We start from the raw sequence: 72,089 nt of genomic DNA, 5'->3' as shown, positions 1-72,089 counted from the left end.
GCTTTACCTGTGCTTGTGCACTAATGCTTGTCCCTCCGACACCGAAATCTGAATAGAGAGCGTAAGTAAATGAATCCAGTAAGAAAAAAATAAAAATAAATTTAAAGAAAAAGAATTAACCAAAAAACAAAATAAGAAAATACGTACCGGGTCGAGAACAACCGACCACTTGAAACGAAATAATGAGCCAAAATGAAATAACAGAGATCACCAGAAAGAACTACATTTTGAGAAGAGGGTTTTGAAATTTCTTTAGAAACAGATTTTTCAATATCTTCTTTAGGAGAAATTTGGCTTTGAGAAAAACTTTGTAAGGCGAGCATAAGCTCAGGGGATTTAGAAATGGATTTCATCCATTCATTTACCTGCTCATGTGAGGCAAGGGCTTTAGACTAGGCTTCTTGATCTTCTATCATGTCGATCCAGGATTTGATTGGCATGGCAGAAGAGAGTAGCTTTTCTTTAGGTGGAGAGGCTTGAGAGTCTTTAGAAGGTGTTTGGGGCACAGGGTCTTTGAGAATCCCCTTCCCTTTGTCTTTTCTTTTTTGCGGCATTTATCTGTTTTGAAGAAATTCCCTGGTTAGAAAGTCAGGGATAGAATTTGTATCACCTTTAATAAATTCAATATCAAAATCAAAGACACTTAAAATAGCTATTTGTTTCTCATCAAAAGAATTTTCATAAGGCAAATCTACCAGATGTTGTTTTCGGTTCCAAAAATCAGATGGTAAATCAACACAGATTTCTTTTTCAATGAGATCTTTGAAGTGTGAGATTTTTCTTTGTATGAAATCATTTTGTAATTGGTTTTCAATTCTTTGTAAGTTCAAATCCTTTTTTAAACAAAATAAGTTATTTTGTTTAGATTTAAGTATTGCATTGATCTAGTTCTAATAAACAGAACAAGCTTTAACAATGTTTAAGTTTCTCATTTTTGGTTTTTCAATAAAAGGGAAAACGAGTTTTTAGCTTTTTGCTTTGAAAGATATGCTATCATAATTGACAGTATAAGGGGTAATAAGGTTAATGAAAGGAGTTCCTAATATAACAGTATGATGGATATCATTTGTTAAAAGAAATGAAGTCCTGAATTCAAAACCATTATTATGACTTGAAGCATCAACTTTTGATTTGATTTTTAGTTTTGAATTATTTGCAGCTGATAATCTTTCTTTTGTCTTTTCATGAATTTTTTTGGGGACAATATCTTCTTTAATGCAATTTAAATCAACACCAATATCAAACAGAGCAATGGTGTCAATTTGGAAATCTTTGGAAAAGATTAATGTAACTTTAATCAAATATTTTCTGGTGGTAATTTGTTTTAAAACAAACAGAAAATCATTGGGTATGGATTCAATGTTTTCGACGTTTTGTTCGTTATCACCATCACATTCAGCATCTTCTTTGTCAGAATTTTCTTCTAATTGTTTTTGTATGAGGAGTTGAATGGTTGCAGAATCATTTTTTTGTTTTTCTTTTAATTCTTTAATCTCAAGTTTGATTTCTTTGATTTCTTTCTGAAGATCTTAGATGTTGGGGGTTGTTTTCGTTGTTTTCTTTTTTCTCAAAATTTCAGTGAGATCATAAGAATTCTTTTTAACAATTGGAATTTTAGAGGTTTCAGCTTTATTAGAATGCAAGGTTTTTAAAAGTTTGTCAAGGCATTCCTTTTGAAGATTTGGATCAGAAATATGTTTAACAAGCTCAAGAAAAGTCTCTTGGTCTTTAGTCAAAACATTGATTTTCTTTAAATAAGAATCTGATTCAGAGTCACTACTGCTAGATGCAGAGGCGTCTGAGTCAATTAACTTATCTACTTGTAAAGGTTCACTATCTCCCGTCATGGAAGACTCAGAGTCAGAAGACTCTACAAGTAAAGGGGCTACTTTGGAAATGGTCTCTTCATCTCGGCCAAGCTCATGAAGCTTCTTATTCATTCTGCAATACTTTGCAGTATGGCCTTTCTTACCACATTTATAACATGTGGCTTCTTTGTAGTTAAAATGAGTCTTGGTTTTGGCTTTAAACTCTCTTCTTTTAGAGGAATTGAGCTTCTTATAAGGTCTCGAGGGTTTCTTATAAGAAGGTTCTTTAAAATCATGGAAGGGTTTCCTATGACTTTTAGATTTGTAATATTTTTTGTAAGGTTTTGAAGAACACTTACCATTACAATCTTTGGAGGTGGAAGTTTTAAAGAGGTCATAATTGAATTGTTTACAGAAACTTCCTAATTCTTGCTTAGATTTCTTAAGCTCCCATTTAAGTCGTTTCTGTAATTTCAAATCTTGACAGATCTTTAAACCTTCCTTGTTGACAAAACAGACTAACTCACTATAAGTAAGTTCGTCATAGGGAATACGGTTGTCATACAAGACTTTGATGGAATTTCTAACTTTTTCTCCTACGAGAGTTGGTAAACCTGCAAGGAATTTTTCCTTCTAAGTTACGTGATTTGCATCATCCCTTAGGAAAAGTCGGGTAAAGAAAGTGATTTTATAGCACTGGAATTCACTAAGTTTCCTACATCTCAAGTTATGTAGTAACTCAGTATTTTTATCTCTAAGGTGTGAAGGGTCACCTATGAAATGGAGGGATATAGTTAAAATCAGGGTAGCAACAGCATCCAAATTCTTTTCTTTTAATTTCTTTAGAGATTTTTTTGAAAACAAATGAATTGTTTCGAATGGTTCTGAAAGAGTTATATCACGTTCTTCAGTTTTTATGACATAATCATTCTTTAGAAAATCAAGCTTTTTTGTTTTGTAAATCATTTCTTTATTGACCTTTGGCAATTCCCAATTGTCAATTGTTTTATTGAAATCTTCGATTACAAATTCTTCTGAATTAACAACATTTTTTGAATCACTAGTTCTTCCAGAGGAAGAGCTAAAAAAGAACGATGCTCTACAGAGTAGAGAATCCATGGGTAAAAACCTATGGTCTATTTTTAGTCCTGTCAGTATGGCTACAGGTATGGTTTTACTGCCCTAAGCGGAAAACTTATCCTAAGACGGGACTTACTACCAGTAAGAAATTCACCACATAAACAAAATTTCAAAATAAAACACAAGTCTTTAAACACAAGATCTCTAAACTATACAACACTATCCTCCCATTGGCTCTGATACGAGAAGGAAAAGTATCGAAGGGAATGGGGTTTTTCCAAGAATGAATTTATAAACAAGATTTAAATAAAAGTAAAAGAAATAAATGGAATGGGTTTGCTTTGGATCGCAGTTGGTCAAATTTTAAAATATTTGAAGTACGTGACTTGTTTACCGACAGTGCAGACCAGACCAGTGCCTATTCAGGATCACCTCTGGAATTTACGTCATCGGTTTCCCGTCGATATACTCAAATATGTTTACCAAGTTTGTTTTTAGGTTCTTTAAGCACCCTAGCAACAAACATACATCTAAAGGCTCATAGATAGTACCAGATCTGGATCCCAGAACTAGCACTCTGAATGGATGGAGGGAGAAGAGAAAGATACAACTGAGGATAGAGATCTGATCTCGTTGCCTCAGAGGAACGTAGCAGTTATATGGCAGATCTGATATAGATCAGTCTACAGAAAATGCTTTAAAATAAATTACGAAAATTTAAATATACATAAAATTTAAACTTTACAATCTTTGAAAAGAAATTACAAGCTTACAATTCTTACATGTGATTTTCTTGTTTTGATGCTTTGAAAAAAATTACAGAAGAAGAGGGAAATTAATCTGAAGCCAAGGAAATAGTCTGAAGACAGAAAAATTTCCTTGATGACTTCGGATTCTTGATTCCCAGAGAGAGAGAGAGAAATGAAAGGTTAGAGAGAGGGAGATCTGAAAATCTGAGGAGTCTAAGTCTTCCTTCAGATTTAAATACAAAGATTTTAAAACTGTAGTTTCTCCACTGTAGCGAAACTGTAGCTTCTTTACTGTAGCGAAACTGTAGTTTCTCCACTGTAGCGAAACTGTAGCTTCTTTACTGTAGCGAAACTGTAGTTTCTCCACTGTAGCGAAACTGTAGCTTCTTTACTGTAGCGAAATTGTTGCTTTATAATTAAGGATGTACATGTATAAATACGGTTCGGGTGAAGAGACATGTGCGCTCTCACTTGTGTCCAGAGGACCACCCGAAGGTATAAAAGAGAAATACATACTAAAGCGGATATTAATACAAGAGAGGAAAATATAAATATAATTATTTTTTTTTTTACATTCAAAGGATAATTATTTACAATGCTTTATTGGAGAGAAAATTTCAAAACAGTCGTCTTCATTTTCATCTCCAAGGGAAATAAATGACTCTTCATTTTCATCTTCGTCTTCAGAGGAGTTTGCTACTGAGGACTTTGACCTTGAGGTGAGGAGTTGTTCCATAACTTTAAAATATTCTTCTTCAGTTTTAGCGCTGGCCAAAAGAGATTGGGCTTTAGATTTTTGGGTAAGAAAAATTTGTTGGGCTTTGGAGCTCTTTATGGTTGGGGGTAGGAAACCTTTGGAACAGAGCCAATTTCTGATTAGAGTGTCAGTTATTTGGTCTGTTCGTCAAATTTCGACCACCACTTTACTTTGAAGGTTCTTTGTATAATGAGTTGGGTTTCTTGGGTATGAAATCTGAAATTCCACATCCATACCCATGGAAGAAAGAAATTTGTACAAAAGTAAAGAAAAGAAGGAAATCTTTTCTCTGATTCAGAAAGGACATAATGGGCTTTGAAGAGGTTTAAACAATGAGTGGCATTTGGAGTTAAAATTTGTGGTATTGGACCAAAGAAATTCCACCATTGTTGGAACCAATTTGGGAGGCTTTGGACGGTTATTTTTGAATTGAAGAAAAATAACCATGAATGGGATTTCTTTGGATTTTGTATGAAGAATGTGTTAAACCAGGCTTGTTGATAATCCCAATAGGAATATGTCAAACAATGTGGTAAATGCGCATATATATATATATATATATATATATATAGAGAGAGAGAGAGAGAGAGAGAGAGTTACTTGGCTCTTAAAAATTTTTAAACCAGTTTCAATATGAATGAGACTATTTGAACCCACTAAAATACTCATTAAGTCTAATATTTAATAAATTTATTTTAGTTACTAAAATTTCCACATAGAGAGTTACTACAATAGACAAGACTATATAATTAAATTAAATAAAAAATAAATGTTTTTCTCTCATAATCTTTGTTATTCACTGTTTTTGTTCACGGTCGCTAAGATTTTTTCTTTTTAACCCACAAAAATTGAATATGTTTTTCCTCATTTACACTTCTATTGATGGAACAAAGTTTCAATGAATTTTAATTCATTTGGATAAAAGCTTATTGCTGGTCGAATTCCTCTTGACTTCCACCATCTAGTTTCATCACTTCTAATTTCTTTGAACTGGATAATGAATTCTCTTCCCAGTTAGTAAGCTTTCTTCTATATAAGAAAATGAAAAAAAAAATGCAAGAATTCTTGCAATTACTTGAATTTTTATTTACTATAAATATATAAGTAATTTTGTTATTATTATTTTTTAATTCTTTAAGGGTATTGCTCTAGAAACATGAGATATCAAGGGAAAATAGCGATTAAAAATTAAAAATGAGAAGTTTAAGAATTTAGGATAAACTAGTGATGGGTAGAAGTCCATAAACGAAGAAGAAAAGAATGAAGAAATGGACAAACGATGTGAAACTAAAACGAATAAGAGAAATTATAATAATTTAGCTTAATAAAGTGGGTTTATAAAAGCAAAATTGTATATTTTAAATTTTAGAAATGTGTTTATTAAGTAAGTGCATGAGTAGTTTAATGAGTTCAAATAACCCAACTCTTTAATAGTTATCTAATTTTTAACTTGAGTTATAAAGTTTAAAGACACATGTTGTGTTTTTTAGTTTACTTTTTTCAATCTAAAATGTCTTTCTTTCTCTAAAGCAATTCCATTCCATTATTACCATTCACTACTACATTGTTGTTTGTTTTATTTTTTATTTTTAGTTAAAAAATTCAAGATACATAAAATAAATTAAATAAGTAAAACACATTATTTTTACTAATTATATATTAGATAACACAATTTGTATTCAATGCCGCGAAATTTAATTGAATAAATTAGTTTATTTGAATATAGTGAATAAATTGATGTCCAAACAGAATGGGAGATCAAATATTATATTTTGTAATGTTGACAACAAGCTTTTATAGAAACATGATGATGGCAGTTGTAAATGTATGGAATGAAATATTTTAATAAATATGGATTTTAGTAGCCGTTCATTGAACTTTTTAAAATTCATATTATTGTTTGAACCAAGCCCCCACAACATTGAACTTCTAGCACCACCGTGTGTGTATACACACACACAAAATAAAAGGAACGACTTGCATTTAGCAGTTGGGATTCGTAGGTTGATTCTTTTTTATTCCTATAGAAAAGTCACTGCCAGACGCCTTCATTAAATTGCTTTTTGTATCATTTATGGGCTCAAACTAATGCCCTCAACAGTTGTTGAGAGCGTGTCTACCATTAGGCTAAACATAACTTCAATGGCTTCGATTTATTTGGTCAAGGCTACTAGCTATAATGGAAAGTTTGGAAGTACTATAAATACTAATGTTACGCGAACATTAGTGTATCATCGGACAAATAAAAAATGATATAAGCATTTTATGCTTTTCTGGTGCGTTTAATTTTCATATTTTCATTGTCTGTGCAAAATCAAAGTCCTGATGGCTTATTGGAGGCAATTTCTTTAGATAATATTGCATTAAATAGAGAGGGGGAGTGGTTGCTGAGTAAAACTTTTGAGATCCAAATGGATACAGAAGAGCTGATTCGCAAGTGCAAAGCCATAACCTTGAAAGGTGGGGAGGAAAGGAAAGTATCCTTCAAGAGCGAAATGAAGTCAAAAGGAGAAAAGATAGTTGCAGGGTGTTTAATAGGTAAAGTGCTGACAAGTAGAAATGTTAATAAAGAAGGATTGAAGATAGCGATGCAACAAGCATGGCAAACAATCAGGGAAGTGAAGATTGATGCCATGGGAGAAAATATCTTCATATTCAGATTTGCAGCAGAAACCGACAAGAGGAGAGCAAGTGCAGGTGGCCCCTGGCATTTTAATGGTGCACTTATTATATTCACAGAACCAACCGGTATTGGAGAGGTGTCAAAGCAGTCCTTTACCAATGCATCATTCTGGGTGCAACTAAAAAATGTACCCATTATGTGTATGGATAAGGGAACAATTTCAGAACTGGGAGCAGCCATAGGAAGAGTAGAAGAAGTTTGGACAGATGCAAATGGAGAATGCACTGGGGAAATTATCCGGCTTAGAATATCTATTGATATTACTAAGCCTCTAATGACCCTTTTATCGCTCGAACAAGAAGATGGTGAAGAAGATGCTGTCCCAATTACAATCCAATATGAAAAGCTGCCTGATTTTTGCTATTGTTGCGGCTGCATTGGTCATCAGTACAGAGAATGCACAAAGTTTAAAAACCAAGCTAAAGAGGAGTTACTGTATGGGCCATGGATTAAAGCCACAACTATGGTGGACAAACTGAAGCAACACAGGGGCAAAGAAAGATGGAATATAACCACAAACGAGCAAAAAGCAGAATCCTCATCAAATCAAATTCCATTAGGAATTACAGAACTGCAAGGCCAAAATACTACAGACAGACCGGGTCAAGAAGACGGGTTGAATCCGACCCGAAAATCAAAAGAAGCAGAGATGCATTCAATGCAAGAAGGGGGTTTCTCGAGACTGTTAGACAAAAATGGGCAAACACCTGAAGACGTAACTAGTACGAAAAAAATTGCTAGGCAGCAGGAGCTAGAAGGGGTAAAGGGGAAAGAAGGAAAACTGCTGAAGGACAGTCAAAAGCTCAGTGCAGAACAGGAAGAGGAAAACGGAAAAAAAAGAGGGAAAAATGAGCGGGAAAAAATAGAAACCAGGGGGTATTCTCAAAGCATGCCACTGCATCAAGCCTTAGACAAGGCCTCGGCCCATACTGAAGTCATGATGGAGGAAGATGTAAATGGACCAGAGCCTCTTAAAGCTAAGCCCAAAGCCAAAAAATGGAAAGCTCAAGCTAGAATTAATAACTCAAGAGTGTTTTCAAAACACGGTTCTTTGTTAGCAAAAAGACTAGCAAGCGAAGAAAAGTGGCCAAGCCCAGAAGCTAAAAAGAAGAAGATGGATAGCTCATTTACAAAATCCCCACTTGCAGTACCAGCAGCAGAGCAAATACTAAAGTGGGAGTTCACAGACAGAGAAGATGGAAGAGATATGGAAATGGGAGTCGGGAACCTTGAAAGCTCAACGGCGGAGGCTGGTGACCAGCCCCGCCGACAACCATGAGAGTCCTAAGCTGGAACGTTCGGGGTTTGGGGAAGGACTGAACGTTCCGTGAAGCAAAAAATGTTCTCCAAAGATACAAACCACAGATAGTTTTCTTTTGTGAGACAAAGTTGGAGCCAAAACGAATGAGAAGAATTAGTGAAAGTTTGAAGTTTGAAAACTGCTTTGAAGTTGGTAGAGAAGGTATGGGGGGTGGCCTGGCATTGTTGTGGAGTTCGGAAGTCACGGTACACATTCAGTCATATAGCAAGCACCATATTGACTCAGTGGTGTATGAGGAAAATGGGAGCTATTGGAGGTGCACAGGAGTCTATGGACACCCAGTGGCAGGACAGAAGCATCATACATGGACTCTATTGAAAAGGTTGGCAAGCTTTTCCTCATTGCCATGGCTGTGCTTCGGTGATTTCAATGAAATTTTACTGCCAAATGAAAAAAAAGGAGGGAACAATAGGGAAATTAAGCTAATGTATGAGTTTAGCGAGGCAATTAGAGAATGCGACTTGAGGGATATGGGATGGAAGGGGATGCCTTTTACTTGGTAGAATAAGAGATATGAAGCTGGATTAATTGAAGAACGGTTAGACCGTTTCCTGTGCAATAAATCTTAGGGTAGCCTTTTTCATGAAAATGCAGCAGAAACAGTGGTAGCATGGACGTCAGACCACAACCCAATTCTAATGGATTTTAAGGAGAAAGGCAGAAAAATAAGGTATGAGCGGAGATCTACCAGGCGTATTCATTATGAAGACTCTTGGAGCTCATATGATCAATGCAAGCAAATTGTGAAAAGAGAGTGGTCAGACCAAAGAAAATGGAGTAGTGCAAATGCAATTGAGAATTTTAAAAAAGCGGCGAAAGATTCAATGGCTTATCTAAAGCTTTGGAGTAAGGATGAATTTGGAGGCCGCAAAAAGAAGTTGGAGATGCTGATGGAAGAACTAAAGAATATGCAATTACAGGGCTTGCAGTATGTGGATGGGAAAAAGATTCAAGACATCGAAAGACAAATTGATGGTTTTCTTGTTGATGAGGAAATTTACTGGAAACAGAGGTCTAGAGCCGATTGGTTAAGAGAGGGGGATAAAAATACGAAATTTTTCCATGCGAAAGCATCTTCTAGAAAGAGGAAAAACAAGATATGGGGGATTTTAAATGAGCAAGACGAATGGACAGAGGAAGCTGCGGATGTAGAAAAAATCTTCTGTGATTACTTTACAAACCTATACACATCAACAAATTGATGCAGCCTTGCAGGGGATGCCAAAGCGAGTGACAGAGGAGATGAACGAGGAGCTAAACAAACCTTTTACGGAAGATGAAGTCTCAGCAGCCCTAGCTCAAATGTGTCCTACCAAAGCACCAGGCCCGGATGGTCTCCCGGCAGCCTTTTTTCAAAAGCACTGGCAATCCGTGAGCAGAGGAGTCTTGACAACCAGCCTGCATATATTAAACGAGGGAGGTACCATAGCTCCAGTTAATCATACATATATTGCATTGATTCCAAAAGTTGAGAAGCCTAGGAAAGTAACTGAATTTCGGCCAATTAGCTTATGTAATGTTATATACAGAATTGTAGCAAAAACAATAGCTAATAGGCTGAAACAAGTTTTGCATAATATTATCTCACCCACTCAAAGTGCATTCATTCCAGAGAGACTCATATCTGATAACATCATCATCGGCTATGAATGCCTTCACAAAATAAGGCATAGTAAAAGCAAAAAACATGGTTTAGTAGCTTTGAAGTTAGATATCAGTAAGGCATATGATAGGGTAGAGTGGGATTTCTTAAGGAATACTATGCACAACTTAGGCTTCTCAAGAAAGTGGGTGGAGCTGGTTATGAGATGTGTAACAACCTCCTCTTTTTCCATTTTGATAAATGGGGTGGATAAAGGCTTGATTTACCCCCAACGAGGATTGAGGCAAGGCTGTCCTCTGTCACCATATTTGTTTGTCCTTTGTGCAGAGGTTCTTTCCAATTTACTAGCGCAAGCAGAATCAAAGCAACTCATTCATGGATTAAAGTTCAGCAGTCAATTATCCATCTCACACCTCCTTTTCGCAGATGATAGCCTCATCTTTACAAGGGCCACCACTGAAGATTGCATAAACTTGAAAGCCATTTTTGAGTGTTATGCTGTAGCATCAGGCCAAATCTTTAATTTTGATAAGTCTTCTATTTTCTTTAGTGTAAACACACCTGCAGCTCGAGTAGCTGCAATCAAAAACATCTTTGATCTTCAAGTTGTTCCCAGGCATGCAAAATATCTTGGGCTGCCAGCTATGGTGGGAAGGAAGAAGGTGACCTTTTTCAATGACATCAAGTTACGAGTTTTAAACAAAATCTCCAACTGGAACAGCAAATTATTCTCAAGTGGGGGAAAGGAAGTGCTCATCAAAGCCATAGCCCAAGCAATTCCAGCCTATGCTATGAGCGTTTTCAGGCTCCCTATAGGGCTATGTTCAGATATTCAGAAAGCAATTGCTGAATTTTGGTGGGGATCAAAGAAAGAGAAGAGACGCATTCATTGGGCGAAGTGGGACAGATTGTGTAAAGCAAAAGGAAGGGGTGGAATGGGGTTTAGGGATTTAACTTGTTTTAACCAAGCCTTAGTGGCAAAGCAAGGGTGGAGAGTGATTCACTTCCCTGAATCCTTACTGGCGAGAGTTTTACAAGCAAGATACTTTAAGAACTCAAGCTTCATGCAAGCTAAACTCGGATCAAACCCCTCCTTCATCTGGAGAAGCATTTTATGGGGACGTCAAGTGCTTCAGAATGGGATGCGCTGGAGAATAGGATGTGGGCAGCAAGTGAAGATATACCAGAGCAGATGGATCCCTAGACCGACCTCTTTCAAAAATTTTTCCAGAGCTACCTTACCTGTAGAAGCCACTGTCTCAACCTTGATTGACAAAGAGCATAAATGGAATGAAAACTTGATCAAGCAGCATTTTGACCATGAAGATGCAGACGAAATTTTAAAGATCCCTCTCCCAAGAGCCCCTGAACCAGACCAGATGATATGGGCTTATGACAAGCAAGGGAAATATGCTGTTAAAAGTGGATACCAGATCGCAATGAGTTTAAAATTTAAAGATCAACCGAGCTCCTCATCAGCCAGCCCAACAGAATGGAATGCAATATGGAAGTTGGAAATTCCAGAGAAAGTGAAGGTGTTTATGTGGAGAGCAGCCCAAGACCTATTGCCTACGGCGGGAAACTTATGGAAGAGGAAAGCTCTGCAGGATCCGTGGTGCCAAAGGTGTGGAAAGAAAGGTGAAAACGTTTTTCATGCGCTCATAAAGTGCAAGTTCTCCCAAAAGGTGTGGAATCAGACCAAGTTCAAAGAGGATATAGAGGGCATGGAGAACCAAGATATGTTCACTGCCATGATAGCTATAGCAGAGAAGCGAAACACAAGAGACGTGGCTCTGTTTGTGTCTCTATGTTGGGCTATTTGGCACTCAAGAAACCTCTTCATTTTTGAAAAAAGAAAAGAGGATCCTCGACTTCCAGTGGCCAGAGCTGAAGCAACAATGGAAGTCTACAGAAAAGTCAAAGTTCCCCAGATGCAGGCAGAGAGCAGACAAAAGTCCAACAATGAACAAACATGGAAGCCTCCCCCTGAAGGGTATGTTAAGGTCAATACAGATGCTGCAATTTATATGGAAGAGCAAAAGGTGGGGCTTGGGATCATAATTAGAGATTCAAAGGGAGACTTTGTTGCAGCTGCTATGAAAACGTCCAAATTCATTGACAACATAGCCTACGCAGAAGCTGAAGCAATACACTTGGGGATGAACGTAGCAGAAGCAGTAGCAAGTGGGCCAGTGATAGTCGAGAGTGATTGTTCAGAAGTGGTTAATCAAATCTTGGGAAGGACAGGAAGTAATCTGGAGCTTTTATGGATTATCTCAGACATTCAAAAACAAATGCAGAGAGTTAAGGACATCAAAATGCTATTCACTCCACGGATATGTAATGGAGCAGCACATGATTTGGCTAAAATGGCTTTAAAAGTTAATGATTATGTCCAGTGGGTGGGCACATGCCCGCCCCATTTGTTGTATCTTTTTTCTTAATTTAATGAAAGTATGCTTTCTTTTCAAAAAAAAAAAAAAAAAGCCCCAAGAGACCACACTCATCAAATTCCTCATAAAAATTTAAAGTAATCTTTAATCGTACTATTATAAATACACGCATGATAGGAAAAAATGAGAAACATAGTACAATTCAGCTTAACGTTAGGATCAGGCTGCGGAACAACTGTGGTACCGTGCCACAGTTGCATCTAATCGTTAGATACATTTAGATTGGTAGAGTTCATTGACATCCAACGGCTGGATGCAACTGTAACACGGTACCACAGTTGCACCATATATTTCCCCTTAACGCTATTCTAAAATCATAAATTTATCACACGGCGTTACTGTGGCATGTAAAATTTTTTTAGATAATAAAAAAAGGTCAAAGACTTTTAATATTAAGATATATAAACGTGACGAAGAAGAATTTCCTTCTTTTTGGGATCTGGACGGTCAAACACATTCCCAACCGATCTCTGAAGTCGGTGGAGGTTGCACGGCGAACCATAGAAACATTTATTTTTTATTCTCTTCTTCCTTTGTACCAAAAGGCGGCGAAGAGATTAGAATCTAGCTTATCTCTTGCCATGACTAGAGTTGGATATATCTGTTGTTGTTTTCTTTTTCTTTTTTTATACATATATATTACACAATAGATGTCTATTGATATGCATTTATAATTAAATATTTTCAGAAACTAGAATCTTATTAATTCTAGGCTCAAATATTTATTCTCACTAACGAATAAATCAGGTACGTATTTGAGCTTTATGGATTCATTTATTAGTTTATTAAACAAGTTGTATTCATGTAGAATCCATTCATTGACGACAAGAATTCGTTTAATTAAATTAGTTTTTTGTACATTTATAATTTTAAAATTTTAACACAAAAATCGTTAAGGTTCAAGGCAATTTAGTAATTAATTGACAAAAAAAAAGTATAAAACTAGTCCCTCCATCTCAAGGTGTTTTTCTTTTTTTCAAATTTGAATTTAACGAATCGGATTTTATCTAAATTCAATTTGATTCGTTTATTAATTTTGTTTTAAAAAAATAATGAATCAAATCCAAAATTTTATTATTTAAATAGTTCGATTAATTAATTAATAAAAATCCGAATTCCATAAGTTTAAGAGATAAGAGCAGGCAAAAGAAAGCGCAAATCTCGTAACGCCCACACTCCTACCAATGGAAGCGAAGCGCAGCTGCCCGTGGCCCGAACCGGAAGTATTCGCGGGGCCCACTAAACCGACCATCCCAGGGAGGACAGCCCTCCACATTCTTCTTACACGTGTCAGTTGTTGTTTTGGTCATATCCAGGATCGATTTATTAATTTTGGAAAAACATTCCAGAATTTACTGTAGAGTGAAGAGTTACAAGAGCTTACTATAAATTCAGTTGTTCTTTCGGTTAAAATATTCTTATTGTTGAAGATCTTCCCCTCGTCGGGTTTCAACAAAGTCTCGGTCTCAGTCTCAGAAACAGCAAAGGTTAGTTGATTTATCATTTACAAATTGATGCTCGAAAGTGATAGTCCATCATGAAGATATGCTTTTTTGACTTGGTTGGGACAGTCACATTTTGGTCTGTTCACTCTTTTCTGCGGCCCCACCCCCCCACCACAAAAAAAATTACTTTTGGAATTAATAGGATGAGTTTGACAGAGGAGGCAGCCGCACGGGCTCAGGCTCAAGCTCAGGCTCAAGCCCAGGCTCAGCAGGTGTTTTGGGGGCGAGACAGGTGCCATCAGCACCCAACCCTTTCCACCACCACGGCTTCGGCAGTCCCACACCACCTCCCCCTGAATCTCGAACTTGAGCTTTGCTCATTGCTATGACTCTAAGCAGCTACCCATCAATCATTTCTATATAATCTTATTACGATCAGTCTTACCTTGTTCATAACAGGAGCCGAGGGCTTGTGTTCTTTTGTTTCTATAAATTATAGCCCTATGAAGGAAGAATATGTATGCAGAATCTCTGTAGAAAGAAGTTTAATGAGCAATCCTCCCTCTTAAAATATCAGCTTTTAATGTCTTTCATGCAGTATAATTGCATAATAATTATCAGCAGCTCTCTCTTTTTTAATGGAAGAAAGATCTATAATTATTGAAGGAAGAAGATCACAAAAAAGGCAGTGAATTGGCACATCAGGCGAGCCTAACAAATTGAATCATTTACATTAAACTGCCCGGCCTTCATTTGTTCTGAGACCAATGACTTGTTAAACAGAAAATGAAATATGTTCATAAACCTTACAGTCTTGAAATGCATGAATGATAACACCTTGACTGCATAAGATGATTGGTAACAAAATGTTCTCCACCAAGGTCAACAATGAGTGCCACATCTTTGCAACCCCGAACGTAACAATTGAACAGTAAGCTGCAATAGGTCAGAAAGAACTTTGCCAGCGATGAAAGATCAACGTATAAATATTCACAAACTATGCCCCGAAGTATTTGAGCAAGTCGTCATCAAAGTCATCAACTATAATGTCATCAAAAGAGCCTTCCATCCATGGCATGACATCCAGTGGAGATCCAAACTGATGATCAAAATTTCTCTCTTGTTCACTGTGAAATGTGTCGTTTATATAATGGGGCATTTCTCCTCCATTAGTAATCTCATTTTCATTTCTATGAAATGCCGGAACATGAACTCCACCAGCCTCTGGCCTAATCTGCGGTACATTTGTTTCAATTTGACTATGTTGCCCATCATTACTGTGCCCAAACTCAAATGACGGATTGTAGAAATTGCAAGTATCATCATGCTGCAATTCAGTATTTTGCATCATTGGATATACTGTAGGTCTCCCATCCACATACATGCTCTGAGTAGCCATTATATCGACAGAAGGAATAGCAGAAAAATTGTTGAACTCAGATGCTGAAATTTAGGAGTGGCCAACAAAACCTCCCTCCACAGGCCTCAACGCAGTCACTGCATTGTTTTGTTCCTGATTACCTTGCATGGTATAGTCAATCAACAATACATCGCTATGGTTTATATCAGGCAAAGTTTTTCTTGGTTCATCATGTGGATGCTCATTGACAGACTCTCCAGGCTGTTGATCAGCACTACTGGATGTTACGCGAGGTCTTTTTGCCCTTCGTCGTTTTTCTGGTCGTTCTTTGTCTTGGAATGAATGGATAGTTGTGTTGTGATGACTTATTACTGGCTCCACGTCCACTGGTTGATTTGTCCTGTTATCTTTGGATGAGACAGAACCCACAACATCGTCAATGCCATCAACATCATAGTCGCTATCACTGCTAATAGCTGGCTGCTTCTTATTACCATGAACTCCTGAAGGCACTTCAGTAATCCCAGAAGTTCCATTGTCACTGCTAGGCTGTCGAATAAGAGATTCCTCTCGGCTCAAAACCCCTAACCAAATAGCACTCTCCTTGGCTGTCATCTTATCTTGTAAGCACTTTGATTGGCGCACATGTCTCCTGATCTTCGCAATATCAGGTGACATGTGTTTTATAACAGCTGTTAACACTCCGACTTTCCACATCTTTTTCAGGTCATGTGGCTTTTTATACGGAGGAATCTGACCCTTGGGTAGCCCTAATTTTTCCCACCAATCTTCATTGCCGGATGGCCACCAAGGAGGCGGAACTCCTTTCTCCAATGGGTACTTCCTTTGAGGGGGATCACAATGTTGCATCAAAGAAGACAAGAGAGACCCTAGAGTTGCATCTTGTAGGTCTTGTAGAATGCTCTGCGAGTTACCATTTCGATTATTATTATCAGCCTCACTCATGGCTAAACACTCTGCTTCATACTTCGCTATGGCTGCTGGTCCATTCTTATCAAATTTCACCTTTTCCTTCCACCAAGCTCTAATATTATCAGATGAACCACTAACTGGCTTACCTTTCTCAGGAATGATTCCATAAACAAATCCACGAGCTTTGCAGACCTCCATTAGCTTCAACATATACTTAAGAATTCCATCTTGGGCCCTCGACATTTTCTTCCTCCGAGCCTGATCAGTAGTTTGCTTGGGTTTTTGCTTCTCCGCAGCTTGTTGGGCTGCAAGCTTCTCTTTCTCCTTAATCCTCTTAAGTTTAATACGATCTTTCCACATTCGCCTTTCCAACTCCTCCGGTTCAATCTCTTCATCACTAACATCTTTCTCTACTAAATTTCCACACCTTTCATCAACTTCAATATCCGAGCTGTCACCCAGGGGTTCCACAAAAATCAGAAGATGGTAATTCAACAAAATCGATAACTATTATCTATCTCTAAAAGACAATTCATTAAATTGAGCTCAAACGTTTATGTTAATAATTATTTCACTTGGAACTAAATAAAGTAGTCGAAAAACCTCTCGCTGCACTTACTCAGTCAAGTGAATGTCAACAATCACTCACTCAAAAATCCAATTCATTTACTTTTCCTACATTTTCTCACCAACCAAACAACACATAAATACAAATAAGACATGATCTCATATATTCTCACAAACAATCATCCTATCTTTATTAAAACAAAACCCATATCACAAAGAATTTCTGTATATTGACGTAACTGAAACTCTTCAAAATCAATAACCCTTTTTTAGCAATTTGATCAACAATCAATAAGAATTTCAAAAACTCTATTCCCATTGGAAAATGAAACCAACCCAGAAACAAAAATGGAACCATGTGAAAAAAAAAATTGATTAATATCAAGAAAAATAATAGGAATCATACAAGTCTTACCAAATATCAGCTCCAATCTCCTCAAGTTCACCCATGAAAGAACTGTTCAAATCGTAGAACTCTCCAAAATTCCTAAAAATCGATATTTTTTTTATTATCTATAATCAGCAAAATTCAAAATATTTTTATTAGAAGATGACAAAATTAAAGCTGGGCAGCGATAGATATGAATCGCCCCAAGAAAAATTATGGACCCAACAAGGGATTTTGCCAGAAAAAACGATTTCGTAAATTTATTGCGAAATTAGGAAAAACCTTATAACGTTTTGGTCCCCGTAGTTTTATGTTTTCTGAAATAATAGTGTTTTTCTATTTTGTGTTATTTAAATGGAATAGGTTCCTGTGAGAATTTATTTTCTGTGTTTCCTAGATTAGGCTGCAATTATGTATTTCTAACCTCATATATATTGGTTTATAATTAGGTATTTTTGTGAGCTTATATATTGTAAATAATTTTAAAAAAACCCTAAATAATAAACTTTTATTTATGCAGCATAATTATAAAAGTATTTAATGTATTTATCCTTAAAATCATAATGAGTGTGAAATAAGGTTATGAGGTTAAAAAATGTCTATAGGATTATAAAAATTATATTTAAATTTAGACTTAGTATTAAGTGAAAAATAATTTAATTTTACTCAGATATAATTATCAAATTTCCAATGTTAAGTTGAAAAAAAAAAAGGGCTTTTAAAGCATCGGAACGGCAGAAGGTAAATTAGATTAATTTGGTCAGGTGATCTGGGGTTACTTACCCTTCCTTTAGGGACCTATTTGACAAATGTGGACAAACGTACGTGCTCATTACGAAAAAAGTAAAACGGATAGGGATCTATATGTTATTATAAAAACGTGGAGATTGTGCGGCGGCCAGCAGGAGTAACGAGTGGATGAATACATGTCAGACTTGGCCACTCGGGATTAGGGCTAATCACCTGTATTTATCCCCATTGGATGCTCACTAAGCCTTACCTTATTGGGCCGTTATTGATTTTTTAAATTGAAACCATCTCCGTCATAAACGAGGATTCTCTCACCGTACGATCTCATCTTCTATTCAAATAAATATAATCATGTGATTAGTATTTCATAATGAAAAAGCAATTATACATACTATAATAGAAAAAAAAAAGATCTTTTAAATCTCATTTATATACTCGGATTACAAGATCATCCCTCGTAAAAATTGGAACTAAATTTATGAGAACAATAATTTGGGCTTTGTTGATAACTGTTTCACCGTGTGATGGGATATATCATATATCGCCGTCATATTTTTCGTTTTTATTATAATCTTGAGGCATGTACAGGTGCATTGTATCTGGTACATAAATTTGGTAAGTCCAAATTGTAAATAATCACCGTGACCAATATATTTTTATACATGTTCCGATTGGGGAGCCAGATCTCATTTTATTGTTATTCAATTTATTGTCGTCCCAACAAAATAAAGATAAATTTTAAGTTAATTAAAAATTTGTTTTAGAACTTTTTTGTGTCTTTCGAAAAGTCGACAAATCTGGGTTAAAAAAAATCAAAAGACAGTAAAAAGACAAAAAAAAAGGTACCGAAATCTTTAAGCAAAGAAACCATTTTATCTTGTTCTTATTTATTCTTAAGTAGTAGGAAAAAAAAAAAAAAAAAAAAAAAAGACCCATAGTAAAGAAAAGTTGAAATGAGAGTGATGGTAAAGGAGGGTTTTTTTTTAAAAAAAAGGGTTTCAATTTCTTGAGAAAATTGTACAGGTTAATAGTGCTAATTTCATCATTAATTTTCAGTTTCATTTCCTGAATACCTAATTTATTATTTCGTTTATTTATTTATTTTTTTTAATAAGTGATCTATCTCTAATCAGTTACAATATCTTAGAAATTTCAACTATTATTTCTACAACTTATCTGTAACTACTATGGTATCTAAACATGCAGTCATTAATATTTATTAAATTTTCATCAATTATATAATCCAACCCCCCTATAAATATTAATAACGGACTAATAAGCGATAGTTATAGATAAACAGTCTTATCAATTAGAACCCTAGTGCTGCGATTTTAATGGACATTCCTACACAACTTTTTCAATTAATCAGAGAAGGGTAATTATGTAATCTTATTTCACTTAACATATAGTCAGAAAATTCGCTTCCTATTTGACCATTACATTTTGAGTAATATTTAATGTTCTTTTTTTTTTTTAATCTCTTACTTAAATAACAACCAAAATCATCAACCTGTACTTAAACTTCGGTGAAAACTGAAAAATTTACATAAAAATATCTATCTTTATAATCATCAACTATTATTATTATTATTTTTTTAGCATCCTTAAAGAAAACCAAAAAAAAAAAAAAAAAGGGAGTGAATATAACTTAAAAATACTTCTTATATTTCTATAAAGGCTGATGATTTATTCAGAAAAATTAACCAGCCAAGTGTTACATTTTGATCTAAATTTGAGGCATCCAGCTAGCAAATCAAGCTAGCCAAAAACCCCTTACCTTGACCTAACAATTTCTTCTTTCATGGCCAAAGAGAGAGAACTAAGACTCCCTCCATTTTCAATTCTAACTCCAGGCATCGCCGCTGCTCTGCTCCCCACAAATCCCCCTTCACCAATTCTTATTTTCCCGAACTTCACCTTCCCTCCATCACCTTCGTAAATGTGCCCAAATAACAAAGCCTCTTTGCCCACACACCCACCATTTCCCTCCATTTCAACCATTTCAGGATTCAACACAGCCCCCATGCTGTCCACATAAGCCCCTTGGCCCAATTCAATTTCTGCACCCATTAGCTTCATCCAAGCCACAAACAAAAATGACCCACTTGTCATTTCAACAAAATATTCACCGACCAATGTTCTAAATGCCTGCCATACTGTGTCCATGAGCACCCCTTTGCTCCAAATTTCTACACTCTCACCTTCTTTCTTTTTTCCTACAAGCACCCATTTCGCTGCTGCACATGCCAATGCTGCCAAAATTCCTGAAGATACCCAAAACATTGGGAGCAACCAATGGAGTGGAAGGATTTTGTTTTCTTTCAGGAAAAGAGTCCATTTTAGAGGAGTAAAGATTACTAGGCCTATCAGGAAATAAGGCAAGACTGTTTGTAGCAATGGCTGAGCAAAAATGGACCATAAAGTTTGATACCAGGTTCTTTCCAGGGTCACTTTATCTTCAGTTTTTTCCTCCAGAGCGGCTGCCATTGGACAGCCTGAGAGGTCCACTTTCACATCACTTTGCTCTAGGAAAATCCTCCAGGACTCCGGAAGTGGCTCACCATTTCGGAGATGTTGACATATTTCATAGATTAATGAACGGCCGTGATCAATTGAAGCACTCTGAGAGCTAGTCGTTGCTGGAATGACATCAATTTCATTGCACTTAAGATAAGGATTAAATTCAAGCTTTTCTGATTCTTCCGTTGAGAGATTTTGATCAATGCTAATCTTCCCAACGTCGATGTATGGGTACTCTGCCTCATCCCATGGCTTGGTGCAGTCTAGTGCAATGTCCTGCATAGCTTCGTCTTGTGGGATTGGCCGAATTTGCAGCTGGAAAATGTAGCGAACGCCAGAGGGAGAACTCACACGGCGTTGGAATTCATCAGCAAGGAAGAGCAAAGGCCTAGTGTCATTATCATCTCGCGGAATTGCTCCTGTTTCTGGTGGGAGAATCCCTCTAGGCTCAACCTCACCAGAATCTTCACCAATGGATTCATCATAAGGTCTCAGCTTGAATTTTACATACATTTCCTGTCCATCTGTGAACCTGAAAAGTCTGCAAATGTTTGAGTAGTAATGCATCTCAGCATACGAGTCAGATAGCCTGAGGGATTTCCAGACAGCGTCACGTATGTGAGGAACTCGCTTCACATGCTCCTCCCGTGCAGCAAGTCCACACACTAGCCATGTTGCAAAGTCTCCAATTGTGCGGGCATAGAATGCGTTGCCTGTTTTTAGTGTCAAATCAAGTAGAGAGGAGGTGTTACCATTTAAATCCGAAAATATTCTGATTGCTGCACCGCGAGCATCTATCCTTGCATCATCATCAGCACTCAAGCTGTTGCTGTGCCGAACTATGACAGGGTAACATTTTCCGGGATGGAAGATTTTGTGATCTGGCAAGCCTTGAATGTTGTCGTAGATCGTCAATTGTCCCCTCCCACTTACTCCAATGCGGTGGAAGTATCTTGATTTAACCTTCAAAGTAGTGGCAGCCAAATTTGCTGACAAGTTGCCGACAATTTTCTTGTATTTCATGTCCATTTCTTCTATCCTGTCATCCAAAGCATGCATTGTGTTCTTGATCATGACTGGGGATTGAGATCCAATGTAAATGCCTCCTCTTTGGAGAACTGAATGCATGGGAGCAACTGAAAGTGCACCGAGAATTACATCTCTTGAAACAACTGAATTTGGCAGGACTAGGCTTTGGCTGCCAATTACTGAATTGTCCTGTACCTCAACTTTCCCGAAAATAAACCCAATAGAAGAATAGAAACCAGGAATTATCCGGCTAAAGTCACCAAGATGGACCCCAGCACCAAGTGTGACTTGTTGTGGGCATGAAACTGGATTGATGGCTCTTATCGAACAATATCTCCCAATCTTTGCACTCAAAAGGCGTAAGTAGATACAGAATGCTTCCGTTCCGGAGAGAAGCTTGGCGAACCGTAGGTGGCAAGCAATGGTAATCCGGTGGCAGAGCCAAGCCTTCAAGTGGGTTTGCTTTTCCTCCTTTTTACCAGCAAGAAAGTGGGTCAAAATGCATGTGAGGTAGCTGAGTACTAGGCCATGAAATAAGTAAGCAACCGCAGTTGAAATAGCGAAGTAAGCTGGGTTTGCAGGAACACTCGCAAACATGGTGGCGTATGCAATGATGGTGAATGGAAGCCAGTGGAAGGCTCCAGATATGCAAAGAAATGCAAAGTGCCGCGGGGAAGCAGGCTTTTGAGATAGCCAAATGTAGAGGAAGTAGGTAATGGCTGCCGATAGAGTGCTGAGGAAACTGACTATGTAGATGCCTATAAATTGGTGAATGGCTTCATCTTGAGTTCTGTGAGTAGAAATTTTTGAAACTGCACCACCCTGAAATGACAGCGGAAAACATAAGGTATGCTAATTTTATAACTTCGATCCCAAGAAAAAAGGAGTACATACATGTATGTAACAAGAAGAAAGCAATCTATGATATTTCATGAATCTAATTATGTACAGAATCCTAAATTAAAAGAAGTTGCCAATGGTTCAATAGAAGAAATTAATATATGTATATACACTTACCTTTTGTACATAGTTAGCGTTAGTGGATTTGAGAATAGGTTTGCCTCCTTCACTCTTTTGCAAGGGTGCGACTTCAGCTTCTTCTCCGATTACACTTCCTTTTTGGATCACAGCATACGGCCCAACTGAAACTTTTCGGGCAATTTTAATTGGTTGAAAGCTCAAGACTCCATTCTTTACCTCATGGCTCTGAATTAGAGCCCCTTCTGAAATCACAGCTCCATCTCCAATTAAAACAAGAGATGGGTCTGTTATATCGACAGTGTCAAGCAGCACTGATGATCCAAGCTTGGCTCCAAGCATCTCAAACCACCAGTTTAGGAATACTGTTCCTCTTAAATAAACTGCAAGTACTTTACAAGAAACTTCATGGACCTTGTAAAGTGCCCACCATTTAACGAAATCAGCTGACCAGATGGAAACTTCAGGATTCAATGTATAGTTTGGTCTCAAGAAAGAATTTCCAAAAATAGTTATGGAAATGCAAGTAGCAAATATGCAAAGGATCCAAGCAAGAGGAGCGAAAGTCAAGGAGAACATATAGTTCAACCAAGGACGTTCATCCAACAGTGTCTGTGGGGCTGAGACCAAAGTTGTAAAAGCAGAAACTGATAGATAAGCAGGAAGTATCAGAATGACTGAGACATAAACAAGAGCCAGCAATTGGAAAATCCAGATACCGCATTGGCGAGCTTTTGAAACTTCCATATCAAACTCATCGAAATCTGTCTCGGGTTCTGGTGTAAAGGAGGAATCTGTCATGAGTTGAGGCTGAGACTTCATGACAAGATTCTCCGAGAAGCTTGCCAAGTCTGCGATGCAGGTTGCTGTGAAGATATCAACTGCTCCAACTGGAACTCCTAGGAAATCTGAGAGTTTTTGAGCTGCTCTGACCACACCAATTGAATCAATTCCATAAGACACCAAGCTATCAGTGGCAGAGACTTTGGTAATGGGAATCCCTGTCTGCTCGGAAACCAGTCCTTTTAGGAACTCCACAATGTCTTTGTTACTCATTTTTTTGCTTGCCACAGGAGAACTCACAAGTTGAGGCCTAGGCGTTCTTCCCTCTTTACAAGTGCCAGTAGTGAATGACCTGGTCAATTTCCTTTTTGTGAAAAGTGGTTCTGGTACTGTGTTTAGAGTTCCATCAACAAACTGTTTGAGGCATTCAAATCTCTTGATTTTCCCTGATGTTGTTTTGCTCATGGTCCTCGGCTTGATCAGCTTGACAGAAGCAACAGTAACACCGTGTTCTTCTACAACGCGAGTTTTAATGTTTTCAATGACATCCTTATCAACCGGCTTCCCATCTCTAACTTCCGCAATCACAACCAAGCCAACCTGATCAGAGCCATCTGAAACTGAAATTCCTTTGGTTGATAGGACTTCCTCTGGCACACCAATGACAGCACAGCAACCTGGGCGTATATGTTCAGTTGAGCTCTCCACGGTCTTTTCAACATCAGCTGAGTAAACGTTCCTTCCTGCGACAATAATAAGATCCTTGATTCTTCCTGTGATAAAAAACTTTCCGTCGATAATTCTTCCAAGGTCTCCGGTTCTCGTGTATTTTCTTCCACGGTTATTTTGAAGCTCATTTCTGAAAGTTATCTGGCTAAGTTCTTCTCTACCCCAATACCCAATTCCAGCACTGGGGCTACTGATCCATACTTCTCCTTCCTTTCCAGGCTCTCCAATCTCCTCACTAGTCTCCGGATTCACAATTCTGATGTCAACATCTGGATCATTTTGATCTACATACCCACAACAGACTCTTCCTTGCCAGTCAAGAATTATAGGCTTCCCTTGTCCATATGCACAGCTGACAAATACACAATTTTCTGCCAATCCATAACCAGGAGCCATCACCCCTTGAGAAAGGCCAAAAGGACGAGTCAACTCTACAAATCTTTTCACTGTTGTTTGCCTTACTGGTTCAGCAGCAACCATAAGGAATTTCATTGAAGAAAGATCAAAACTCCTAACCTTGTCCTTGCTAGATTCCAGTCTTCTAACCATGAGCTCGAAAGCAAAGTTTGGGCCGGCGCTGTGAGTAGCCCGGTATTTACTCATGGTTTCAAGCCATAAAAGTGGGTTCTTGATGAATGTCAATGGGGAAAACAATATTGCTGTGCTTCCACCAACCATAGCTGTAAACAGTCCACCAATTAGCCCCATGTCATGGTATTGAGGAAGCCAGCTGACTAATACTGTCTTTGAGGTGCTCTTGTATCTCTTTCGCATTAACTTTACATTATGAATGAGCCCACCGTGAGTTATCATTACTCCTTTAGCGTCACCAGTTGATCCTGATGTGAACTGAAGAAAGCAAAGATCGTCCGGCTGAGATTCAGTAAAGCAAACTACATTTTCTGCAAGCAAGTTTTTGGAATTTTTGACCCAAGAATCTGTGTGGAGCCATGGTAGATTTGGCCACTGAGCACTGGCTTGGCCATCTTTTCCTACCAATGAGATCAGACTCTTCACAGATCCTACTCGAACTGCTGAATGATAGCCAATGGTTGATAAAATTGCCACTGCACCACATGATTTAGAAATGTTTTCAATCTTCAAAAGTGCTTGGCCACCTCTTTGCAAGGGATCTGGAGGAAGAACTGGTACCGGTAAGACTTTGGCTCTCATGCAACCAAAGAAGGCATCAACGAAATCCAGACCCGGTACATAGACAAGAAGAACCCTGTCCCCTGGCTTGATAACTGGTTTTCGGCTTGTCAAGAGCTTATGTGCAATGCGAGAAGCATTTGCATCAAGTTCTTCATAAGTCCTCTGGTTCACTGCTACACCTTCTTCATTAATCCAAGTAAAGAGAGTTTTCTTTTGAGTAATTCTATGAGTTCCCCAATGCTTCAAGTAACCATCAAGACTTGACAGTTCCGGAAACTCAACTCCTGGCAGTTCTTCTAATTCTTTGAAGTTCCTAGCCCAGTTATCTGATTGCAACGGGAACAAATTCTGCAAGCATATGTTTTTAGATATTAGCCTTTGAGCAACTAATATCGTAAACATCAAACCTCTCAATATTTAGAAAGGAAAAATTACCTTAACATATGGAAACTCTGGCGTAGAATAATTATTTGCGAAGTGCTTGCACATTAGAGCCATGGAATAGGATGAATTTCTCTCTGTAAGCTCAAATGCCATAAGTCCACCTACATAGTAAGTGTTCCTCTGACCTTGAAGTTCGTACTCCAATCTGTCATAAAACCCATCCTTCATATCTGAAAAAAAAAATAGAAGAATTATTTTTCCGACTTCTAGTAGGAGCTAACGATTGAAGTAGCTAACTGAGCTCACCTTTGCTGTTAACATGTGGAAAGTACTTGAATCTTCTCTGTAGCACCACATTCTCAATCACTCCCCCCATATTTTCAACTGTCTTGATTGCAACCTCAGTGACAGTTGGTCCCGTGATATCAACAGAGTTTCCGTACGACCAGAATAAGAAAATGTCAGTGTCTGCAAAGAATTTTTGCATTGCAACAAGATGTCCAATTGTTGCAGGATCATCCATATATTCGCCAAAGTAATAAAAGCCAACTGGTAAATGTTCTAGGCCAGTAATTTTTAAGACAGTGGTGTAGTAGTCAATTGTTTGTACTTTGCTGAATAGTTCCTTTTCAAGCTCATCCATATCCATTACTTGCGTTTCAGATTCTGTTTTCAGAAATTTGCAGTTAGACAGAGCAGAATGAATTTACGAGTACACGAATTATTTTTTGAAATCAACAAACCTGTTGGTTTTGAAGTTGGTGATCTGTAAAATTTTCCATTCTTTACAGGAAAGGCTCCAGAGATGATGATCTTATCAAACTCCATAACTTCACATTCCCCATTAGAATGTTTGACATCAACGCCGACAGTAGTAGAATCGCGTCTGATTGCTAGTACTTCAGAGTTGCAATGGACTTCAGTTGGAAGATATTTGCTGAGCTTCTGCCAGAGACTTGTGTATCCACCTTTAAAACGTCGAATTTTTCCAGCCATGGAAGTCCTGGTGAATTCATGAATGTAGGCATAAGGCATGTCTTGAACAAATCCATAACCAGAAGCAGTATATCCATAAGCCACAGATTTGGGAACAGATTTGAATCCTCGATCTTCAAGGTAAGTTGGAGTTAAGTCTGAAGCCAAGTCACTCACTGCATGAACCCCAATTCGACCAGACTCCTTTGCCTTGTCCTGCAAGTAAGCAACATGGATTGTTACACCAGAATGTTGAGCTATACAATCTGGTGAAATTTTCAACTCGGTTTAAAGAAAGGTAAACTGACCTGTAGTTCCAATGTCAATGAGATAACCGACACATAATCATCAGCAACTTTGATGTCCTGAAACTCCCCTGTTGAGCCATCAATGAGTGCAAGTTTGTGTGAATCCATTTCTTCTAATTCAGCCCCGGCCTCTTTTGCCAAGTGAAAGATAACGGGTGCACTATTTGCCGCGAGAACTTGGCCACCCAGATCATAAATCCTTCCTGTTTATAGTTATGCTTAAACAGTTAACATACATACCTGGAAACTATAAATGATAGATACAAAGTAAAAATAATTGTTCATTTTGTACCTTCAATTTCAACTGATTCACACATGCCTCCAACGGTATGATACTTCTCTAACAGAGTCACATTTCTGTAGCCGAGTTTTGCCAGTGCATACGCGGTTGATAAGCCACTTGGACCGCCTCCTACTATCCCAATTCTCGTGTTCACGGGCAGGCACGGATGCAGCTTGCAAAATTGGTCATCTATTGATTTTCCAGGATCCATTTTCTGTAGAGTTTTAAGCCTCCTATAAGCAATACCTATTGGAATCAAGTAACCAGTTTGAGTCCAACTTCCATCAATAAGTATTGTACTTTTAAGGGCTATGGTTTGTGCAAACACAAAACAATTTCAAAGACTAAACTTATGGTTTATAAAAATGCTACTGACATTTCAGAAAGGTACCCCATTATATATTTAACCCCAGCGGCAACAAATAACTTAAACTAGAACTACATCAGTCTCACAACAAAAATCAATTTATAACACTGAGATTAAGAGATTTTTTTTTTTTGTAAATTAAAAAAAAAATTAATAAGGAACACTCGATTCCTACATCTCTAGCTTCTACTGCAAGAAGCCTAATCAACCGGGCTACTCCGTTGAGGCAAATCCAAGACAAACATTTTTGAAAATAATGCATAAAAGAGCTTCGTAAGAAATTAGAAAAAAAATCTTTCCAGAATCAGTTAATGCAAGTGTATGTAAGCCGTTAACAGAAACAAACCTTAAAGAGAGAAACAATGTGCAATGATATCACAGCTTTTGAAACCTGCAGCTGCTCCCTGTAATGCCATTGTCACCAGAATCTAGCTAAGAGACCAAACACACTTGTAATACACTACATATCAAAACTAAATTAATTTAAGTTCATATATATACTTTTCAAAATGCAAAACAGTTTAAAAAAAAAAAAATTTCCGGTTAACTAAATTATACTAACCTGTGACTGTGAGGCAGAATGTGTATGAGGGTATTGATTAAAAGTGCCAAATGGCAAAAAAAGAATGACCAAAAGCCTGAGGCCGAACCTCCACAATACAAAACTGAGGGGGCTTATTCTTCGAATTTAAACACTCAAGATTCTTATTGGGTCCAAATTACAACCCGACAAAGATCAACGCCCGTCATAGTTAAAAACAACTGATTTTTCTTTGTATCCTCCGAGCATTTACAGTCTGCTTATGAAAATATTCTCTCTTCATGCTTTTTCTTTGATATTAACAACGTATGAGTGAAATATTATAAATACTTTAAGTGTTTATAAATGGTGATCATTGCATGGACTCAAAATAGAACCAATCCGAAATTGACGTTTGTAGATTCCCCATTTTAATTTGCTCTTAGAATCATCGATTACCCCATCGTCAAACATGAAACAAAAGTTCAAGAAAGATTTGAAGGCTTGGCAAAATTATAAATAATTTCATTTCCTCCTATTCTTTAAGTTTTTTATTTTTGTTTACATGACAGGACTCGGAATGATATATCGTTAGCATTTTGATCGTATTATTACTATATGGTTTACTTTTTTATGTATAAAAAATTTTCATTCTGCAATTTACGAATGAAAATTGTACATACAAAAAAGTCTTAAAAAAAATCGGCGTGATCATTTCCGAAATTAAGAGGGTCTCTCCATATATTTAAGAAAATGCTTGGAAATTTTAGTGGTTTTATCCCTAATTATATTTGATAATATAGTTAAATTAGTTTGATGGATGTATTTTAAACTAAGGTATTTCTAAGAAACTGAAGCTTTCCTTTATTCATATATATATGATATGAGATTTCATAATTCATAATTATGCATCAACATATAAATACCCAATTCGCTTATCAATCACCTGGATAATAAACTATTTTAACGGTAGAAAAATTAGTTAGACTTCAAACTTTGCCTTAACTAATGTAGGACGTGATCATAACGTAATCATATGGGCATAACTTTCATATCTAAATAGAGAACTTACATATATAGAAAAATTTACACAAAATTAATAATGACAAAAAAATATTTTGCTACAAGATAATTTTTTTATCTTTAACTAATTTGTATAACCTATAAGCTTTGTAGCCCAATGAGAGCATGGCGCAGGTTTAAGTCATATAAAAGCGTGTTTTCGAAACTCACTATCATGAGATAAGATAATAAATGCTAAATTTTACGTGAATTTCGTTATATAGGACTCTGAAATTTGTAATTTTTAATTATTTTATCCTTTTTTAAGAAAATTTTCCACAAATTAGAATCAGGTGTCTTTTAATTTGTTGTCTTTATTTCTAACTAGGTATAAAACCTCCACTTCTTAAGTTTTGTCATCTTATTCTTTTCATTGTCATTTAGTAAATCAAACTGTTCTCAAAACTTAGGATTCCATTTATCTTCTCCAAATCTTTTATTTTTTTCCATCGTTAAGAATTTAAGTTTTTGAGTCAACCGATTAAATGACATATATGAACCTCACATACTCCGTCATGTTTTGTTAACTAATTGTACAAGTTAAAAATATAATAATCCTATAAGAATACGTCATTTGTATCTTAAATAATGTGTCATCAATTATATCTGATAATGTATTTAGTGTTAATTGACTCTATTTTCTATCATTAATTTGATAATATTACTCAAACTACTAATGAATGAAAGTCACGACAAATCTCACATTACTTGAGATACAAATTATGTATTCTGATTATGTAAGTGTAACATTGCTCATAAAGAACATATTGTTTGCTAAGAGAAATTTCTGGAATAGAGCTGAAATCATGTGCTTGGTTTGACAATTAGCAAGAAAGTGACCCTACTATATAATTTCAGTTCGTTTATTTGTTTTTATTTTTGGGTCATTATCTGTGCAAATATTAAAGCATAGAAACCGCACAATTCGCAGGCTTAAGGGACATTACGTCTTCATTATAGACAACTTCAAAGATAGACATTTCATGTGTCTTCAAAGACGTTGTCTAGTTATTGTTATTTGTTTCCAGCCGGATTAAGCAAATCACTACAAATGATTGATTGTCATGGAATTAATTAATTAATAAAAAAAAAGGAATGACATGTTGTCATAATTGTAAATAATTAATTAATTTCCGTTTCCTTAGTTCTTTTATCATCTATAATATTTAGCCAATCATCATTACAAATGATTGAGTCTATTCTAACAAATAGATAAATTAATACATTCATAATCAATGATTTTAAACAAAATTAAACCATCAAAGGTAATTTTGTCTTGAATTTTGCTGTCTCCTACAAGGTTAACAAAATTAAACCATCAAAGGAACAAAAAAAGAAGAAGCATATTCTTTGGAAAATTCTATGATCAAAAGATTCGTTATCAATTCCACATCAACAATCGGCTTTAATTAAGCATCATTTAAAAAAAATATAAATTGACCAAATCTCCAAACGACATGAATAAAATTCATCGCTATATTTTTATTGTCGATCCATTGAGTAACCAACAAAATCTTAATTGATAGATTCAAAGTGGGGGTTACGGGTATATGGCATGGAACGTTGAGGTACCATAGCATCTTACATAAATTTATCTACGAAAAATAAAAAATAAATAAATAAAAAGAGGTTATGCTTAATCAATTGAGATATCAAATTAGTATTCTAAATGGTGTGTTATCATTTATCAATCATTTATAGTCATGTGTATAACATTAGTCGATTTTAATATCAATTGTTAACATAATATTTTCACAATCCAATATATTTAAGATGTCACATTAGTTGAAAAGTTAAAAAAATATATATTTTTTTTTACTTAATGCTCAATTGACTTAATTTTTATCAATTAAATCATTAAGTCCATTTATTTTTTGAACTTAACAAAAGTACTCAGTAATTAAGTCATTAAAATCCTAATCGAGCAAACATTAATTTTTTTCCCAAAAAAATGAAATTTTAAGTTTTGTCTTAATTTTAAGAACAGTAATCATGAGTCATTTATCGTCTAGTTTCTTAAACAAATGCTTATGAAGTGTGATGCAGGATATATCTTAATTAAGATCATAATAAGTTCAATAATATATTGTTTTAAAGTGATCTCGATTGGGAATATAAGTATACAAAACCATTATTTTTTTTTTTCAAAAATTCACCAATTAAGAGACTTCTAATTTATACAAAAGAAAAATTAAATTAAAATTGCCGTTTATTTATTTACTCTTTTTTTTTTTTTTAGCCTGCTATTCATTTTAGGATTTCGAGTAAGAGTAGTGCCATTAATTTTATCATCTCGTGTGACGGGGAAATGCTTCCTTTAGGATTTGAGAATTTTATTTTTATAATATCAAAATTGGCTTATAATTTTAAAAGTTTTCTAACTATCCCTTGCAATTTAAGGTTTTTGAAAATACCACTTATATTATGAATATTTTTCAAAGTGCTCATCTTCAATATCGTAATAATTGTGATTATGTATTGATGTAAATTTTTATTAAAGTTTCAATAGCGCAATGGCTGACCTATAACTGCATGTCATACAAACAAGAACACTTCACCATTAATCGTTAATTGAATCATTGTCTTCCAGTTAAAGTAAAAACAAATGAGATTTTGTACAATATTTTTCTCTTGATCAAACGGATTTGATACTATTACATGTTATTTCTTAAACTAATTGTATGATTAATCTTCCATAAATCCATATGTGACATATTTGTTCATTATTTATTTATTATTATTTTTTTGACATCTAAATGCACTCTCTTGTCATGTATTTGTCACTCTTATTTTACCCCTATTTTCTTGTTATATCTGGCAAACAAACACATCCATGATTTGAACTGATTTGAATTTAGGAAATAAAATAATTTTTAAACATTTAATTGTGCCAAAAAAAAAAAGAAGGGGGGGGAGGTAGGGGTGTCAAAAAAGCCCGCCCGGACCGCATGCATATAAAAACCGGATCTGGGTTTGAAATTCTCAAACCCGGACATTTCCGGGCCCGGGTCCGGGTTCAACACAAAAAACCTGGAACCCGGACCGGACCGGACCCGGTTTTTTAATAAATTTAAAAAATAAATATATTATATATATGATATGTTGGATGTTATTTAAATTTATTGTGTGATTATTGTGTTGTTGAATTTAATTTATTTATTTTATACATAGATTGAATGAGTTTAAGTTAGAAATTAGATGAATTTAGGTATTAGAAAGTAGATTGAAATAATTTTTATTTATCATTTGTGCAAATTTTGCATTGTTAATGTGTTATATATTTGTATTTGACTATTTTCTTTTTTAAAGTTTGAGATTGAATGAGTTTATTTGATTATTTTCTTTTTTAAAATTTGCATTGTTAGAGAAATGAAAAAAAAAAATTGAAGAAAAAAATTGAAAAAAAAATTAAAGTTATCACATGCGGGTTTAAAAAGCCTGGATCAAAACCCGGACCCGGAAGGTGCCGGGCTCAAGCCCGGACCGCACCCGGAAAAACCGGGTTTTAACCCGGGTCCGGGCTTGCATTTCTCTCATCCGGTCCGGTCCCGGGCAACACCAAAACCCGGACCGGACCGGACCCGAATTTTGCTAAGCCTAGGGGGAGGGGTTCTGTAAAGATGAAAACAAGGGGTTGAATAGAAATGCTCGTACTTAAAAACACAATACTTGCATTTGTAGACTAAAGCCTGATTATGAAAATGGGTTTTGTGTGGATACGAAGCACAACCAAGACGAGCAGTTAAATTATATTACTTGCACAGAACAATGTAGGTGGCATAATTTAGGTGACAGGTTTGCATAAACTAATTAAAATTAGAGTTTACATATTACAAATGAACAGAATCAAATCAACTTGAACAAGCTGCCTGCTGAGTTTTCATGAAATTTACCAGATTGTGCAGATAAAAATTACATCACATAAAGAAACAGAGAGATGTTGAGCCGCTGGTGCAGTACATTGGCATGCTGCTTCAGAATCTGGGCGGCTAAATGTGAGATCCAAAGACAGCAAAGGCCAAGCAAAAGTTGGCTGTCCTTATAGCATGCTGTCTGACCTTGCTGGCAACCTCCTGAAGAAGTTGAGAGGAACCGATGGAAGCTTGTGGCGAAACCTGGGATGCCTTAGCACGTAAATGCCTGCAAGGAGGGCAACAACTTGGAATGGAGTAACATAGAGGACTATAGCAGCAATCAAGCAGAAAGTGACAAAAAGAGTGGTTGCTCTTGGGTCTCTCCAGCTTATCAGAGACTGAAACCTTTCCCCTTGAGTTGCAAGGTCACCAATCACTGTCTGAACCCTCCCTGCTATGCTTCTCAGGCGGTCATATCTCATGCGAACAATGTCTGATCCCTTGGTAGTGGGGAATGTGTCGAATTCTTCATCTAGTTCATCAGGGTGAGCAGCTTCGGCATGCGACAATCGAGTGTCCATGTGAGGAGGGTGCCTTGGCCTCCAACGGAAGTTCCAAATGCCAATCAAGAAAAGGTAGAGAAATACGGTGGGGAGTATGAGCTCAGGATAAAGGACCAATATGATGAAAAGGATGTGAATCAAAATGGTTGTAAGAGGGTTTTTCCAATTGCAGATTTGATCGAACCATTTACCAACAGAAATCAACGAACTTAGAACACCCATTATTCTAAAGAAATTAGCCTTGCTTCTCCTCATACTCCACATATGAGAGTCTACATCAAGCATGTACTCCACAACCTCTTTCCTCAATGGTGGCTCAGCTCGGTTCAGCCTAATGGAGACAATCTGCATAGCCTGGTGCCTCAAGCTATCAAGCTGAATAACAGACAATGGATGAATGTAGTGCATTTTGGGCAGCAATGGTTGTGAGTACATATGCAGCATGTTAATCAAAGACGAGCAAGTAAACCTCACGGCCAATTGAACCTCGCCCATTTTCCTCACCCCTGAAGGATGCAAAACTAAAAGAGGATAAGAGTGTGTGTAAACCCTATCAGTTTCAAGTGTTGATAATCGAATCCTCACTTTACCAATTCTTGAATCCTTCCCACCGCCACCTTGTCCATGGATGTGGCCATTATCAAATACCCCTACAGTAATGACAGTACATGGGTCAAAAACTTCCCAAGTGTACTGCTCATTCCATCGTGGCCCGAAGCTGTCAACAATTGTCCGTGTTCGCACCCATTTCTGCCCATATTTGGCCACACAATAAGCATCTGTGGTTCCTCGTCCATCTTTTGTCTTCATTGGCGTCAGCCCATGAGCACTGAGAACGCCAAGCTCCAATATTCCAATGCTGGGTTTCCACAACTGTTTTGCAGTTGGCCTCAGATCACTGCTGTAGTGGGTCGATTCATCCAAAACATGATATCCACCATCCAGACATATCCTCAGATGAATTCTGCTGGAAAATTTAGTCTCTTTCTTTTCCCCGTCTACAATAACATGCTTCTCAAGGTTAAACCACCTAGTGTTCACAGGCTTATGGTCCAACCTCCTCTGCACTGCCTGCAATGGGATCAGACACTTACCTAACACTTCATCCTTGTTTGGTGCTACCCTATCTTCGACGGTCAGAATCAAGGGTTCCTCAAAAGGCTCGGCTGCTACAAACATCAAATCTTCATTCCACATTGGGTTTATAGTCTTACTTTGAGAAATTCTAGTTCTCGATGCCTGATTTCCGAGGATAGCCTTCACAAAAACTTCAGGAAACCTACTTTTATCACTAGGTAGCAGGTCCTGAGCTTCAATAATGTTGACCCTCACATACCAAAGCTTGGGGGATAGATATACCTTTGATCGAATATTTGCAACTCCTTCACCGCTGACTGTTGCTGCATCTGAGTGCCATGCATCAGGAAACGCCTCATCTGCTTGAGTTCCCATCCAAACAGCCAACATCAGCTCTCCAGTTTTAACCTTATCTCCCTTACGATCTTCCAATCTGTACCACTGGGGTGCCAAAGGACTGTCTGGAGGAATCCTTTTCGGCACTTCATTGAGGTCAAACATTACCCTGCCAATTAAATCATCCAAAACAACATCCTTGTCCTTCACCAACACTTCCAAAACTGAAGCCTGAATCCTATCTTTCGAGAAAGCAAAACACTGATTCCATTCAGGATTGGACTTCTTCTCAAAATGCTTCGTAGTTCCCTTATAGTTTCCGAGTTTTACTTCAACATAGGGATCACAGCTACCAGTAACATCTTTTCCAGGTAAATCCTTTGCCTTGACAACCCGGACATAAAGGTATTGCATTTGTTCGACAAGGTCATAGGTGCATGAAAGCTTATCGCCTGTGATAGACCCCGCACCAATCTTGGGGGAGGTTTCCTTCAGAGCAAAGTCTATAGCTTGTGGAGACTTCTGCATCTTCACTAATATGTAATAACAAAACCAAGGCTACCCAGAAGAATATTACAGTTACACAAGAAGAAACAAAGATTTTCTAAGTCAAGTTCAACCTCACAATGAATGTCTCCAATGATCGAAACCCCAACTCTTTTGTTGTAGCTAGTAGGCTATTGTACAAACCAGAGATCAGAAAGTTGAGGACACAAGTGTAATGAAGCTAAAAGATATGATAAGGCATAAATCAAGGAAAGAAAATCAAACATAGTTTCTGGATTCTAAATTTCAGATCTCTAGTGCATGATGAGAAAGGAAAAAGATTAAAGGACCTCGTCAACCATAATAGAGTAAACACTGGGCACTTCAGTCAATGCATTTGAGCAGAAAGCACCAAGAACCTGCAAAATCAGAACAAGAAAAACAAGAGCTACAATTAACTACAACTCATACCTGCCATTTAGGTGCAAATCAAAACTGATATAGATGAAAGAAAATGAGAGTTTGAGTGTCAAATTCGACTTCCTAAATATATACGGCCACACATGAATATATCATTACAAATTAAACTCAACTGAACCCAATATTCCTTCTTTTTTTTTTTTTTTAATCAAGCTCAGCTGAGCAGCATATCTAACCCATGTAATGTAGACTCCAAGATTTATAATTTTTCCAATTACATCATAACATTTAGTAGCCAAACAACGTAAACACCCCACAGATTTGTACCAACAGATCTAATATAAAAATAAAAATGAAAAAATCACAAAGAGTATATGTTAAAGACAAAACGGGAAGTTACCCAAGTTCAGTAAAAATGTGCTAGCTTTAACTTTCAAAGCCATCAAGAAACATATACTACAAAAGAATGCATTTTCTTGCATTACTTGAAAGAGCAAGCAAAGCTAACCAAGTTCAAACTTTCAACAACTACCAAGCTAACCCCAACAAAAGCTAGAGTCGTGAAGCAAAGAATTTTTCAAAGAGCCAGAAAAAAAAAATGTACCTTTAGCACAATGTGCGTAATGCTCAGCTAAGTTGTGAAGTTGCAGCAATGAAAAATCAAAATCCTTTTTTTAATTTTATTTTATTGGGTGTTGGGAAATGAATAATGGGCAGTGAGTTATGAAGCAGTGAAGAGACAAAGATAGCTAGTAAAGACTGAAGAGTTGAATCATGTAATAAAAAAAAAATGTGAGATCTACGGAAAGAGACTGAATCTAATCTATAAAAAGCACACAGAGAGCCTACTCAGCCACCACCAACTTTTTTTTTTTTAATTTATTTATTTTAACCTTTTGTCTGGTTCATTAGCTACGCACATTGTTTATTAATTTTTGGTTTCTTTAAGACCAATTCAAAAGAATTAAGATATGAAATACTTATGATTTTTATTTGAAATTGATTAAATAACAACGCAAAATTCTGACAATCTAACAATGCTCAAATTATGGGCATGATATTATAATTAGATCCTAAATATTCAATTTTATTGATACGTTAGTGAACAATATAATATTTATTATTGAATTTTGATAAAATTTTGAGAGAAATTTCTTGTGAATTTTGTATAATTTTTATTGATAAGAAATTTGTTTAATACAGGTTCTAAAATCACAATCTCAAGAATTTTGCAACTGCGTCTTTACTCGACATTAAGATACTGAATAGAACATAAGGGCAGATTCGATATTGTCTCTTAATATTTTATTTTGAATTTATTAATTGGCACAAGGAACAGGGGCACACGTGCGGGGAAAGTGGTCGGTTTTGGCACATGCGGGGTGGGTTTGTTGGTTTGGACTTAGGCGGGCTTGTAGTTGGAGACCGTGCCCTTCTTGCTCTTGGAGACGAGAAAAACTTTTCATTTTTATCTTCTTGGTTTTCTCCTGATATTTTAATAAGTTCGTTTTACGTACATAGGCTTTTTGGGCCTACGAGGACCTTTAAGCTTACCACTACCAATGACCCGTCAAAATATGTACTTTTTACAATATTAAATGTGATAATTACATGACAAAAAAATAAAGATCGTTGTATTGTTATGTTTTCGTGATTTATTACTTCAAATTATTGTAATGTTGTTGTTCTTTACCCTAATTAAATAATAAAAAATGTGATTTATCTTTTACTTTTAATAACGATAACATATAATATTTTTTATAAAATAAAATTCATAAGTCAAGTCATCTTCAATGAAATATATTTTAAATTACAAGATTACAAATTTAAAACTTATTAGTTAAACTCAAATTGCTTTCAGTTCATCCTTTGAACGCATTTGAAATGAAAATAAATAAATAAATAAATCTCAGAAAGCATGTTTTTTCTACTTATTCATTTATGGGGTACTGTAGAAATTATTTTAATTTTATAAATCTCAAAATTTTTAAAAAAGTTTTGGAAAGTATTTTCTCGTAGCAAGTGTCAAAATATCACCAGTAGACTCGTGTGAAAATTCCGTAGACGATAAAATCGTCAAAAACAATTAAAACAAAACATACGGTGTACGGCCTCCTCATTGTCATGCGTGGGCAGTGTGTGGTAGTCGCGTACAGCTCACCAGCACCGGTAACCGTAAGTCCCAGTTTTCAAGCAAGAAAAAGGTGATAATACTCTGTTTTATGATCTGATATTGATTCAGTAAGTCCTCATAATTTTGTGCCAAGCGTCATACTCTGACGGATAGTCAGATGGCTTTTGGGCTATTGGCTGAGCTTAAGGGATGTAATCTGTAGGGTGTGTACATGATCCTGCTTCCCACCACGTATGCTACGCACTCCCTTCAGGCAGTGCACACATTTTCAGGAGTTGTTAGATATTTGGACGATGTCTAACTCTGTGTCTGTGTGTGTTTTATTATATTTACGGGTCCAGTTACGGTGCCACAGTTGTATGGTACCACAGCTGAATTGAGTTTTTAGATTCAATTTTGAAGACAACTGTGGGTTAAATTCAATAATTGGATCCAGCTGTGGTAACATGCATCTATGATACTATAGTTTTGGCCTATATTTAGGGTGACGATCTTTGACACGTGTAAACTTGGCACGGAGAAACATGTTTAAAATTAAAGATCTTTCTAAATTTATTCATCTAATTATGACACACGTGTAAACTTGACACGTGTAAACTTAGCACGGAGAAACATGTTTAAAATTAAAGATCTTTCTAAATTTATTCATCTAATTATGACACACGATTAATTATTTGGATAATTGTAGCTTCCGTTGGGACTGATGCGCCTATTTATTATTATGATCAATATGAAAAGAAGTGTGAAATTGTAGATGATATTGATCGGATTCAAAATGAACAATTAAATTCGAAATAAGCACAAGTGTTTTTGTTCTCCTCGAACGAGCCTATACGAAACTCGACAAGGGTTCTTCATTCGTGAGATAAAAAGGTTGGTGCAAAAGCTACAGAGATAACCAAAAATGTTTGGGAAAACCATCGCCAAGACAGCTTGGCAAATCCCCAAATGGAAGAGGCAATTGATTTCATTTTGGCACCGAGTGCTTCAATTAGGTCCATTCTCAAAATTGAAGTTTCCATGATGGGGAGTGGCACGGGGACAAGAAATTGAAAATTTGAAAACAGCATGCAACTCCTTGGGTTTATATATCATTAATGTTCATTTTCTTCGTGGCCTGATGGGAAAAGTGAAATAGTTTTTGTCCAATCTTTTGCAATTGCAGTTGAGAAAATAAAGAAACAGATGTTGTGGTAGGCACAGTTGGTGTGAAACAAAGTCATCCTTTTCTCTACCCACCTTCTTCTTCCAACTTAGACCAATTTCATTTTTCTTTTTTTGAATAGAAGTATTGGTAAGACTAAAGGTAGAAATTGTTACCTACTATATTATTACCGTACGTAATTTTAAAATTATTGCCATTAAATTATTTAATAAACACTTGTTTTTATTTAATATACCTTTAACATTTACTAGCTAATGAATTATTGAACCAATAGTAATTGTGAAGTTAAAAGGCACAATACCTCAATCTCAAATATACTTCCATTCTCTTTAAATGGATTAGGATATGAATATTCTTCAATTTAAAGATATTAATTGCTAAATAAATCAACAAAAAATTAATGTACGTTATCATAGGGTTGTGATTCTGCTTTGTGTCTATAGTCATATGAGTTCGAATAATAATATATAAGAGATAACAAAATTCATTTTAATGGGTGAAATTTCTCATTATTATTCAACCCTCCAAACAAAAGAGTGTACATACAACTTGATTGATTTGACGGGGAAATGGGATTTTTGAAGCGTTATCATGCAAATGCTACTTCTTAGGATACATCAACATGCAATGTTTAATATATAAATTCATTTTGAAATGGATTTTTAGAGACAAAGTTTTGTTTCCCCTACAAAATGGACCTTTCATGAACTTGTATTAATAGGCATGTGATGTGAAGCACGTTTCTTTCTTCAACTTCTGTGAATGCCATCCCAGAACTTATTGCTCACCATGTGAAGTGGTCATGAGCAAAAGGACATTTGACAATATGCAAGCTTCGCTTCGTCATTCTCTTTGGCAGCAGCTGTCTCTCATGATTGTGACTCAACACCAAATGGGTGAGAAGCTAACTTCCCTTTGCAGAAGTTTTAGATTTTCTTCAGTCACGTCTAACTCGGAAACATTAATAATGCGCTTCAACATGATAGAAATTGACAATAAAATGATGGGATCATTTTTTTTTTTTTTTTAACTTTCCATTATATTAGGATGCAATTTTTCATTTTTTCCAAGCTGGATAGGTTTGATCAATCAATATAGACATGTTCCATGTGTGTGTGATGAACTTTCCTTCGGAGCAGGGCATGCCTCAGAACATTCTGAAAAGGAAAATGATAGCATTAAATAGCTAAGGGCCCCATTTGAAATTATAGTACTTTGTCGTCTTTATAACTGCCGGTCAAGTAACAACACCTTAATCTCGTAGTACTAGTACATCTCCTTACCTCTGTCGAATTATTGCATGACAGCACCGACAACACTGAAAATATCAATAAACTCGATTATTGTAATTGCTCAGCGTTACCTTTTTTTTTCACTTCTAGTTAATTTTTAAAATCCATTTCTTAGTTCAAGATCCTCTCAGTAAATCTGTTCAAACAAAATGGGAATGGTCTAGGTCCCCATTCAGGTAACTCAAGTGGTTGTATACTTGTATTAGTAAAAGTACTAAACATTTTAAAAGTAAGAGCAGATTTTCCGGCTGAGTTCAAATAGATTAAATAACAGTAATGCAGTCCTTTTAGGGTACATATACTCGTAAGCTCAAAAACTCGGCTCTGTCATACAAGAGCAAGCACTCGTAAAGTTGCACAGTCCTCGTGTAAGAATTTTGATGATAAATCTTTATTGAGCAAAACTTGATTGATATAATAGTAACAGCAAATCGATGGCTTCAGAGCCAATAAACCTGCTATGAGTAGGTGAGCATCTGACGGTTCTAATTCTCGTGACAGCTATAGTCTAAATGAACAACTGAACTAAGAACAATTAGAAAGCATCGAGCATCTGAATCATATTTCCGAGCTCAAACAATGATGTAGCCAAGCCTAGGACATAAATCCTCAAGGACCCCAACCTAGAACTTTTTCACGTGAACTAGGGCTCCTTGTTTTGATCCAGATTCAAGCATTGCCTCTAGAAGAGCAACGTCCCTAGCACCTTCCAGAAAAGAACTGCGTGGCTCAGGTACATGGTTGATTCCCTTCTGCAACAAAGCAGAAGAAAGAATTAAAAAAAAAAATCATAATATCAAGAGGTAGCCATAGCACCCACGAGAAACTTAATTTTATTCAGCTAGAAAAGACAATAAAAATAGGGAATAAACTACCAAGAAGCCTGCTAGGACGGCAATACAGGTAGAAAATGAAAGTGACGGAAGGCTTAAAAAGGCTTTTAAGCTAAATTAATTAGGAATATTTCAAGATGCTGCAGGGAAAGTTAGTATCAAGCAGAAAAGCTAGGTTTGATGATTAGAATTCAGATTAGATACATTAATGAGAAGTTGGCCAAAAAGGCATGGCAGTCTGGTTTGTGGAATTCTACTGTAAACACCATGCACTGAATGGAAAATCCTAGGCTGAAGAAACTAAGTTATTATGGTCCGACTAAATTATGGAAGTCACCTATATTACCTTAGCCTCTGAAATGTCATGAATAAAAGCTTTTAATTCTTCAGTCACTCCACTGAATGGGTAGAACATGCTTTTACTCTGCCCATCAGCACCATATTGTGTTACCTGTTGTACATTCCCAAATTGATGTAGCAAAGAATTTAGTCTCAAGGTAAAAAGAAAATAAACAGTTGAGGAGTCTTAAAGGTAACTAAATCTCACAAGTACTACAACAAAAGTTAAATTTCAGTATACCAGGTAACCATGGCGTCCATCTTGGTTTCCACGCTCAACTTGTAGTGTTCCCTTCATGCCAACAACTCGCCAGAATATCTGCAGTAACAAAGGATATGAGTAAAGAATAATAAATGGACGTGCATAGAGTTCAAAGTAAATTATAACTTTACCACATGCCTTGGGTGATCTACTGGAAACAACCATCACGAAAACTCCAGAGCATCCGTTCTCCAGTTGACTGAGACCAGGAAATGTGATATTCTAATCTTTAGAATTCCAAATATATGGTTAAAACTTTCTCAAACAATCAACATAATTCAGAAGACAACTTACAAATTAGAGGATATGTTGTCAGGGGGAGGTAAAGTTTTATCTATATGAGAGGTAATGGCTGACACGGAAACAACCTCACACCCTGTGATCTTTTTACAAAGACAAGCAAATCATATTCAGCACCAAACTTCAGTAACAAAGTCTTCCAGAAGAAACCTATTTATTTAAATATGAGCCTCATAATGCTCTGAATAATGTAGCTCAAGCCAAATGCTTCAAATCATTTTGAAATATTCTGTCTTTGACTCAAACGATACATATCTATCACAATTCGTTCCTCAAATAAAAGTTTGGAATATAGGAAACTTTCAGGATGCACAACAGTTGTTTATGGACATTTAAGAACTTCATGTTGTTAATAGAAAACACATTTCAAAAAGTTGATGTTATTTAAGGATGAAATGAGAATTTCATTAATGCAAGCTCATCATAGCATTTTTCTCTTACTTCTATTTAAAAATCTAATAGTTCTTTTAATTCTGTTGGGTATTAATCTTTTACGAAATGGGAAGAGGGAAGGAGATAAGGTTGGTTTCAAAATTGACAAAGTGGAAAACAGAACGTAGGATTCTTTACATTGAACACTGTAGGCACCGCATATTATTGACCCATCTTAATTCTATTTTTGCATCATAATATATTGATTGTCTTTCTTACCTTATAACTAACAATTAATTGATCTCATAAACAAACTTGAGTTTTCTAGTTCGCATAGGGATAAGATACTCAAATAAGAGGATGTCAGAAGAAAGGATTCAAGAAACCAGAAAAAGATAAGGCAGTTTCATAAGTGTAGAATTTCACTTCTTGCTACAGAAAGATGGCCCAACCAAAGCGGTGTTCTGAGAAGTGATTAGATCTGATTCCAGCTTTCGGCAATTTTGCATGGAATGGTTGTTATAAGAAGAGAAAATAAATTGAAGAAAATACAAAGGCATGATATTACCTATAAACCAAACCACAATTTGTTACCATTGAGTGTCAGAGAATATGAGATTACCATCCTCAATCCAGCAATGAAATGGACCCCCATATCTAGAATGAAACCTCCCTGTCAGAGAGGAGAGTACAATTGTCAACATGTGGCACGAAAGTATTAATTCAAGTACACTAAGAATGTAAGAGAACCTATTTCACAAACAATTAGACATTCGACAGGGATTAAACTTATAACCAATAGAGTTTCAAATTCCATCCCAAACAAAAATTTCTTTCATTCCCCCTAATCCTCGACATAGTTTCTACCCCTAACCTAGCCGATAAGCCATCAAATCAGTATCAGAACAGTTAAGCCCTCAATCATAGTATCAACTAATTCATGAATATTGAACTAAAAATAGGTCGCATGAAAAATTACTAAACACATGTTTTTTTGGCACATGGTAGTGTACCTATATAAGATATTTGAACGCTGAAATTTACTATGAAATACATACAGTAAAATTTCGCCTCCAAGAGCTGGAGAAGTAAGGATTTGAACTGTTCATTGATCCTTCCACAATAACTTGGACACTCATCATGTCGCCAATTTCAGCTATTAGTTTCTTGCACTGCAAAAGCAATACTAAGCCCTTGCGAGTCATAGATGGAATAAACCACATATGGCATAAACAAATACCTCCACAAACGCAGGTTCAAAACGATAATTTTCTGCCACAGCCCAAATTGGTTGACCAGGGGGATCCGGACAAATAGAATTGTATCTTGACAAGGCATTTTCTATCTCACTAATATCTGCATTATCAAACAACATTTAGTGGCTAAAAAATTAAAATTTCATCAACAGTAACTTTTTATCTTACAATCAAGGTATAGTTTGGGAGCAACAACAGGTGCAATATTCATAAGCAATGTATCAAGAGCACACATTGCAGATATCATGCTGCAGACAGTTATGACATAAATACAGGGAGACAAAATGGCTGGTTAGCAATAAAATATCATATGCTTGTCAAAAATAAAATTTCAAGAAAGTACTAACGTGAGATTGAAACCTCCAGTAGATTTAAGGACTGAAATTCTGTTCATATCACTCTGAAATGATATCATGAGCTTAAATGAGAATCCAGATTACGAAGATTGAGATCAGACAGAAAATCGGATTCTATCAGAATCTTTCTACCTAAAGCCAACTAGGTAAGCAATTAGCATGACCGAGTATATCTACAATAAGGCAGTAAAGTCACATCCAATTGGAGAATTTAAACAAAAAATATGACTCCATTTCTATACATCACCTAGTTCTCTGTACTCTTTCTATTGGGGAATCAGATAACAACTTTTCTATAGCAATGCTAGCGCATTAAATTCGTATTAAAAGAGACCAACAAATTTTGCATAAATATAATTCTGTAGTATCTTGTGGGCAATAGTATTGAAGGAAAAACATTTTCTTTCAAGGCAATTTGATTGTCATCCAAATTACATTGGAAGCAGTGGAGTCTTCTTTAGTTAAAGAAGAAGGTATATCACATTTTCTGGTTTTTAAGTTCCTAGTAATAATGCTCTCCGTAGAACTTGAGATACACCAATTGTTTTTGAAGATTACATCGTGATCTGAGTACATCTATTTTGCAATGGTGAATTGAAAATATGAATAGAGCTCACTAAGGGAGAGTCAGTAATTTTTACTGAATAGATTTAATGGAAACCATGTGATCAGACTTCCTCCATGTCAATGGTCCCAAAATTTAAATTTGTCAAAGAATCACTTTTCAGGTTAAACTAGAAACTATAATTAACACATCAAACTTTAAAAGAGACAACAATCATGCTTATTTCTATAAAGAGAAGATAAAATAACCAACTAACAATGCCAATTAACTGAAAACACATTCAACTTACTAGCTGCAGCAGGCTTTTCTTCAGATTCCCCAAGTCAGCCAAGCAAAAAGTAAGGCACGAACAAACAAAAGAGAAATTTCAGTACATTCCACAATGACAATTACAAAACACCAAAACCGACAATATTTTTTTGGTTTAATTTTATTATAACATCTGAAATTCAATTATCGAAAATGAATTACCTTGAATGACCTGCTTGCCAGCCTTTAGAAGCTTTAGTGATGTATCAACCTGATAAAAAATCAGTTCATTTGTAGTTGTAAGTTAAAAAAATAAAACAAAACTAATAACTACAAGCGAATTTCTTTTAGAGATAGAAATTAAAACCTGAGCTTGTCCAGCAAGCACAACGGCGACACCAAGGATTGAATCCTCTTTAATAATCTGTTCAAGTCCGTTATCTCCCCAAACACACTCCACGTCGGCAAAATGCTTACGTGCAACCTCCGCCGCACTTTTCGCCGATTCCTAATTAAAAATAAATAAATAAATAAATCAAATAACGAAACGTATAGCATAAAAAATGAACTAAAAGTGAGAGGAATTGAAGAATGATTTACCTCAGAACGACTCCAAATGAATTTAAGGGAAACGAGATCAGATATCTCTGCGAGTCTTGGAATGTACTGCGTTTTGACGAAGATTCCAGCTCCGAGAATCGCGATTCGCGGTGCCATTCTTTGTAATTGTATTTGTGCAGTTCGTACAATTCAATGCAATGCCTGCAATTTCTGTAATTCAAAACTAGGAGATTTGAAATCTTTTGGATTCGCTTTTCAGAATTTCCTATTCTGAAGGAATTTTAGAAAAGAAAGATGTGTGGAGAATCTGAGAGAGGGTGACACCTGAGCTCTCGGGGAAGAGTGACTGAACCTTATTTTTTTTTTTTCGATTACAGAGTGACTGAACTTATTTAATGATATAATCACTTATTTTATCCGCAGATCAATTGTGTCGAATTAATTCTGATTCGAAATCGGTAGGACTGGTGGAAAATTATCCCAATAAATATTTAAAGTAGTTATATTTTTAAATTTTGAATTAAGTGTCTGTTTGGTATGACTTATTTAAGAGTTATAAGTGCTTATTTAATTATATAATCACTTTTTTTAAAATTTTATAGTATTTGGTTATTTTTTTAGTAGAGTTTTTTTATCTTAAATAAGCTAATTTACCTCTATTAGCAAAAGCTCAAAATTTAAACTTTTGGGAGTAGAGATTATAAAACATTTTTAAAAATATATAATATAAAAAATATCACACAGTTTAATGGTTCAAAAGTGTGATTTTTATTGACAACCAAACACCTAATGACTTTTTGTTCAAAAACTCTATTAGTATAAACTCTACTGCTATAAGCTCTACTGTTATAAGCTCTATTTAATAAGCTGTACCAAACAGAGCCAAAGTATTTTAGATTTAATCACTTATTTAATCATTAAATTCATATAATTATTTTTCTAGTAGAATTTTAAAGTTTAAATAATATATTTTATCTTTAGAATAAAAGTTTAAATTTTATATTTTTGAGAGGAGATTAAGAAATTTTTTTAAATATTTAAAATATCTTTTATTTATTTTATTATTTTATTTTTTATAATATAATTTTAAAAATTTTATTTCTTAAAATAATTTCATAAATTTTTTATTAATAATTAAACAATAAAAATTTTAAATAAAAATTTTATTCATAAAAACTCTATTAATAAGAACTCTATTTAAATAAGACTTACATGAAAAGTTATAAAAAAATATGGCTGCGAAACAAGTTATTTTATTTGAAACACCAAGGAACCTTCGGAGAAATTTACACGTGTCCCCCTTGAAATTTCGTAAATACGACGTCGTTTAAATGGGAGTCAGTAATTTGGACAGCTAACAGCTAAAAGTGATGTCAGATCTCAACAGCATTCTAATGTAATTGTAATTTGGAAAAACATCGCTGAAAAGTAATCATAGAATCGCCTCAATGACATTAATATCTTGATGCCGCAATTGGAATTACATTTAGCTCTCAAACGTATCGTTTTCTAAATTTTAATACATGGGAACCAAATAATAACATGAACTATATAACAAATACTTGTTCAAAAATATCGGAAATCTAATTGTTAAAAAAAATAAAAAGCAAAATTTGACATGTTCCTACTGTATGAATCTGAAGACAAAGTTGGAACTGTGCAAGTCAGTGAAGTTATATCCATCTTCAAGTGCTTGTATGTATATAGCTTCCCTTGGTTCCTCGTTCACCCCGCTTTGTGTCGCATACTCCAATGCCATCTCGTAGTCCACCTGCAAATTTACCGAGAGTTCAACAATCAGATACACTAATGCTTAAGAACACATAGTGAGACAACGCCATCTCATAGGCTCATCAAGGTTTCTCGGTTATGTATAGAACTAGAGTCGTGACTTAGACTCACCTTTTCAACATATTGAGCAAGCATTTCTTTCAGAGTCTCTTTTGTGATTGACCGAGACTGGACTTTCCTAAGAACATCTTCTTCTTCTTCCTCGTATCTCCTCTTCTTTGAGGCATGGAATTTTGAAATTTCTTTCAAAACGTCATATACAGCGTATGTAGCATCAGGTACGTACCTGCCGTTCAATAGGGATTTTATTAGAATGTACCAATGACAACAATAACTGAACATAGAAAGAACTGAGTGGTTGGTTTACCTGCTCAAATTTCGCTTTCTCTCCTGCTGCTCACGATCCTGAATTTTTCGCACTATTTTTGATTTTAGCTGGATGCAGCACTGTTGAATAGCAGACTGGAGAAATGATGTTGTTAGCTTACTTGTTAAATTTGTAACAAAGAATTTGAGTACAAGAGGACAATGCCTCACCTTGACTGCTGAAGCAATCTCTTTGGTATCATCTCCAATGTACTCCTTTCCAGTTCCTTTGAATGGGATTTTGGTACTAACAATACTCACGAAGACACCAATTTTATCCTGTGTTTGATTGATCTTGTAACTACTCCAACTGAAAAAAAAAAAATAATCTCTTTATAAAATTCAAATTAAAATTTTGTAGCTTTCCTTAGGGCCAGAATTATGAGCCCAATGTGCTCTCTCTAAGACAGAAGAGAAAATGTTACTTCTCCTGAATCTTACTTGATTCTCTTCATGGCAGTTCTGGTGACAACATCTCCACCTTGCTCAAAAAGAAGTGGGATCCTGTTTGCAAATCGGAAAATATTTAAGCCCTGCAATTTATAAAACCATATGACAGATGTTAATCACTGGAAAATGACTGTGAAATGGAGAATCATATCCAACTAATAGTCAACGCAACCCAACTTGCTTAAAAATAGATTGGTAATTTGACCTTATTCTTTTATTTAATGAATAGCAATGGCAGTGTTACCAGTTAAATGAATCGTTGTCAATACAGAGGTACTTACTTGCTTAACATCTTTTCCACCCACACTGACACCAGCTTCCACAATGAATGGATGCCCCTCGAAAACTTGAGCACTGCATTTATTTTAAAAGAAATAATAAAGACTTTAGGAACCAACTTTTATGCATAGAAGAAAGTATAATCTAGAATTTTTAACACCGATTATCTTACTTTAAATACCAATCATTATCTTACAAAAATATATAACAAGCAGATTTAACAAAAACCGGATTTAATACACAACCTGCCTGAATAGGTTGCTACCATGTCTGGATGAAGTTCCTTTATAATACCTAGACGAAGATTGTATTCCCCTGCAGGACTAAGACACTGAAAACAGTTTTAATGATGTACCAAACCATGAGATATGATATATTTTATTCTGGGATGTACACTTCAGAAAAAACTAACTTAAACAGTAAAAACTGTTGACAACCAAATAACAATAAGAAAATTTAGGAATAAGTAGCTTACACCACCACTAGGGTCATCAAATTTAGCTTGACGAAACAACTGATGGATACGAACTATTTGCTGAGAAGTTAAAGACTTGACAGCCATTTTTGGGCTAAACTCAGGACCCATTTCACCTAAGAGAGAATTATCAAATTAGGAATCAAGTTGACCATCCAGAGACTGTCATAGCAATTATAGGGAGTATATTTATTACAGCTTTTCAAGAACTGGCTGGAAAGGAAAAATCTGTAATTCAGCACAATCTCAAGAGTCATACAATTTCAAGAAAATGTATTTAGCATGTTGATGTGGATACCCCAACCAATACAGCAAAAGTTGTGAGGTAAAACGACCATGATAATCATGTCAATTTATTTGCCATTTTGAGTTTGAATTCAAATTATGCACTATAGAAATGGCGACTTCCTTAGCAATAAATAAGTATGTGAAGTAAAACTCACTTAACATAAAATAATTATCAGAGATTAGATGCATACTGCAATTTAAAATATAAATGCATGCTCCACTTTACATCCCACCCACTAACGTAATAAAGTAACATTTCTATCCACTTCAGTGAAATTGAATGGCCCCATTAAATTATCACAGCATTGTAACAGAAAAAATTGCTCACACATTCTCACCAATTAACCGTTCAGCAAGGGACTTTCCTATATTTACAAATTCATGCTGCAGAAACTGCAAGAGAGTCCCTTTTGAAGTTTCTGCAATAAGGCCTTTGATTAAAAGTAAATCTACAGAAGAGGGGTGGTGCTTTGTCTCAACAGGAACTGGAGGCATTACATCTGTTCTCCGTGAAAATCTTATAGTGACGTTTTTTCTGCACAGAAATGAAATGAAAAGCATAAGGAAATAAATATCAGAACAAGCGTGTGTCTATTTGGGGGGAGGGGGAAGGGGGGAGGGGAAGAGAGAGAGAGAGAGAGCACATACTCGGCCACTTCAGATACAAATTTAAATAGAAATTGGGCATAAGGAGTGATAACAGCCATTTGTCGCATGTAATGCAATATCTTAGACTGCACATGCAGACAAAAGAGAATTTAGCTCAACAAAACACCACCAACAAGCTACAATGAACCTTACAATCAACTGCTAGAGCCAATCATATAGACTTACACGGTAAGTTGTCCAATTTCCTTCAATGACCACTTGGATTTCAGCTCCATGCCACCTATCCTTGTTCTCCCGTTTTTCATGTAAATGAACATGAGGAATGTTTCTGAAAATATGCAACTCAGCAACTTTACAATAATCTCCAAAGCCATCATTTAGTGCTCACTTTATCTAAGAGTGTGAGTAAACAGAATTTTCGGGTTTATGGGTTAATCTTAAACATTCAATGGCTTGTTCCTTTTAAGCAAGTAATACCTATGAATATCTATATCTAGCTTGCAAAACGAAATGAAATTATGGCTTCTCATTGACGATGAGATCTCTATTGGCAGACCTGTGCTCATCTTGGACCAAATTAGTGCCTGCAAAATAAAAACGGATAAATTACCAAGTTTTCTTTATCCCAACTATAAAGTAAAAGCATGGGAACTGGAATATAATTTAAGCCTGAAGTGAGACTTTTTTGTGTTTTTTCTTTTTCTTTCTTTTTTTTTTTTAAGCAAATGACTGGCAAATAGATTCCCTTCCCACAAATGTGAGTGGGGTTTCGAACCCAAGGTTTCACTTAGCTAAAGTAGTCAGCACTCATAAAGAAGGGAAACTTAATTTCTGCAGCACTAACAACTGAAGAACTTTCAGTGAAAATATTTTTAGTTGCATTTTATAGCAATACAGAGGAAATATTACTTCCACCTAATTAAAAGTTATGTACAGATGGTGCCATGTTTTCGAAGGTTACATTGTTCAGATCTTGGGTGCTTATGCAAGATACTACATTGCGTTTTAAATTCGACAAGACAACTGAATGCACTCCGCTAATCCATCCAAGCACAAAAGACAATTGAATTTAGTATTAAAAGGAAATCACATACTGTATAATCATTTTTGTTGTGTATGAGTTATAGATTCTGTTAGAAAGATGTAAATTCATGGCTGTTGGGAATATTACCATCTTTGCACCAAGACCAAACTTCCCTCTTGTCTGCTTCAATCCATATTTAGTCCCAGACAAAACTGCATCAAATTAAACTAATATGAAGCTCAAAAAAATGAAGTGAATTTTTAGTTCTTGATATTCACATGTTACTGGAAACAATCTGCAAGCATATATTCACTATGAAACGGAGTCTTGAGTTGGCAAGCAACTACCATACCTCGACCAAACATATTTGGGATGTCATCATGCGGCATACCTTTCCCGTTATCCTACAGTAAAAATCAATTTCAATAATGAGAATCATATGTATAAAATAAGAAATGGAATCCTTTGAGACAAGGGACTGATCAAACAAGAAAAAGTTAAACACATATCAAAACAATAAACTAAACCAGAAGAATCCTACTGTGGAAAGTGAAATCACACCTTGCACGTGACCCTGTAAAATGAAGCCTCACCTCGACCCTTTGCACCCTTTGTAGCTGATGGTTCTTTAACTTTCTTCCCAAGGGCAGCATTCTTAGCTTGTAGTTCCTGAGCACGAGCTTCCTTTGCTAGCCGTCTCTACATGTCACAAAACAACATCATAATGAAATGAAGTTTTAAGCATAAACCAAAATTCTTTGTCTTGTTTCTCGATTACTGTGCAATGAACAGATTCAGTCACATGCAGTGCAATCAAAAGCATCCAATTAACTACAAATAGAAACTGAAGAAACTTTACAAATGTAACAACATCAAACTCCTAACCTCAAAACCAAGTTTGAAATGTTCTTTTCAAGAATAATGCTGACGAGATTAAAAACAAAAAGAAACATGGCTAGAAGTACAAATACCTCCCGAGCCTTTTCTGTCTCATAATCATCATACAGTTTAGTGTCAACACGTTCCCGATCAACAAGACCAATCATGGAATTGAACTTGCTTTTACCTATCTCTTCACTGCAAAATTCAATTCAATTAATTATAATACCAAAAAATCAAAACGATAAATGTTGCATACAAACTGAAACTTACATTGTAATTTCAACAACAGGAAGCTCAGATATGGACTCAGCTGAATCGAGAGAATTCTCAACAAGCTCTCTCACAGTAGTGTAAAGAGATTTTCCAGGCTGAAATCAACCAATGGACAAAATCATGCCAACAAATTATTACGCATTTGTAAAATTAACTCTTGAAACTATCTCTATTCCTTCAAATTAAACACCAAGTAATTTCACATTATTCAACAAAAATAACAACAAAAAAATAAAAATAAAAATAATAATTCAAGCTCACTCACATTATCGAATCCAGCAATGTTTTTGTTCTCAGCAAAGAACTCAGCTGGAGATTCTGCACGATTTAAAATTTAAAAATAATAATAATCTTACTCTTAGCAAAATCAACTACACGATAAATGAAAACACAAAGAGAAAGAGAGAGAAATTCAATAACTTTGCTTGAGAGCGCTTTCGTTTGGTGTTTTAGGAGATTTCGATTTGCGTTTCTTCGGGTCACCGTCATTCCCCATTTCTACAATTAACAGATTTTTGTTTTTCTGTTTTTGATTTGCTTGATTTTCACGAATCGAAGCTTGGGATCAAGCAGCTAGCTAGGGCTTTAGCCATTGTACTGAGAGTGGGGAAGTTTGACAATTAATAAAATAATTCGGTGCGGGCGTCTGTATCGGTGATGGTTGCTCGTCTCCGTAGATCTTGGCAAACTTTTGTCCTGTTTTCTCATCATCTAAAGGGCAGGATTTTCTGTTTCGATGAAATGGACGGCTTCGATTAGAGTTGTATGCGTGTGTCGCGTGTGATGTGATGTCAACGAATATTCCTTAGCTCTGAAAGTATTCCAATTTTCCCGCCAAGGTTTGGGCTTAGGACTGACCCACTGAGGACAAGGAGGCCCAGCTCGCCGCTCATAAAACGGTTGGCCGGCCCATTTTTGTTAACATATATCCACTCATCTAGGATTATGCTAGCTACGGCCTAAGGGTTTGTTTGTCACAAAATGTCTATTGTTGATAAAAAATTATTCGTTGTACTTTTTATGTTTCGATATAAGACACAAGTTTGTAAATGTAAAGCAAATTTTCTAGATATACAATAAAAAAATCTGTGGCGGTTATAACATATAAAAAATGAAACTATAGATTCCTAGTGACTATAAATTTTTTAGATCTATAACCATTTAATTTGTGACTTTTAGATACATGCGGGAAATTAAACTATCTAACAATTTTCATAAAATGAAAACTAACCATATGACAGAATTTCTTACCATAATAGCCACTTACAACCATTTTGGACTAAATTACCCTTAAAATAACTTGGTTGGTTGCTGGCAATGGGAGATAGCAGCTGTGTTGGTTGCGGACACGTTAGAAGTCATCAGCCGCATTGAAAATCATCACTCGTTTTGGTTATAGGTGATGGAGACGATCGTCCACGAGGGATGGCAAATGATGGAGCCCAATGCCCACGTGAAGGGAGCTCAACGGCCCCAATTGGCATACTTTGATTTATTTTCTTGCACACTTGACAATAAAATTGAAATAATCTTCTAGGAGACATGTTAATAAACAGCTAATGTGTTTTATATGACATAATCTAATCTTAACAAAAATAAGTTGAAGGCTCGAAGGAAGCAAGCTTGCCGTCGATGGAAGCCACTATTGTCGAAGGAAGTCATTGTCAAAGCTAACAAAACCGTGAAAAGATATGAGGTGGTTTGGGCAATGTTGTGCTTGTGGTTTTAGATTTTTTTTTTTTTTGTTTTAAGGATAATTTAGTCTAAATTGAGTATATGTGGCTATTATGGTAAGAAATTTTGTTATATGATTAGTTTTGATAATGATTTTATGAAAATGGCTAGATAGGTAAATTTTTCAATATATATATATACGGATTAATTGAGTAATTGTCTCAAACTCAAATTTGTGATTGTCATATATATATATATAAGACATAGATCTTTTGGGTAATTTTTAAAAATATAGTGATTAATTGAGTAATTGACTCAAATTATAGGGACTAAAAATGTATTTACCAAATATCTAAACTAATTTACCAAAACTTTATTACACACAAGTCTGACAAATCATCATTCATTGTAATAAATAGTTAAACAAATCTGTATAATTTAATTGATTGAGTGGATCAAAATCAAATCACACAAATCGGTGAAAATAGACTTTAATTATTATAAATTTGATAAGAATTTAGTGTTGAGCTGAGTTTTTGTCAATGACTGTTAGATAAGAGAAATGAAAAAAACAAAAATAAATAATAAATAATATCTTTAATTCAATACTTAAGAAAAACTCGATTCAACACTGAATTCCACTTCTTAATTACCTTTCTACCATCAAAATTTATTCTACTAACTAAACTAATACAATGAGTATCTTCTACAATCTATGAGAGACTTCGGAAATATTAAATTGACAATTTTATAATAATGCTACATTTTTACTATTAGGCACAAAGTCAAAAAGGAAAAAAAAACTATTATGTAGATTATAGGCCCCCTATAGTCTCACAGACTACTACCGTTTTGGTCTTGGATCTAACTAAAAGGATCATTCATACGCGGGTGATGACAATCCAATGTGAAATAATTGGCCATGCAGTCTGATTATCCCAGCGAAGGATACAATTAATTTGCCATCCACAGGACAAATTAATAGAGACATCACACAAGATTAATTGGGGCCACACACGTCAAATTCAAAAATAGTGGACAATAAAATAAATATAAGTTTTGTTTTTATATTTAACACGTTTTACTGATGGGCTTGTTCAACTCAATCATCATCGCCCAATTGCATTGAAATGCCAAAATAATGCGCAAAAAAATCAAAACTTTCGTTTCACAAATTAAATAGCAAAAAGAAAACAAAAGAGACTATTGCTCGTGATAAAGCTTCGAGGAAGGAAATTTAAACTTAATCTTTTTAAATATTCGAAGAACGTCAATTATTTTTATTTAAGTTTTGAAACTTTAAAGAAAAAAATTTAAATTAAACATCTACAATACATCTGCGGAGATTGAAATTATTTTTTTTATAAAAATAACTCTAGATACTTGGGCTAAGCCCTAATGGTTCTTTCTATTAAGTGTCTTTCTTTTTAAAAATCAAATCTTTCCAAATAAAACAAAGAACTTGTACAATGACATCAAAAATATTTTATATTGTATGCATGTGTGGTCCATGCTCTAGAACTGCATAGTGCATGTACCAAATTTTGTGGTCCGTAGATATACATTATGCACGAGTGGGCCTTCCAATGACTGATCAGACAAACAAATTTATGAATTCATTTCATGGTTTGAAAATGAAAAATGAATAATGCGAATATTTTTTTTTTAACTAGAAATTCTACAAAATTACAAATTTAGTAGTCCTTAGAGATTAAGAAGGAAGATGGAGAAAAGAAGATGAATGATGTCTGGTCTTGATGACCTCATGGTGGTACTTACTGATATTGTAGAGTTTTTTTCCCTTTTTTATTTATCATTTTTTTTTGTATTTTATTTGTTTATTTTCTGCATTTGTACTTTTGCTACATATATTTAATAATCTAAAATTTTAATCCGAACCGAACCGGATTCAAATTTAACTGGATTGAATTCTCCAAACCGAATAAATTGTAAACCAAATCGAAATCTGAAAAGCTCAAACTGAAACACAATCACCCGTTACTAGAATAATGCAAAGTAGGAAATTGGAATTGTTCTTTTTATTTGATTGAGTTTGGCGTAATTCTAGAGATGGATAAATTGATTGAAAAGTTAGAGCATAAATACAGTAGGTTGGTACAGGAGGTAAGATGTAATTTAAGGGCTAATCTTGTCCATGCAATATTTATTTTCCAAATTTGAAAGAAGATAATGAAGTCTGTCGATTGTCAATTAGAATTGCTCTTTATAAATTGAGAAAATGTGACTAGCGGCAGGCAAAATGCATTTTTATTATGACCCGAAAAATGATGTGGACCTTGTGGTGCTACTTCATTGAATGAGCTAATTAATTAATAAAGTTTAATTATTATTTTCAGTGGTCTGTAATTTGAGAAATGTTGGAATATCTTCGGGTACTATATTAGTCATATAATAAGCATATAATATTATGACACGTGTATATTTTATTTTGAATAATTAATATGTTAAAAATTCAACTACACATATTATTCATGCATTAATTAGCTATATTATCTATCTAGACTAGCTATCTTGCAACAGTTGCAAGATACCACGATATTTTATCTTTTCTTGATTTCAGTCTTTTATCGTTAGATTTAGTGAAAAGATAGTTTCAAAGGTAGAGATTTTTCCATTTGAATATTAACATTACACTTTTCTGGTGTTTATTAAAACTATAAACAAGTTAAAGAGTTGAATTTTTTAGCACATAAGTCCAGATTGTTTCCAATTTATATTGTACTGAGAGAAGTAAAGCTTGATGATCGATAGAAGAATTCGGTGCCGGCGTCCGCATCGGTGATGGTAGCTGGACTTCGCGGATCTCAGTAAACATTTTTTCTGTCTTCTCGTCATCCAAAGGGCAGGATTTTCTGTCTTCTCGTCATACATGAGAAAGAACTAAAAATTTAAAAAAATATATATAAAGAAATGGGTTCAGTTCAATTTAGATAATTATTTCCAAAAAACCAACAGTTTAATTTGATTCAAAAAACCGAATCGAATCATTACCAACTTCAACTGCAGTATTTTTACTCACGCTTTTTCCACATTTTGATGGTGTAATTACAAATTCGTTCTTCAATTAAAAAAAATAAAAAATAAAAAATTCATTAAAATAAATTATTTTCATTCAATAACCTTTAATTACTAATTTATCTTTAAACAAAATTACATGTAAGGACGAAGAGAATTTAATAAACAGAGAAATGTTGACAAGACAAACACTCAAATCACACAAATGAGAAGCAAAGGAAACATATGCTGATTTTGGAAAATCTTGAAAAAACGCGCATAAGCCTTGTAGCCGTGCACGCACCGCTCATGTGCTTCTCACATCAAAAGTGGAGACAGCATGAGAATGGCGACGATGGAGCCCAATGCCCGAGTAAATGGAGCTCAACACCCAGATTGGCATGCTTTGATTCTTTCTTGCACACTTAACAACAAAATTGAAATAACTTCTTAGAGATATTTTAATAAACAGCTAACGTGTCACATATGACATAACCTTATCTCAACAAAATATGCCATTGGTGGAAGCAGCCTTGTCAAAGGAAGTCGCTGTCAAAGCTAACAAGACCGTGAAAAGAGATGAGGGTGGTATGGACAATGTTGTGATTGTGGATTTAGATTTGTTTTGTTTGCTTTAAGGATATTTTGGTCTAAAATGAGTATACGTGGCTATTATGATAAGAAATTTTGTTATACGTGATTAGTTTTGATGATGATTTTATGAAAATGGATAAGCAGGTAAATTTTTTAATATATATACAGATTAATTGAGTAATTGACTCAAATATAGGGGCTAAATAAGTGTTTGCCTAATGTCTAGACTAATTTATGAAATTTTATTACATGAAAATATGACAATTCATCATTCATTGTAATAAATAGTTAAACAAACCCTTATAATTTAATTGATCGAGCGGATAAAAATCAAATCACACAAATTTGTGAGAATATATTTTAATTATTATAAATTCAATAAGAATTTTAGTGTTAAGTTGAGTTTTTACTGAGCAATAAATCAGTGATTATTAGACAAGAGAAATGAAAAAAAAATAAATCATACATTTAATTCAATACTTAATAAAAACTCAGCTCAACATTAAATTCTACTCCTTAATTACCTTCTACCATCAAACTTTATTCTACTAACTAAACTAATGCAACGAGTATCTTCTACAATCTCTGAGAGACTTCAAAAATATTAAATCGACAATTTAAGTCACTTATAAACACTTTATATTCATGAAGATTTATGGTAGATCAAGCATCATTGTCAATGTTGGTCGAAGCTACAACAATGCTGCATTTTACTATTAGGCCCAAAGTCAAAAAGCATACCGTGCATACATATATTTTTTCAATTAGCAAAAAGCAGACCATATTTGATTAGACAAGTTTACGGAAAAATAAATGAACCAACAAAATTAAACACACAAATCAAGCATTCCATGCGCTCAAGATTGAGAACTAAATATAGCTTCATGGGTGCAATATTGGATTGTAGCTACAGAGCAATGAGCCAATGATCGCTTAAAAAAAATAAAAATAAAAATACGATAATATGAGTCGCTCAAACTGTAAATTTATTTTAAGATCATTTGAATTGGTTGTGAATAAAAATTATAATTTTGAATTTATTTATTTTTAACATGGAACGCCTTCATTTTAATTGTTAATCAGTCAGTTTACAGTATTCGTACGTTAATAAGAATAAAATAAAAGAATTCTTTTATCCCAATAATATGACATATGATGTAATCATATTATAATTTATTACATATCAAGTGTTAATTTATCTTATCATCTCACTCTCGCATAATAAATTATATAAGAATCAAACGTATTATCCTTTTAAAAATACAAATTTTCTTTTAGATATAATATTACTCTTTTTACATTATTCTTCAAGAAGTTCTATGAGGGGGTCGATTATTAACAGACGCGGGAAAAAAAAGGGTAATTTTTAAAAACCTCCCCTGAGGTTTGGGCTTGTTGCAAGTAGATGGCGAGAATTGATTTATTTGTAAAAAACCCCCTACCGTCAGTTAAGTTTAACATTGACCGTTAGTTGACCGTGCAAAGACAATATTACCCTTAACAATAGTTTATAAACAAAAATAACTAAAAAAAAACCAAAATTATTGGTGCAAAAAGTACAAACCCTATTTTTTGATAATTTTATCCTTGTCAATTCTAAAAATTTACAATATCATAGTTAAAGATTATGACTATTTCATTTTTAAATTTTTAATTTTATCTTTCTTGTAGGAATTTTAAGGAAATATCAATAATTTAAAGAGGATTTTTTAATTTTTTAATTTTAACTTTTTTATAGAAACTTTAAGAAAATATCAATAATTTAAAAAGTGTAAAATAGCTAATAATTTTGATTTTTTTTAGTTATTTTTGTTTATAAACTATTGTTAAGGGTAATATTGTCTTTGCACGGTCAACTAACGGTCAATGTTAAACTTAACTGACGGTAGGGGGTTTTTTACAAATAAATCAATTCTCGCCATCTACTTGCAACAAACCCAAACCTCAGGGGAGGTTTTTAAAAATTACCCGAAAAAAAAAGGTAAAAAAAAATTATTATTTAAATTAAAGGCCTTCAATAGTCTCGCAGACTACTATAGTTTTGTCCTTGGGTTAACTAAAAGGTTCATCCATGCGGTGGCGATGACAATCCAACGTGAAATAATTGGCCATGCAGCCTAATCCTAATTTTGTCATCATGTACAATGAATGGTTATCCTAACGAAGGACACAATTTAATTCGCCATCCATGTGACTAATTAATAGAGACATCGCCCGAGATTAATTGTAGCCACACACGTCAAATTCAAAAATAGTGTAGGATAAGATAAATATAAATTTTGTTTTTATATTTTAAACGTTTTACTCATGGGCTTGTTCATCTCAATCATCATCATCCCATGGAATTGAAATGCTTAAATTAAGGGCAAAATTACTTTCCAATAGGGGTTTGGTATTTTTATTTTGTCTTTTTCAAGGTCAACTATAATGGAGTCCTATAATTTGTTATAAAAATAAACAAGTTGAAAATTTTTAGATTTTCACATATTAGTTCCACACCTATAAATTTACAGTTGCATGAATGCTTCTAGAAGCCACGATTTTCAGGACAAAAACTCAATTAAAAATACAAAACTCATTGTACAAACAAACAAAAATAATTTTATAAGTTTATAAACTAACACTTTATTATTATTAGTAAATGAAAATATTTTTACTACATAATTAAATAATTTAGTATGTTAATTAAATATTATGTTATAAAAAATAATAAAACATTACTTACATAGAATATCAAATTAAATTTATTTTCGTATTTTGTGTATTCCATCTACTTGACATATAAAATCTCTTGTTTGAAAAAAAAAAAAAGATATGGGGTTTGAACCTTACTCACATGGGTGAAAGAAAATTGATTATCGTATTAAATTAAAAAAACATATATTTATATTTATCATCAATTATGGTTAGTAAATAATATACATAGTTTAACTATGTAATAAATTAGTTAATTTATTAACTAATAAGTAAATTTATTAATTTAAATAGATATTAATAAATTTAAGAATAAGTCATTTAATTGAAAACCTAGTTTAATAAAGTAAAAAAATTAAAATATTGTGGACTTATATGTCATGATCGTAAAACTTTTGATTTTTCTTATTTTGCATGAACAACAACGACTTTTAATGTTAATGACCCAATAATCACGTTTAACAATGACATAAAAAAATATTTTATAAAATATACATGTGGTCCATGGACGCACGTGAAATAGCCAGAACCGTGTGGTCTATGTACCAAGTTTAGTGGTCCGGGGAGATGCATTACGCATGAGGTGGTCATTCGCAATGACTAATCAGACAAACAATTTTATGAATTCATTTCATGGCTTGAAAATGAATAATGCGATTATTATTAATTTTTAACTAGAAATTCTACAAATTTACAAATTCAGTGATCCTTAGAGATTAAGAAAGAAGATGGAGAAAAAGGAGATGAATGATGCTGGTCTTGACGACCTCATGGTGCTATTTACTGATATTGTGGAGTTTTTTCTTTCTTTCTTTTTTATTTATCTTTTTTTTTGTATTTTATTTATGAGTAATGATACAGCCACAAACTCTTGTACAAACTTATTTTGTACAAACTGACGTGGCATTAATTCATTGGTTGAATGAAAATATAAATTAATAAAAATAAATCATGTGGGCCAAGTGATATTTAATTCAACCAATCTTATCATGCCACATCAGTTTGTACAAAATAAGTTTGTACAAGAGTTTGTGGCCATATCATTACTCTTTATTTATTTATTTTCTATGTTTATACGTTTGCTACATATATTTAATAATTTGAAATTTTAATTCAAAACAAACTGGATCGTTTCATGATCACAATTAGAATTTTAATTGGATTGAATTCTCCAAATCGAACGAATTGTAACACAATCACTCATAACTAGAACAACGCCGAATTAGGAAATTGGAATTGTTCATTTGATTTGATTGAGTTTGGAATTTTAGAGATGGTTAAATTGTTGAAAAGGATTGAGGGAGTGGACAGATGGGAAAAGAGGTAAGAGGTAATTTAAGGGCAAATTTTGTCCATGTAATATTTTTTTTTTCAAATTGGAGGGAAGATAATCAAATCTGTCGATCTGTCAATTAGAATCATTCTTTATAAATTGAGAAAATATGACTACTGAAGGGCAAAAGCCCCCTTATTATGACCCGAGAAATGATGTCAACCGTATGGCCACTTCATTTAATGAGCTAATTGATTAATAAATTTTAATTATTAGTTTCAATGTCGCAATTAGAGAAATTTTAGAATACGTCTGAGCCACTATATTAATAAAATAATAAGCATATAATGTTAGAATAATGATACAGTTACAAAATCTTGTACAAATTTATTTTGTATAAATTGATGTGACATTAATTCATTAGTTGAATGAAAATATAAAATAATAGAAATAAATCATGTGGACCAAGAGATATTTAATTCAACCAATGAATTAACGCCACATCAATTTGTACAAAATAAATTTATACAAGTGTTTGTGACTATATCATTATTCATAATGTTATGATATGTGTAGTTTTATTTTGAAGAACCAATACGTAATTGGTGGTTATATTAAAAATTCAACTACATATATTATTCAGGTATTAATTAATTGTATTACATCTCATGCAATATAAAATTTCTTAAAAAGTGAATTTATGGAAACAATTATGATAATAGATTTGTTAAGCATCAAATTTTTCTAAGAATGCGATTTTTTTTTGAGAAGGCGAATGGTAAACGTGAGATTTTCCCTACCTTAATCTATAACCAAAACATCCGTGGAGTATAATGAAAACATCAATGTGGTTTAGTGGTAATTTTTTTTTTCTTAAGGAGATCTTTAAAAAATGAAGACAATTAAAATAAGCTTGAAATCCAAATTCATATACACACGACATAAACGCTCAAGACTTTAAGATAAATTAATAGATTTTAAATATGGCGGTGTCATTTTTATAGAAGAGAAGAAGAATATTAACACTTTAAATTATGGAGCACGCGAAACTGAAGACAAACTAGTGTAATAGTACGTCGTACGTATCTTTTTCCTCTTCGGCCCCACTTCGCTTCATTTTATTTTTTATTTTTTGAAAAGGGCTTCATTTTTCATGTGCCATAAGTCGAATGGAGCACGTGAAAACCAACGACTTTTTACCAGCGATTAAATGAATTTGTCGGAGATACTCATTCTTACACTCTGCAGATACAATTGCCGTCTCCTCACCTTACTAGTGAACCCGAAGATTTAAATCTACTTATAAAACAAAAAATTAAGATAATCTTTTACTTGTTTTCAAATGAACTCCAATAAAACAACTCTCATATATAATTTTAAATAGGTCACGACGAGATTGGTGTCGACAGATTTATGATATTTTTCAATAGGATTTTTTTTAATATAATATATGTATTTAAAAAAAAAATGGAAATCTGACATTGATCCTATTCTACGAGCTCTCTCATGCTCCAACTTCCTATATAAACTAAGGATTGGTCGCTCATGTTTCACATAGCTCGGCTAGCCAAGAAATAAATTCTAAAGCATCTTCTTCTTACTTGAAAAACAATGTTGAAGCCACAGGTTCATCAACCTCAATCTATCAAACCCCTATTTCCATTATCCAACCCGTTTCTCCATGGAAATTACGGCCATGCCTTTCTTCCAGTTCCATCAACTTCTTCACTTTTTAAAGGAAGTCCCAAACTTCGGATTGGTTCTGTTCCCAGAAACACTATCAAAGCTATAGCAACTTCCACTGAAAAATCAATCAAAGTTAAGGCTGTTGTTACTGTGAAACCAACTGTGGGAAGCTTCCTCTCAAATATTTCTTTAGACCGAGGGTTAGATGATCTTGGAGATTTGTTTGGTAAATCACTCCTCTTGGAGCTTGTCAGTGCTGAGCTTGACCCCAGTAAGTACAGCACAATAATATATATATATTTTTTCAGTTCACATAAAGTTCCCACAGTTACAATAATTCAGGGTTAAAAGTTTTTTAGCAAAACGTTTTTTAAAAACCGTTTTCTTGTTAAGTGAAACTAAGAAAGTGGATTTCAAATTTTGCACTTGTAAAATTCCAAAAACACGTTTGGTAATGATAAGAAAGGATTCGCTGCTTGTTTTAATTATCTTTGCATTAAAAGTTATAAGTATCATATTAAAAGTAATTTTTTTTTAAAGAAACTTTGACCGAGCAAAGAGAAGTCATAAATTAAGAGTTTATTATAAGAGGTTTTTAATTTTGTGTTAAAAATTTTAATCCAGTAAATAATATCTAAAAATCTTACAAACTTGTATAATAGCTAATCCGATTTACCTTATTTTTTGCCACATGTCATCGAGATTTGTTAAAAGATGATTTTGTATTATGCCAATCCTCCAATCAAAGATTTACCAAAAGTAAAAACATGTATAATATCCATGCTTTTTAAGAAATAAGAGATTAATTTACATATTTTACGCGCCATGTTTTTGAAAAATTACAAAATGTTTTCAAAAAATGAAAACAGTTTTTGATAATATTTTTTTTCTATATTAATATTTCAGAGACGGGATTGGATAAATCCACCATCCAAGATTATGCGCGCAAAATTGGTGCGGACGGGGATGGAAACATGCAATATGAATCAGAATTCGAAGTCCCATCTGGATTTGGAGAAATTGGCGCAATATTAGTGGAAAATGAGCACCACAAAGAGATGTATTTGAAAGATATTGTTCTTGATGGTTTGCCAAATGGTCCTGTCAACGTAACATGTAATTCATGGCTTCACTCAAAGCACGACAATAAACAAAAGAGAGTTTTCTTTACCAACAAGGTCAGTTTCTTTTCCTTAACTGCATATTTTTTCAAACCTCTGGGATTAATTTCCCCAAAATTGTAAAATAGAATGTGAATTTTCTAGATTAAACTTACCCCCTTCAAGTCAATTTTTGAATTGTACTCATAGCTCAATTCTTAGCACAAACTATGTGCTCCAAGATTATTAGTCCTTATCTGTTCACTCTCGTATATGTATATATTTCAACCAACCGTAATGACATCCATATGCATATGACATGGATAAAGAGTTTTATTGCTATTTAACGATGTCAAGTTTAATTGAGTTTTTTTTTTTTTTTAATTCTATATTTTAATTCTGTAGTACTTGCCATCACAAACACCAGACGGATTGAAGAGATATAGAGCTGAGGAGCTTACCATTTTGCGAGGTAATGGACAAGGAGAGCGCAAAACCTATGATAGAATCTATGATTATGATGTCTACAATGATCTTGGAGATCCAGACAAGAAACCTGAATTAGCAAGGCCTGTGCTTGGAGGCAAACAAAACCCTTATCCTAGACGTTGCAGAACTGGACGCCCACGGTGTGACACAGGTTGATTATTACAGTTTAACTCTCTCTCTCTTTCTCTTTTTTTACTACATAAACATCTAATTAGGGGCTAATTTTCTGGTTAAAAACATAGACAAAAACCTTCCTTTCAGGAGAAGTTATATAACTTCGAATTTCGAAAGATCAAGGCTTTGGTGATTTTTAAATGATTAAAGAACTAAGGCGGATTTTCAATGAATTTTAGAACTAATGAAATCGCTTTTTCCTTTTGTTTTTTTTTTACACTATGTTACAACCCGACAATTATTGAGACTATATTTTTTGTTAGATCTTGTAAAGTATTGTCTAAAATTTTATCCATGCTAATAATTAAGGAATTACAGTGAGAGAAGATTTTTACTCTCACTAACATTTGAGATATGTCTGCTCCAATCATATTTTGTAAGGAAAGATTTGAGAGAAAATTTTTATCTCCAATAATTTTACTAATATTTAAGAAATGTCCGCTCCACTTATATTTTGTGAGGGAAAAAAAATATCTCTACTCAATTAAATCTTAATTGAGAGAATTTTTTTTTAAAAGTTCTCATATCTTATTTTTTTTAAAAGTTCTCCTTTTGTTTTCTAAATTTCAAAACATGATGATTAGAAAGTAGGGCCATTTCTGAACTTTCAAGGTTGAATTTCTATTGTCGTCTGATCAAGACGGAACATAAAGGGGTGTACATGTCCTTTTAGGGGTACCCAATGTGTGGTTGGAAAAGGAGACGTGAACACAAAAGGTCGTTCATAAAATTCTGAACACAAAAAATCTGGCAAGCATAGTCACGTCTGCTACATAGCACATGGGCCAAAAGGTAGTTCAAATAAGCTCGAGCTGACCATTGAGTATTCTAAAGACGGCTGGGCCCTGATGAAAGATTCCCTATTTGCTTTTGAGGTCCTTTCACGAAGGAGATGAAGAGAAAGAAGAATCAAACTATGACAATCAATTTGAAAATAGTAGCACAAGGATGGTTAGAACTTATATATAATGCTAGAGTGATATATTTATTTTTTAATATGAGAATAAAAATCTAAACTATATTCTAATAAAATAATTCCAGCAGATTTTTATTTTACTAAAACACAGCCTAGATTGTAAAAATATACTAGTGTTGGAAAAAAAAACTAGCAGTATTCAAAGAAATAAAAATAAAAGTTACAACAGTGATGCGTTGACTCATAATTAATTAATTTTTGGATAAGAAAACATGTTTATGTATGCACCATAAAAAAATGTTAATCACTTTCTAGTAGGAGAAGCAATTTACATTAATTTTAGTGGGGCAGAGGATGAGAGGAACCACCATTATTTGGATTCAAAAAAACAAATTTCATACCTGTGCGTATGTGTGTGTTAATGCATGCAGATCAATTTTCGGAGAAAAGAGAGGGAAACTTTTATGTTCCAAGGGATGAAGCATTCTCGGAGGTAAAGCAGCTAACATTTTCAGCAAAGACGGTGTACTCAGTGTTGCATGCGTTGGTACCATCCTTAGAAACCGCCTTTGTCGATCCTGATCTGGGGTTTCCATACTTCTCTGCTATTGACGCACTCTTCAATGAAGGAGTCAACTTGCCTCCACTCAAACAGGAAGGTTTTTGGAACACACTGCTTCCCAGATTGGTTAAGGCAATTGAGGATACAGGAGATAATATTTTGCTGTTTGAGACGCCAGAAACAATGGACAGTAAGGACCCTCTTCTAAATTATATAATTAATTAATTTCTAACACAATCAAGGTTTCTTCAATTTGATGCTTGAATTTATACTAACTATTATTTGTGTGAGTTGTTATTTTCAGGAGACAAATTCTTTTGGTTTAGGGATGAGGAATTTTCTAGGCAAACTCTCGCTGGTCTCAACCCGTATAGCATAAGGTTGATCACGGTACGATCAATATCGCTACTTTGATAAAAATAGGGTGACAGAATTGGATTAGTATCCTCTCATTTCTTTTTTCCTTTCTTCTTTTCTCTTCTTGTTTCTTTTTATCTTCATAATCTAGTGAAAAAAATAAAAGAATCGGACTATTAGCACCCCTCCAAAATTTTATTGAAGCCCCTTTTTAAATTATATTATATTTAATACCAAAAGTGCCTTTTTTTCTAAATGAATGTTCTTTTCATTTATGAATTTTTTAGTTTTTAATAATTTTCTCACTGTTTCAATTTTAATATTTGCATACCTCTCTTTAAACTTTCTTTATTATTTAATTTCTAAAGAAAAAAATCTAAAAGAAAAAGTAAGAAAAACATTATACTTAGAAAATAATGATATTTTATGAGTTTAATATAATTTTATCCTACCTATAAATTTTGGGTTCATCAATTAGTTTGAGAATTCTTTAAAAAAAAAATTTTGTAGCGAGATAAAATTTTATTTTATTTATTTTCCACTATGTTGTATCTTAATTACGTTGTTATGTTTATTGCAAAAAATTTGTTTTGACTTAGAGGATTACTTCATAAAGTCAGATTAGTTTGATGATAAATTTTGCAAGCAAAATAAAATTGAACAGAGAGAAAAAATATAAATGGCTTAATTCTATTTATATTTGTCCTTAAATGTAATTGTAATATAATAAGGGTTTTATGAGATTAATGAAAGGGTGTTAATAGTCCAACTAAAAAAAAAAGGCTTGATTGTAAATAAAGTGACAAAATAAATAGTAATGATAGTCTCAATTTTTTATACCCTAAAATTCATTAAGTATTTGATATTTCTTTACAAGATCTACGTTAATTAGTTGTATTACCTTACCAAACAATTAATGAATACTACATCATTTGAGATAGTTTTTTAGGATAAAAATTTAGAGATATGTAATACTACTCAAAAACTAACACAAAACTCAATCTTAGTTATTAACCCAAGATAGGTAAGGGGGGGACAAACAAGGAGATAATCTTTTTGTCCAATAGAATTTTGATAAAATTTGTAAAAAAATTAAGTTAGTTTTATTTGCATCAAAGCAGAAGAAATGAAATAAAATTTTATGTCACTTGTTTTCGTAAGAAATGTTGAAAATGTCTACGAAGATAATTAATCAAATTATAGTAAAAACTACGAAGATAATTAATCAAATTATAGTAAAAACAAGAAGTAATTTAGTCTTTAGTCTTTTTACAAGGAAAAATACTAAAGAGACAAAGCACTTACCGATTTAATGATAAATCGGTACGGATTTATTTATCAGCTAATAGAATAAAACCGGCGCCGATTTATCACTATTTCTTTCATAATTCTATCAAATTTTCTTGTCAGAATATTTATAAATTATGTCATCGCACTTTTGGGGTCAAGTGCTTTTATTAATACAATATCGAAGAAGTGATTCTATTTGACACTATCATTATCATAGGATAAAGCAATTGCCTGATTGATTGATATGCCTATTGGCATAAGTTATAACAGCAAGAAGATAAAAAATTGCATGAAATTGTGCAGGAATGGCCGTTGAAAAGCACACTCGATCCTGAAATTTACGGACCACCAGAATCAGCAATTACCACAGAATTGATTGAAAAAGAAATTGGAGGAATGATTTCTGTTGAAGAGGTATACGAATGATCATTCTGAAATATAAATCAACAAGAAAAAGTGAACCACAATTATTTCCTTTCAGTCAATTAATTTGTAAACAATATGTTTTATGCAGGCTATAAAACAAAAGAAGTTGTTCATCTTAGATTACCATGACCTATTTTTACCATATGTGGAAAAAGTGAGACAACTCAAAAGCACAACGTTGTATGGATCTCGCACAATTTTCTTCCTAACACCAGCCGGCACATTGAGACCAATAGCTATTGAGCTCACTCGGCCTCCAATGAATGGCAAGCCACAATGGAAACAAGTGTTTTTACCTTCTTGGCACTCTACTGAGTGCTGGCTTTGGAAGCTAGCCAAAGCTCATGTCCTTGCTCATGATGCTGGCTATCACCAGCTTGTCAGCCATTGGTATGTGCAATTTCTCTTAATTCATGTAGTTGACTTATATGGTATTAAGTGGCTTGTCAAATAAAAAAAAAGTGGCTTATTAGACTTTTTGTTTTTTTAATATATAATTAGCCCGATGATAACACAATTCATTTTTCACACGTGTGAGCAGGGTTTGAATACCACGTATCTCCCCCCACACACCCCTCCTCTTGTACTACCCTTATATGAATACCAGACTTTTATTATAGGAACCTAAAGACTTAACTCATACTCAAATACTAGCTCAAGAGTTGATAATTGTCCCAACTCCCAAACCTATGTACTTAACTCAAAGATTCAATCTTGCCTAATGGAGGATTATGTCTCTAACGTTTAACAGTTAAGCTAACCAACACCCACACCCATGCATGAGAAGACCTTAAATATTAATATAGTTGCTTATTCTCTTTGCAGGTTAAGAACTCATTGTTGCACAGAACCTTACGTAATAGCAACCAATCGGCAACTCAGCGTGATGCATCCAATCTATAGATTGTTGGATCCTCATTTTCGATACACAATGGAGATCAATGGTTTGGCTCGACAAGCTCTTGTTAATGCTGATGGAATCATTGAAAGCTCATTCTCACCTGGAAAGTACTCTATGGAATTTAGCTCTGTTGCCTATGACAAGCAATGGCGCTTTGACCATGAAGCACTCCCCAAAGACCTAATTAGCCGGTAAGTCACCAGGCTATTTTGTTATACGAAAAACATTAAACAGAAAATGGATTGATTTCAATTTTTTTCCCGGATATTTATCCAGGGGATTGGCTGTTGAAGATCCAAGTGCTCCACATGGCTTGAAGCTAACAATTGAAGACTATCCTTTTGCCAATGATGGCCTTGATCTCTGGGATGCCATAAAACAATGGGTTACCGATTATGTTAATCACTACTACCCTGATAAAAGCCTTGTAGAATCTGATGAAGAGCTCCAAGCTTGGTGGACTGAAATTCGAACTGTGGGACACGGTGACAAGAAACATGAACCTTGGTGGCCTGTCTTGAAAACCCCTAAGGATTTAATTGAAATCATCACAACTATTGTTTGGGTAACATCTGGTCACCACGCAGCTGTTAACTTCGGCCAATACATTTACGGAGGCTATTTCCCCAATAGGCCAACCACTGCAAGATGCAACATTGCCACTGAAGATCCATCTGATGAACAATGGAAATTCTTCCTTGAAAAACCTGAAAATGCACTTTTGAATACCTTCCCTTCCCAGATTCAAGCTACTAAAGTTATGGCTATTCTTGATGTTTTATCGACTCATTCTCCTGATGAGGAGTATTTAGGAAAAGAAATAGAGCCAGCATGGCGTGAGGATCCGGTTATAAATGCAGCATTTGAAAAGTTTAGAGGCAAGTTAATGGAGCTTGAAGGGATTATTGATGCAAGGAATGCAGATCCCAAGTTGAGGAATAGAAATGGAGCTGGGATGGTGCCATATGAGCTCTTGAAGCCATTTTCGGAACCTGGTGTTACAGGAAAAGGAGTTCCGTACAGCATCTCTATCTAGAGTTGAAAATGTTGTTGCAATCGCTCGAATGTTGTGTCAATAAAAACTTTTGAGAATGAGTTCAAGAATGAATCAAATAAATTGCAGTTAATGTTGCTGTCGGTGTTATATTATTAAGTAATTAATTCTCTATCTTTCGTGTTAATTACCAATCATCCTAGTGTTAAGCATCAACAAAGTTTTCATTTCAAATGATATATAATTTGTCATGTGACACAAGATAATATGCGCAACACCCCCAGGTCATTACAAATATTAGTTAATAATGATCAAATTTTAACAGAATTTGATAAATTTTTATCCCTAATAAATTTAGATCGGAATTGAATAAGTATTTTGGTGCAAAACTTTGAAGAAGGGGAATTCAACCAACTAGCATATGGATCAAATTCTTACATCTTCAGTAGCATCACTTAATCAACAATTATGCCTTAGTTACTTGAAATTAACCAATAATTCTAACTCGTTATACAATATTTAATTACAATAGAAAAATAATCTTGATTTAAATGCAAATTTAAATAATATATAAAATAAAGAATTTTTTAAGAACGAGTGATAGTATTGGCACCTGTCAAAATTTCTTATAAAACTCCACTGCTATATATTTAGACATTTAATCTTGATTGAAATCACAAAAATTCTATGCACCTTATATATATATTTTTTGATCAACTGGGGCTCAATTAAGAGCTAAAAAACAACCGAACGCGGAGTCGCAACCCCGTAAGAATCATACAAAAGAATGGATGAAACCCCCAGCGGGGGACTAGGGTACACCATAAGCCCAAGAGGCAAAGAACAAGCAAGGTTCGCCATAAAATCAGCAGCCAAGTTTGCCTCTCTGTACACAAGAGAAATAGAAACCTGCCAATCCTTTTTCTTGAGATACTCTTTGATGGCAAAAATATATGCACCTTATATTTTTAAGGGGAACGAATTATTTTCCTCCCTCAAAAAAAGAAAAAGAAAAAAAAAAGGAGAGAGAGAGGGAGAGACCGAATTGAGTGATAAAGCAACAAGCCTGCTTTGTTTGGATCAATTAGAGGCCCATATGAAAGCTTTTTCCAAGTTTAAAATGAATATAAAATAAATAGGGAAATGAAAAGCCAATTAAGGAAGAGTGTAGGTGACTAGGGTCATTAGTCTTGGTGGCTTCTTATTTAAAGTTTGTTTATTGCCTATGAAAAATTATGATTATTGATTTCTTTATCAATTTTTATTTTTAATAAGACTTCTATATCCAGTTAAATGTTAATACTGGTCATGAGAGTTTTTAATTTTTAAAAGTTACTTCAAGGTTCAATGAAAAAGAAGACGTTCAGACTATTTAAGGAATTTAAATGAGTGTTATTAGTAAATTGAATAATTTTAGTTCTTTAATCAAGGGATGCATTCAGAATATGGGTTTATGAGATTATTAGATGGTGCTAATAGCTCCACTAATTAAAGACTTAATATAAATTGGGGTTAGGGGAAGAGCCGAAGAGGACCCATTATGGGCCTTGAAATGCTTTTAGTAGCCCTTTTTAAGCTTTTCAAGTTTAGTTGAGCTATTGGCACTCCTTAAAATTTCTTATCAAACACATAAAAAGAAGTGTGTTAGTTGGATATGTGGATTCTTTACCCTAATGACTAACCTTATCAGTTATGAAACCAAAAAAACTCATTATATTCCAATATTTATAATCAAATTAAGCAAATCTTGACAGTTTAGCTTCGCCCCCCCCCCCCCCCCCCCAAAACAACAAAATAATAAAAAAAAAATCACAGATTCAAAACCCTCTTTTAATCTCGCAAGACCTCTAATTTTTGTAAATGAAAATTATTTTGTTATTCTGATATGATTGATTTTGATGATAAATAAATACAATTAATTAAAATAATAAAATGAACATAATATCCATAAACATGAAAAGCTTAATAAAAAATAAAATTAAGTTTAAGAAATCTCCTAAAGTCAAGTAATCCTTAAAAAAAAAAAAGATGTTCCAACACATACACAAAGAAGATGTTTCAATATAAAGAGAATAGTTAGGTTTTTAATCTTTATAA

The 72,089-nt window shown here is 34.4% G+C and overlaps 6 protein-coding genes across 6 annotated transcripts; 1 reads left to right on the top strand and 5 right to left on the bottom strand.

Annotated features, from left to right (window-relative positions):
- Positions 1–14,588: 14,588 nt before the first annotated feature.
- On the bottom strand, positions 14,589–17,362 carry LOC18052059 (ETHYLENE INSENSITIVE 3-like 3 protein). The gene is made up of 2 exons (XM_006445914.2): positions 17,175–17,362; positions 14,589–16,643 (listed from the first exon to the last, which is right to left on the bottom strand). The coding sequence occupies exons 1-2, from the start codon at positions 17,207–17,209 to the stop codon at positions 15,350–15,352; spliced, it is 1,329 nt and encodes a 442-aa protein (XP_006445977.1). The 5' UTR covers positions 17,210–17,362; the 3' UTR covers positions 14,589–15,349.
- Positions 17,363–19,670: 2,308 nt separating this feature from the next.
- Positions 19,671–21,491, bottom strand: LOC112100827 (uncharacterized protein y4iK-like). Its single transcript, XM_024190669.1, is given in 2 exon segments — positions 19,671–19,794; positions 20,314–21,491. Coding segments are annotated over 2 exon segments (1,302 nt in total).
- Positions 21,492–32,707: 11,216 nt separating this feature from the next.
- Positions 32,708–36,595, bottom strand: LOC18052057 (FT-interacting protein 1). The gene is made up of 2 exons (XM_006445912.2): positions 36,331–36,595; positions 32,708–35,725 (listed from the first exon to the last, which is right to left on the bottom strand). The coding sequence occupies exon 2, from the start codon at positions 35,346–35,348 to the stop codon at positions 33,030–33,032; it is 2,319 nt and encodes a 772-aa protein (XP_006445975.1). The 5' UTR covers positions 35,349–35,725; positions 36,331–36,595; the 3' UTR covers positions 32,708–33,029.
- Positions 36,596–40,566: 3,971 nt separating this feature from the next.
- On the bottom strand, positions 40,567–45,773 carry LOC18052056. Its single transcript, XM_006445911.2, has 12 exons — positions 45,450–45,773; positions 45,217–45,357; positions 45,072–45,120; positions 44,890–44,907; positions 43,664–43,779; positions 43,482–43,595; positions 43,046–43,096; positions 42,046–42,134; positions 41,890–41,950; positions 41,731–41,808; positions 41,497–41,601; positions 40,567–41,069 (listed from the first exon to the last, which is right to left on the bottom strand). Exons 1-12 carry the CDS (start codon positions 45,564–45,566, stop codon positions 40,941–40,943), a joined length of 1,068 nt encoding a protein of 355 aa, XP_006445974.1. The 5' UTR covers positions 45,567–45,773; the 3' UTR covers positions 40,567–40,940.
- A 1,083-nt stretch (positions 45,774–46,856) lies between these two features.
- LOC18052055 (DNA topoisomerase 6 subunit B) lies at positions 46,857–52,500 on the bottom strand. The gene is made up of 19 exons (XM_006445908.2): positions 52,268–52,500; positions 52,113–52,165; positions 51,845–51,942; positions 51,664–51,769; positions 51,254–51,391; positions 51,045–51,096; positions 50,840–50,904; positions 50,146–50,252; positions 49,894–49,996; positions 49,708–49,793; positions 49,398–49,594; positions 48,772–48,887; positions 48,542–48,627; positions 48,299–48,371; positions 48,009–48,100; positions 47,739–47,877; positions 47,569–47,663; positions 47,313–47,487; positions 46,857–47,181 (listed from the first exon to the last, which is right to left on the bottom strand). Exons 1-19 carry the CDS (start codon positions 52,341–52,343, stop codon positions 47,035–47,037), a joined length of 2,004 nt encoding a protein of 667 aa, XP_006445971.1. The 5' UTR covers positions 52,344–52,500; the 3' UTR covers positions 46,857–47,034.
- Positions 52,501–62,566: 10,066 nt separating this feature from the next.
- On the top strand, positions 62,567–70,179 carry LOC18052054 (linoleate 13S-lipoxygenase 2-1, chloroplastic). The gene is made up of 9 exons (XM_006445907.2): positions 62,567–63,054; positions 63,690–63,961; positions 64,289–64,523; positions 65,894–66,214; positions 66,329–66,414; positions 67,975–68,085; positions 68,186–68,487; positions 68,923–69,189; positions 69,275–70,179. The coding sequence occupies exons 1-9, from the start codon at positions 62,709–62,711 to the stop codon at positions 70,032–70,034; spliced, it is 2,700 nt and encodes an 899-aa protein (XP_006445970.1). The 5' UTR covers positions 62,567–62,708; the 3' UTR covers positions 70,035–70,179.
- Positions 70,180–72,089: the final 1,910 nt, after the last annotated feature.

The sequence above is a fragment of the Citrus clementina genome, unplaced genomic scaffold (assembly GCF_000493195.1).
Source record: "Citrus clementina cultivar Clemenules unplaced genomic scaffold, Citrus_clementina_v1.0 scaffold_2, whole genome shotgun sequence".
NCBI classification, from domain to species: Eukaryota; Viridiplantae; Streptophyta; class Magnoliopsida; order Sapindales; family Rutaceae; genus Citrus; species Citrus x clementina.
The sequence above is the reverse complement of the archived record's forward strand: the minus strand, read 5'-3'. Positions and strand labels throughout refer to the sequence as shown.

Excerpts from the sequence above, each read along its gene's own strand:
- LOC18052059 (XM_006445914.2), bottom strand. The coding sequence starts at position 17,209 with ATGGGTGAACTTGAGGAGATTGGAGCTGATATTTG. Across the intron at positions 16,644-17,174 it reads GAGATTGGAGCTGATATTTG|CTCGGATATTGAAGTTGATG; the intron begins GTAAGACTTGTA and ends CCTGGGTGACAG.
- LOC18052057 (XM_006445912.2), bottom strand. The coding sequence starts at position 35,348 with ATGCAGAAGTCTCCACAAGCTATAGACTTTGCTCTGAAGGAAACCTCC.
- LOC18052056 (XM_006445911.2), bottom strand. The coding sequence starts at position 45,566 with ATGGCACCGCGAATCGCGATTCTCGGAGCTGGAATCTTCGTCAAAACG. Across the intron at positions 45,121-45,216 it reads TGCTTGCTGGACAAGCTCAG|GTTGATACATCACTAAAGCT; the intron begins GTTTTAATTTCT and ends ATTTTTTATCAG. Across the intron at positions 41,070-41,496 it reads ATGACATTTCAGAGGCTAAG|AAGGGAATCAACCATGTACC; the intron begins GTAATATAGGTG and ends GCTTTGTTGCAG.
- LOC18052055 (XM_006445908.2), bottom strand. The coding sequence starts at position 52,343 with ATGGGGAATGACGGTGACCCGAAGAAACGCAAATCGAAATCTCCTAAA. Across the intron at positions 49,794-49,893 it reads GAAATTGGACAACTTACCGT|TCTAAGATATTGCATTACAT; the intron begins GTAAGTCTATAT and ends CTGCATGTGCAG. Across the intron at positions 48,101-48,298 it reads GTGGAAAAGATGTTAAGCAA|GGCTTAAATATTTTCCGATT; the intron begins GTAAGTACCTCT and ends TATAAATTGCAG.
- LOC18052054 (XM_006445907.2), top strand. The coding sequence starts at position 62,709 with ATGTTGAAGCCACAGGTTCATCAACCTCAATCTATCAAACCCCTATTT. Across the intron at positions 63,055-63,689 it reads CAGTGCTGAGCTTGACCCCA|AGACGGGATTGGATAAATCC; the intron begins GTAAGTACAGCA and ends TTAATATTTCAG. Across the intron at positions 64,524-65,893 it reads ACGCCCACGGTGTGACACAG|ATCAATTTTCGGAGAAAAGA; the intron begins GTTGATTATTAC and ends TAATGCATGCAG.